Source organism: Stegostoma tigrinum, chromosome 44, assembly GCF_030684315.1.
Source record: "Stegostoma tigrinum isolate sSteTig4 chromosome 44, sSteTig4.hap1, whole genome shotgun sequence".
Lineage (NCBI taxonomy): Eukaryota > Metazoa > Chordata > Chondrichthyes > Orectolobiformes > Stegostomatidae > Stegostoma > Stegostoma tigrinum.
Genome location: NC_081397.1, coordinates 9,443,833 through 9,503,426, shown reverse-complemented (window position 1 = coordinate 9,503,426; position 59,594 = coordinate 9,443,833). Strand labels below are relative to the sequence as shown.

The window sequence follows — 59,594 nt, the reverse complement described above, 5'->3', positions numbered from 1 at the left end:
CCCCCACAATTCAGTCCCTTTTCTCGCTATTCTCCCTCTCACGCACCGCACACACACAAAGACACGCACACACTTACATGGTCACATATTCACACACAGTCTTACAGACACATACACACTGGAACAATTTTTCCGCACGTCCTTCACAGGTGCGTGCGCACACACGCGGTCTGACACACAGTCACACCAGCTTGCATTCACACAAACACATGATTGCTCAAACAAATTTATTCACAAAATTACATTGAATATCACACACCCACACACACTCAGAACTGTCATAAACTCTCTCACATTCCCTTACACATTCACATGCAATCACAGTTTATGCTCAGACTCTTGTACAAACTCACATTATCTCACACACAATTTCCAACAAATTCACACTCACCCACATACAGCCTCTTAAACTCTAATTCTCACAGAAAAACACATTCACAACACACTCTTGCTCTCTCTCTCGCACACACACACTCTCACACACACACTCTCACACACTGTCACACACATTCACGCACAGTCACACAAAACATCCTACGCGCACATTTAATCTCACAAACCATCTCAGACGCTCATTGACATAAACTTTCCTCAAACATTTTCTCTCACACATACTCCTTCCCTTACCCTCTACCCCTCCCTATCACGATATCTCACCATCCATCCTGCACCCTCTCCCCTCCCTCCCCACCCACACATGAGCGACGGATGGAAGGGGCGATGCTGGTGACCCTGGGGAGACTGCGGGCTGACGTGTTGGCTCACTGCACCTTGCATCACCTTCCCATCCCTGAGAGTAATCCCCAAGTTCGGTCTCTGATACCCGCCTCACATTGGATCACCGGGGGCTCCAGCAACACACCTTGATTTTTAAAAAAAGAAATCCACCAATTTGTTGTGTGTTACAATTTTATTCATCACCAAAGGCAGAATTGTTGTGAACAAAAGCAAATATCATCAAGAAATTACATTTACACTAACACAGCGATAGATTAAACCCGTCCCAATGTACACCATCCATGAACAATACTTTCCATTGCTTCATAAATACTGGGCCCATTGTGTTTTCATTTAGTTTTCCATCTCAACACAGGGTTCAGAGGGAGGGGGAGTTGTGAAGGAGGATGCAGAGATGCTTCCATGCCATTGGGTTAAGTTGAGTGAGTGGGCAAATGCACGGCTGATGCAGTTTGATGTGGATTGATGTGAGGCTACCACTTTGGGAGAAATAAGAAAACAGGAATGCAGATTATTATCGAAATGGTGATGGATCGGGAAAGCAGCACGGAGGACAGGAGTTGGAACATCATGTTGTGGCTGTACAAGGCATTGAAAAGGATATTCTTGTCGCATTGTGTACAGTTCTGGTCATGTTGCTACAGGAAGGATGTTATTCAACTGGAAAGGGTGAAAAATATGAACATAACCATGTTGTCAGGAATGGAGAGTTTGGGCTATAAGGATAGGCTGTTTTTTATTCCAGAGCATCAGAGGCTGAGGGGTGACCCTTTGAAGGTTTTAAAAATCATGAGGGACATAGATAAGGTGAAAGCCAAGGTCTTTAACCCCAGGGTTGGAGAGTCCAAAAGTAGAGGGCATAGGTTTAAGGTGAGAAGGGAAAGATTTAGAAGGGGCCTGAGGGGCAAATCTTTCGCACAGATAGTGGTGGGGATATGGAATGAGCTGTCAGGGGAAGTGGCGGAGGTGGGTAAAATTATAAATATTTTTAAGAAATTTTGGCAGATACATGGATAGGAAAGGTTGGAAGGGATATGGTTCAAACACAGGTAAACAGGGCTGGGTCAGTTTAGGAAACCAGGTTGGCATGGACGAGTTAGGCCGAAGAGTCACAGAGCACAGAAATAGCCCCTATGACTCTATGATGAGGGGCACAAATGCTGTCTTTACCAGCAATGCCCCACATCCTTCGCCTGAACGAGGGGTCATCGTGATTAAAAAACAGCAATAAGCCAGTCACCATCCTTACTGGCTCGAATGTGAACAATTCATCAGCACAGTCCTGCTGTTCCATTCAAAGGTACCTGGTACCTATTGACCAGAACATTTGGCCCTCATGCTGGTGTTGTCCCTGATGGTGCTCACCAGTTTGCAGTCGGACCTGCGCTGCTCCTTTCTTGGTGGCCAGCAATTGTCAGATCCAGACGGCGTTGATGTTAAAATCTTAACATCTTCTACCAAGCCTGTACTTACATCAACCCAAACCCTTTTGTGCTGCAGCGAGAGTGTCTGTATGTCGGGACTAAAAAGCCGACATTTTTTAATTCATGGGATGAGGGCATTGCTGGCCAGGCCAACATTTGTTGCCCATCCTTAGCTGTCCAGGGGGCTGATAAAAGTCAACCACTTTGCTGTGGGTCTGGAGTCACATGAAGGCCAGGCCAGGTAAGGATAGCAGTTTCCTTCCCTGAACCACGTGAGTGAACCAGATGGGGTTTTCCAACAATTGATTCACAGTCACCATCAGACTCTCAGATTCAGGATTTTGATGAATTTAAATTCCACAATCTGTGTTGCAGGATTTGAACCCGGGTCCCCAGTACATCACTGGAACATCTGGATTAACAGTTCCGCGATAATCCCATGAGGCCATCGCTTCCCCATTCAAAGGTCAAGCCTGCCACTCTGGAGGTGTGTGATCCCCCATCCTGACAATGTGGCGTTTCCAAAATACCTGCAGCGGAGAGAAACCCCCTATGTTCCCGTTCCCACAATGGGTTTTGGAATCTCAGAAAGCCGAGTTGAAGTGTCCAGCAGGGGTTTTGGTTCTTTGGGAGATCTCGTCTTTTCCGTATAGACTCTGTTTCATCCATGCCTTTTCTATCCAGTTTGTTCAGTGGCTTGCAGCTCAGTGTGTGTTCCTTCTGTGGGGCCAGAAGTTGCTCCTTCCAACCCCACGCCCCAGGTCTCTTTCGCCCTGGAATGTAACCATTGAAATTGGCTGGTTTCTCCTTTTATATATCTCCCAACTGTCAGATCCTTCTGGCAATTCCTGTTCAAAGTTGGTCAGAATAGGGGAGATTCCTGTTCCATGCGCACAAGGTGGCAGATGATGTCTTCCTCCCCTTAAACATGGACCAACTGAAAAGCTCAATCCTCAGACATGTACATGAGAGGGAAGGAGAGGCAGGTATTAAATTTCTAAAGACCACTAGCTGCTGAAATAGTTTTGAATTTACAAAACTAACGGCCTGCAATGTCCAGAACAGACCAACAGATGCAACAACATGAAATTAGCTTCACAATGAGTGGAGCAGAACAATGTGTGAAACATGGTTTCCATCGCAAAGTTCACAAGTTTGCGATCTGTACACAGGAGTTACATTGTACCTCTTCACCAGACAGTCTATAAAAATCGAATGACCCGCCTCTCATCTGTCTTCTTCTTTCTTACTTGTGTGGAATATTCTCGTAAACATTTCCATCCGCTCCATCTTCTTCCTCTGAGAGCTCGCTGAGTTTCAGTGTGGCGTATGTGATACAGGAATCATTGGGGTCAGGCTTGGCGTCCTGCAATTGGAATGATATTGGAATGGAATTGGAATTGAGTGGGAGCAGGAAGGTGAAGAGGTGGGAGAGGTCGTTTGTAGGTAAAGGTAGGAGTGGATATCAGGGGAAAACAGGAATCACCAACAGGAAGTTCAGTGCCACAAGTTAGGAATCTGGGTAGTGCAATGGTAATCTCCCTACCTCTGAGCCAGGAGGCTGGGGTTCAAGTCCCACCTGTGCCTGAGGTGTGCCATACAGATGATAAAAGTGGGAAGGTGATGTCAGAGCTGTACAGGGTTTTGCTGAGGCTGCAGCTGGAGCACTGTGTGCAGTTCCAGTCTCCACACTATAGTAAGGATGTAATTGCACTGGAGGGGGTGCAGAGGGATATTCACCAAGATATTGCCTGGGTCAGAACATTTCACCAGTGAAGTGAGGCTGGACAGGCTCAGGTCGATGCTTGGAGCAGAAAAGGCTGAAAGGGCTTTTGATTTGTTTCCATTCACTCATGGGACATTGGCATTGCTGGCTGGGCCCAGCATTTGTTGCCCTGTCCCTAGCTGCCCTCTTGAGAAGGTTGTATTGAGCCGCCTTCTTGAGCTGCTACAGCCCCATGTCCTGTAGGTCGACTCACAATGCGCTTCAGGAGGGAACTCCAGGATTTTCACCCAGTGACACTGAAAGAACAGCCAATGTATTTCCAAGTTGGGATGGTGAGCGGCTTGGAGGGGAACACACAAGGGGTGGTGTAGCCATGTATCCGCTGCCCGTGTCCTTCTGGATGGATGTGGCTGTGGGTTAGGAAGGTGCCGTCTGGGGATCTTTGGGAAATTTCTGTTGTGTATCTTGTAGATGGTACATACTGTAGCTACCAATTGGGTGTGAATGACAATGAACTGGCAACTATTTAATGTCACGGTCAGTGATGTTTTAATTCTGTACAGGAGTAACTGGAACACCAACACCAGTAATGCCACAAGTTTGAAACTCACTTATCCCCAGGCACTGGAAGTGGAATGTGAAACAGTGGGTGACCTACTCCATTGATAAAGCATTGTTGGATATTTCCCACTGTGTTTAAAGGCAGGCACAAAGCTAGGGGGGAGGGGAGCTGTGAAGCAGGCTACAGAGATGCTTCAGAGATAATGGGAACTGCAGATGCTGGAGATTCCAAGATAATAAAATGTGAGGCTGGACGAACACAGCAGGCCAAGCAGCATCTCAGGAGCACAGAAGCTGACGTTTCGGGCCTAGGCCCGAAACGTCAGCTTCTGTGCTCCTGAGATGCTGCTTGGCCTGCTGTGTTCGTCCAGCCTCACATTTTATTACAGAGATGCTTCAGTGTGATTTGGACAATTCAGTAAGTGGCAGCTAATGTAGATCAGCATGAGGTTATCCAACTGAGAGCAAAAACAGGAAGGTGGTGATGATCCAAACGGTGATGGATTGGGAGTGGGGGAGGTGCAATGAGACCTACGTGTCCCCCGTACACCAATCGCTGAAAGTGAGTATCGCAGGGGCAGCGGGTGGTGAAGGAGGCAAATGAGATGCCGGCCTTCAAGCGAGAGGGTTCGAGCCCAGGAGCCGGGATGTCTTGCTGCAACTGTGCAGGCTGAGACCAAACCCTGGAGTATTGTGTGTGCAGTTTGGGGTCTCCTTATCTGAGAAAGGATGTCCTGGCTATGGAGGGAGTGCAGTGAAGGTTTCACAGACTGATTCCTGGGATGGCAGGATGGACACATGAAGAGAGACTGGATTGGCTAGGATTATATTTACTGCAGTTTAGGTGAATAAGGGAAGAATCTCATAGAAATCTGTAAAATTCTAACAGGACTAAATATGGTAAACACAGGAAGGATGTTCCTAGTGACTGGGAGGAAGTCAAGAACCAGGGGTCACAATATAAAGGAGATGGGTAAGGACTGAGATGAGGCGAAATGTCTTCACCAAGAGATTGGGATCCTTGTGGGATTCTCTGCGACAGAACTCAGTCAGGACCAGAAAATTGAATGGGGAGAACAGGCTGGAAGGGCTGAATGGCCGACTCCTGCTCCTACTTTCTAAGGTATTTCCTGTGATCAGTCTGATATGAACCAATAGTTAATGTTTTACTGGGCGGATGTAAGGTATAAATCTACCTGCACTTCCTGTGGCAATAGCTGTGGTCTATTTAGGCTTAAAATGTAACATACCTTCTTCCCATTCGAGGAGAAACCAACACTGCTGCCTGAAAATAAAACAGACCAAGTTGAGAAGGAACTCTTTGGAGACATTGACGAATCAATTTGGACGAATTGAAGGCTGATCAACATTAAAGATGTAACTGAATCTTTCAAAAGCATAGCTGTGTTTTTATATTGGTGCAATGCTTAATAAATTGTCCTCCTCAATCAGCCCAGAAACTTCAGAAGATCGCATTTAGAAACCTTGCTCTGGCTAAAGCCTACAACTTGCATTCAGGTCAATCACACAGAGGGTCAGTTTTTTTAGGATGCAGGTCATTGCAACATCTTCAGCAGGCCGCCTTAATTTTATCAGCCTTTGCATGACTCGCCCTGTTGTTGTACATGAAAACGACAAGAGTGAACCATACAGATAACGTCCATTTGGGTTTTAGAGTCACACAACATGCAAACAGACCCTTTGGTCCATCGAGTCCATGCCAAGCATAATCCCAAACTAAAATGGTTTCATCTGCCTGCATCTGGCCCATATCCCTCCAAACCATTTCAATTCATGTACTTAAAGTGTCCACTGTCAACTTTAATGCCTTTAAAATAAATTCAACAGTTGCTCGTAAATGTAGGAATTTAGGAAAGAACACTATTTCAACTCAAGAGTTTAATACACTTAGACTCGTGTCAAACCATCTGAAGAACTAAACTAGACTCACCATATTGTAGACAAACACAGCAAGTCAGGCAGAACTCGGAGAAAAGGAGCAGTCAACACCTCAGGCACAACCCCCCTTCCAGCCCCGAAGAAGGGCCATACCGGAAACGCTGACCACTGCCTCCCTCCAGACGTTGCCTGGCTTGCTGTGTTCTTCCAGCCTCCTGGTTTGTCTATCTTGGATTCCAACGTCTGCAGCTTTTTTGTCTCTATACTTATCATATTAGTTGCAATGAGAAACTCTAATTTGTTCAGTTTTGTTTCATTGAAAGTCACACACCTTAGGAAAGAAACATTGGTTATTGAGAACTTACTGTATTCCAGGATTGCTTTTTATGCAAAAATAGGAATTTGAGAATGAATGGACATCCACTCTTGGATGTTATATCTCTGCCAATGTTGTCCCTTTCAGGACAGCTTCAATAACAATGTGAACATGGTCAAAGGTAGAAGATGGAGGGTGGTTTTAGCTGTTACATGCTGATAGTTCCAGATAGCTCAGTTGGCTAGATGGCTGCTTTTTGTCATACATTACATGCCAACCCTTGCCAACAGCACGGGTACAATTCCCACACCAGCTGAGGCTACCCTGAAGGATGCTCCTTCTGAACCTCTCCCCTCTCCTGAGGCATGGTGATTCTCTAAAAGTTAAAACACCACCCGGTTCCCCTTCACTCTCTCTCTCCTATGAAAGAGCAGGCTGGTGGCCATGTAGAACATGACCATTTACTACTCATTCCCTTCAGACAAAGGCTAGAATGTGTTTGGATTCCATTGTACACAAGGCCACCTTCAGTTCAAATGTCCCTTGTGGGTGTTGACAGGTATCCGTGTGATAATTGTAAGTTCATCTTTCTGAGCAACAATATGACATGCGGTGCTTTTATTTTCTCTGTCATCTCAAATCAGCAGGTGGTAGCATTTTGCATATCCGCCTTGCGTATTATATGAGGAAAATGGAACTTGCTTTCTCTCTATCCATAGATGCTGCCAGACCTGCTGAGCTCCTCCAGAAATATTTGAATTTATTTCTGATGTCCAGCATCCACAGTTCTTAGTTTTAAGAGAAAATGATCTACGTCTGCCTCAGTTAAGTGTAAAATGCATGTCCCACTGCTTATGTCACGCACAGAATGTTTCTACATGTACTAAACAGTAATTGGGAAGCGACCGCCATCCTAACACAGTCACCAACACACACGGCGATATATTTTTATTTCATTCATTCACAAGTTGTCACTGGCCAGGCCAGCATTTATTGCCCACCCCTAACTGTCTCCATTGCTGTGGGTCTGGAGTCACATGTCGGCCTGACCAGGTAAGGATTGCAGCTTCCTTCCCTAAAAAGCATTGGTAAATTCATTGGGCTTTTCCACAACAATTTCATGGTCATTAAACTCTGAATTCCAGATATTTATTGAATTCAAATTCTGTGGGAGGATTCAAACCCAGGTCCCCAGAACATTAGCCAGGGTCTTTGGATTAACAGTGAAGTGATAATATAACTAGACCATACCCCTTCTGATTGGAATAACCAGATGCGGTGCTGGATGAACACAGCAGGCCAGGCAGGGTCAGAGGAGCAGGAAAGAGGACATTTCAGGTCTGGACTCTTCTTCATTTTCTGAAACATCGGCTTTCCTGCTCCTCTGATGCTGCTCTGGCCTGCTGTGTTCATCCAGCTCCACACCTTGTTACCTCAGACTCCAGCATTAGCAGTCCCTGTTAACCCTTTCTCATTGCTCTGTGTGTCTGTTCTGAGTCGCTGACAACATACAAATCATCTCCAAATCCTTGACCCTATCTGCAGGGGAACAAAGGGTCACAGCAGATCAGATCGGGGCTTGTTTCTAATTGACTGGTTCACTGTCCATTCATTCACAAATCTGGATGTTTCTTTTGGTAGACCCTCTGTTCCCTCACACTCCTGTCACTGCCAGCACTGTGGTATTTCTCTATTTGGAACTGGCCACACACAGGCATTTCCACAGTAACTGGGATCATGATATTGTTGGAGCTGCAATGATCCTCTGTCTCTCTCTTAAACATAGCATTAAACAAACAAAATATTTACCAGACTCTGTTCTCTTTTTGGTGGTGACCACTGAATAAACTATATCCGCAGCGGTGTTTTCTACAAAGAAATAAAGTGCACATGAAAAACACACATCAATCAGAGAGCAGCGCTGTAATGGGCTAAATGACACATGCAACATCAATGCACAGATTCATGGATAGATAATAAATTTAAGAGCTGGATGGACAAATTTAATCGACTGATGGACGGATAGACAGATGGATGTTTTAAGATAGAGATAGATAGCTTCTTGATTAAAAAGGGGGATCAAGGGTGATGGGAGAAGGAAGGGGAATGAGATTGACAAACACATCAGCCTTGGTCAAGTGGCACAGCTGACCTGATGGACAGAATGGCCTAATTCTGCTCCTATATGTTAGGTCCTATAGCCTCATTTAGATAAGAAGACGCATAGATAAATAAATATGCATACAGATAATATCCTTGGTGATCATTAAGCTCACTACAACCACTATCAAGACTGCTGTACAGGAAGCTTGCTTCCCTTCATTATCACTTGCATGGAGCACTTGTGTCTCTGAGGAGCCAAGCCTTTGTACACAATCACTCGTTGTAACCAACATCAGTTGGATTTCTCAATCCCAGAGTACTGCGCCCTCAGTTTCTGACATTACTTCCGATAAAATAAGCATGTTGTGTCAGGCAAAACACCCTGAAGGAGGTCCAGTCACAAGGTATTAACAGCAACAGCCGTCTGTAAAAGACACTGGTTAAAGATAGGGGCTTATAGCTCAGCAGTAGACCCATCAGCCCATCAGGTCTGTGCTGTTCAAAAGCAACCACCTCCCTATTCTCTAATCACATTTCCCCAGCACCTGCCTCCATAGCCTTGGCATCACAAGTGCACATCTCAATCTTTCTTCAATGTGATGAGATATTCTGCCTCTCCCACCCTGACAGGCAGTGAGTTCCAAATTCCCCATCACTGACTGGATGAAAACATTTTCCTTCACATCCCCCTCTAAACCTCCTGCCCCTTACCTTCAATCCATGTCCCCAACCCCCCGGTCATTGAGTCCTTCAAGAAGGGGGAAGTGTTTCTTCCTGTCTCCCGTATGTCTGCCCCTTATCATTTTATACACCTCAAAGAAGGAGGAGTTGGAATCTTTGAGGGTGAAAGGGATTGAAGTGTCTGCAGGAGAAAGCTGGGAACTGGGGATTGAGTTGGATGGTCAGCTGTGACACTACCCAATGGGCCGGCCAATGGGCAGGCTGAATGGCCTCCTCATTTCTCTCAGAACCAGGGACTGAGTTAGGTGGTTAGCTATAATCATAATGTCTGGCAGAACAGGATAGAAGGGCTGAATGGCCTAGTCCTGTTTCCTGGCTGCTGTCCTCCCCTTCAGCCTCCACAGCTCCAAGGAAAACCACCCCATTCTAGCCCAGCTGACAGCTCGGACGTTTGACCAGAATTCCTACCAGGTTATGGTGCACTGTCACTGTGTGGGGCTCTATAACCACACCGATTCAATGGCACTCACCAGCATTGTGTGCTGCTCCGATTACTGCATACTCCAGGTTGCTGGCTGCTGCCGCTTCACCAGAAGCTTGGGATCTATTTCCAGTAGAAAGGGGAAGGGAAGGAAGTTGTCATTTCAAACACAACGCTTTTAACACCACACTCAGCTTCAACAAAACAGTAAAGCTACCACGGAAATTACAAAGCCCAGTGAGACCCTGTTATTCCTCGGTCCCACGTCCCTGGTTTCCATCCAACCATGGAGCATTCTCACCCTCAAGGAGCTTCCCAATTCCCCATCGCTTTTCACTTATGTCCTTTGGAGAAGGAAATCTGCTATTCTTACCTGGTCTGGCCCATTTGTGACTCTAGAAGCTGGTTAACAAAACTGCCCTCTGGGGCAATTAAGGATGGGCAATAAAATGCTGGCCCTGTCAGTGACACGCACACCCCTGTGAATGAATAAAAGCCACCTGGGACTTTCCAGGAGTATTGTTTCCTGGTTTGTCAGGCTCATATTAAAAGGATAAGGCGATACCCAAGCTCCCTCTCTCAGTTCTTCTGCTCGTTGTCGCTCCCTGATGAAGGGGAATCAGGATAAACAATGGCAAATATAAAATGTGCAGTTTCATCCCCTTACCTCTTGGGCTGTGACACAGGTGAGGAATTGCCTGCAGGTAGAGAGATAACACTCTTAGCGTATTGGACAGTAGCTTTGTGCTGTTCCAGACAGGAGCTGCAAAGCCCTTTCTCAGTCATAAGCAGAGAGCAAACACATCAATAGATGAGAATCATCAAACCCATCTGAATGCACATTAACCAGTTGGATTTGAGGGGGCTGAATGGCCTCCTCCTGTTCCTGATTCACACGATCTTATGCCTCTCCTCTTCTCTGAGGTAACACAGAGTGGGAGTATTGGTCACATTTACCCGATCCAGGAGGCTAACTTGGTGAGTGCTCTCCCTCCTACTGTCAGGAACACGGTCTACCCCAGTTCCTGACCCAACAACTCCTTCCCCGGGTCCCCCACCCCAACCCTGTCCAGCTGCAAAGGTTACATTGGGGCGGGGACGGCAGTGCCATGCCCCGGGGAACAAACCCGATCCCCGTGGGAAGTTACAGACCTGTGTGGCCCCTCCGGTGGATGAACCACGCCGACGCGATCAGGCCGGCGAACAGCAGAACTGGGACGAGCGAGGCCGCGATCTCCGTGGAATAACTCCGAGCTGAAATCCAACAACATCCGGCTCACGTTAACAAACTCAGCGGGAAGTGTTACCGCATCAGCCCTGTGTGAGGCACACGGTCAGCATCAGAGTGACCAACCCCTGCAGGTATGTAACTCCCTGCCACCCACGGGGGGATGGAAAACACGGAAGAATTGAGCCCATTGAGCTCCCTGCACTGAACCCACTTTCCTGCACTCGGTCCCCTACAGCCTGGAATGTTATGGCACGTCGAGTTTCATTCAAGTTCTCTCTAAAGGCTGGGAGGTTTCCCACCTCAACTACCCTCCGAGCCCCCACAGCCCTGTGGGTGAGACAATCCTCAAACCCCCTCTCAACCTCCTGCATTTCACTTTCAAATGATGCTGCCCTTGTTATTTACACTTCCACCCAGGGGAGCAGCTGCTTCCTCACCCCCCCACAGCAGTCCCTGTGCCACACAGACTGACACACCTCTATCAGTTCCCCCTCAGCATTCCCTGCTCCAAAGAAAACAGCCTGAGCTTACTGAGCAACTCTTCATCGCTGAAATGCACCACCCCAGGGCAACGTCCTGGTGAATCTCCTCTGCACGCCCTTCTCCATGAGACTTACACTTCCAGATTTTTATTGCGCTCAAATTCTACCATCGGGTATGAGCGGGGTTTGAACTGGGATCCCGGGAAAATGACCAAGGCAGCTGGATTAATAACCTCACGTCACCTTCCTAACTGAGATGGTTAATTGTTTCTGACTGGCACGGACTGGATGGAGCGAATGGCCTTTCCCTGTGCTCTGTCTGTGTCTGATCTGACTGTCACTGTTACCTCGCAGCGTGAATTCGATGTAGTCGCTGGTCACGTTAAAAATGGTGCCGTCGGTTCCTGTGTTGATCGCTGCACAGTGATACCTCCCGACACTGTCTCTCCGGAATGAATGAATAACCAGCTCACCACCATCGGCAGTCACATGGGAGCTCGCACTGCCGTTCCTTAGCGGCACGTTGTCTCGGTACCAAATGAACTGGGGCTCAGTGCCTTCCCTCACCAGGCACCGGAGAACAAGGCGGTCCCCGGGCTGTATCTCAGTCCCGTTGGTGCGGGGTATCAGCACAGCATCTGAGACAGGAACTGAGGAGAAAACACACCGAGTTCAAAACCATGGAGTTCGCCCATCGATTGAGGCTGTCACTGGGGACCAGTTTAATGCAAACAATTTAAAAGGGAGTGAAGCAGTTTGATGGATTTAAAATCTAATGGAGAGCTTTAATTCTCCCCAATTATCAACATTTTGGAGATTATCATTGAGAGAAAGAAAATCTAACCATCGTGCCCCCGATGTTCAGTGGCGTTGCCGTTACTGCTTCCCTCAGTATTAACATCCTGGGGGTTACCATTGACAGAGAATCTAACCATTGAGCCCGTGATGTTAATGGCGCTACCATGACTGAATGCCCTCACACGGCCAACACCCTTGGGGAATGTGACCATTGCGTCATACAGCGTGGAACAGGCCCTTCGGCCCATTGCGTCTGCACTGACAATAACTATCCCGAAAGGTGCGCTAATTCCAATTTCCCGCCCTGGCCCCATATCCTGAAATGTTATGGTGTGACAAGTGCTCCTCCAAATATATTTTAAACGTTTATTTTAGGTTTCTGCTCGCCACTCTCGTCCCTTTTGCATGAACCTCGGAGTGAAAAAGATTTTTTTCTGTCAAATCCCCTCAGAATCTCCTGTCCCTTACACTAAATCTGTGCCCCTTCATGACTGACCTCTCAACCAAGGGGAACAGATGCTCTCCATTCACCCTGTCCACCCCCCTCATAATCTGATGCACCTCATTCATGACCCTCTGCAGCCTTCCCTGCTCGAAAGGAAACAATCCCAGCCTATCTACTCTCTCCTTACAGCTCACTTGTTCCAACCCAGGAAACAACCTGGTTCTGTACCCCATCTTCTGTACCCCCTCCAGTGCTATCACCCTTCCTGCAGTAAGATGGCCAGAAATGTACACAGTACTCCAGAATCTAACCATTGCCCTTGACATTCAATGGTCTGACCATCATTGAATTCCCCACTATCAACGTCCTAGAGTTTATCATTGACCAGAAACTAAATCAGACTACCCAAATAAATACTGTGACTATAGGAGCAGGTCAGAGGTTCGGAATCCGGCAGTGGGCAATTCACCTCCTGACACACCAATTCCTGCCCAACATCGACATTACACAAGTCAGTAGTGTGATGGAATACTCCCTACTTGCCTGGTTGGAGGCAGCTCCAACAACTCTTGAGAAGCTCAACACCATCCATAGAAAAAGCTACTCACACTTGATTGCCACATCCCCAAACATCTAATCCCTACATCACTGACACACAGTTGCAGCAGTGTGTACCATCTACACACTGAAATTCACCAAAGATTCTCAGCAGCATCTTGCAACTCCACAGCCACTTCCATCCAGAAGGACAAAAGCAGCAGATATATGGGAACACCAGTACAAATTCCCCTGTGAGCCACTCAGCATCTTGAAATGGAAACATATCGGACGTTTCTTCAGTGTTACCGGGCCATAATAGAATATTTAACAGAGAACAATACAGCACAGAACAGGCCCATTCAGCCCTCGATGTTGCGCCGGCTTGTGAACTAATCTAAGCCCACCCCCCAACACTATCCCATCAATAGATAATAAAATGTGAGGCTGGATGAACACAGCAGGCCCAGCAGCATCTCAGGAGCACAAAAGCTGACGTTTTGGGCCTAGACCCTTCATCAGAGAGGGGAATGGGGTGAGGGTTCTGGAATAAATAGGGAGAGAGGGGGAGGCGGGCGGAAGATAGAGAGAAAAGAAGATAGGTGGGGAGGAGAGTATAGGTGGGGAGGTAGGGAGGGGATAGGTCAGTCCAGGGAAGACAGACAGGTCAAGGAGGTGGGATGAGGTTAGTAGGTAGGAGATGGAGGTGCGGCTTGGGGTGGGAGGGAGGGATGGGTGAGAGGAAGAACAGATTAGGGAGGCAGAGACAGGTTGGACTGGTTTTGGGATGCAGTGGGGGGAGGGGAAGAGCTGGGCTGGTTGTGTGGTGCAGTGGAGGGAGGAGACGAACTGGGCTGGTTTAGGGATGCAGTGGGGGAGGGGGAGATTTTGAAGCTGGTGAAGTCCACATTGATACCATTGGGCTGCAGGGTTCCCAAGCGGAATATGAATTGCTGTTCCTGCAACCTTTGGGTGGCATCATTGTGGCACTGCAGGAGGCCCATGATGGACATGTCATCTGAAGAATGGGAGGGGGAGTGGAAATGGTTTGCGACTGGGAGGTGCAGTTGTTTGTTGCGAACTGAGCGGAGGTGTTCTGCAAAATGGTCCACAAGCCTCCGCTTGGTTTCCCCAATGTAGAGGAAGCCACACCGGGTATACATCCGCAACACATCCCTCACACCCCGTCCCCGCCACAACCGCCCAAAGAGGATCCCCCTTGTTCTCACACACCACCCCACCAAACTCCGGATACAACGCATCATCCTCCGACACTTCCGCCATCTGCAATCCGACCCCACCACCCAAGACATTTTTCCATCCCCACCCTTGTCTGCTTTCCGGGGAGACCACTCTCTCCGTGACTCCCTTGTTCGCTCCACACTGTCTTCCAACCCCACCACACCCGGCACCTTCCCCTGCAACCGCAGGAAATGCTACACTTGCCCCCACACCTCCTCCCTCACCCCTACCCCAGGCCCCAAGATGACATTCCACATTAAGCAGAGGTTCACCTGCACATCTGCCAATGTGGTATACTGCATCCACTGTACCCGGTGTGGCTTCCTCTACATTGGGGAAACCAAGCGGAGGCTTGGGGATCACTTTGCAGAAACCTCCGCTCAGTTCGCAACAAACAACTGCATCTCCCAGTCGCAAACCATTTCCACTCCTCCTCCCATTCTTTAGATGACATGTCCATCATGGGTCTCCTGCAGTGCCACAATGATGCCACCCAAAGTTTGCAGGAACAGCAACTCAAATTCCGCTTGGGAACCCTGCAGCCCAATGGTATCAATGTGGACTTCACCAGCTTCAAAATCTCCCCTTCCCCCACCGCATCCCAAAACCAGCCCAGTTCGTCCCCTACCCCCACTGCACCACACAACCAGCCCAGCTCTTCCCCTCCCCCCACTGCATCCCAAAACCAGTCCAACCTGTCTCTGCCTCCCTAACCTGTTCTTCCTCTCACCCATCCCTACCTCCCACCCCAAGCCGCACCTCCATCTCCTACCTACTAACCTCATCCCACCTCCTTGACCTGTCCGTCTTCCCTGGACTGACCTATCCCCTCCCTACCTCCCCACCTATACTCTCCTCCCCATCTATCTTCTTTTCTCTCCATCTTCGGTCCGCCTCCCCCTCTCTCCCTATTTATTCCAGAACCCTCACTCCATCCCCCTCTCTGATGAAGGGTCTAGGCCCGAAACGTCAGCTTTTGTGCTCCTGAGATGTTGCTGGGCCTGCTGTGTTCATCCAGCCTCACATTTTATTATCTTGGATTCTCCAGCATCTGCAGTTCCTATTATCTCTGATACGCTATCCCGTCATTATCCTTATGCTTATCTAACGACTGTTTAAATGCCCCTAATGTGGCTGAGTTCACTACATTCGCAGGCAGGGTGCTCCACGTCCTTACCACTCTCTGTGTAAAAAGCCTGTCTCTGATATCTGTCTTATATCTGTCACCCCTCAATTTGTAGCTATGCCCCCTTGTACAGCTGAAGTCATCATCCACGGAAAAAGACTCTCACTGTCCACCCTATCTAATCCTCTGATCAACTTGTATGTCTCTAGTAAATCTCCTCTTAGCCTCCTTCTCTCCAATGAGAACAGACCCAAGTCCCTCAGCCTTTCTTCATAAGGCCTGCGCTCCAGACCAGGCAACATCCTGGTAAATCTCCCCTGCACCTTTTCCAATGCTTCCACATCCTTCCTATAATGGGGTGACCGGAACTGCACGCAATATTCCAAATGAGACCACACTAGCGTTTTGTACAGTTGCAGCATGACATCACGGCTTTGGAACTCAGTCCCTCTACCAATAAAACCTAAAACACCGTAAGCCTTTTGAACAGCACTATAAACCTGGGTGGCAACTTTCAGGGATCTATCTACATGGACACCAAGATCCCTCTGCAAATCCACACTACCAAGAATCCTTCCATTGACATGGTATTCTGCCTTCCTATTATTCCTCCCAAAGTGAATCACCTCACATTTATCCGTATTATACTCCATTTGCGACCTTTCGGCCCAATTCTGCAGTTTATCCAAGTCTCCCTGCAACTTGCAACATTCTTCCAAACTGTCCACCACTCCACTGACTTTCGTGTCATCTGCGAACTTACGAATCCATCCACCTATGCCTGCATCCAAGTCATTTAGAAAAATGACAAACAGCAGTGGTCCCAAAACAGATCCTTGAAGCACACCACTAGTAATCGGACTCCAGGCTGAATATTTTCCATCAACCACCACTCGTTGCCTTCTTACAGAAAGCCAGTTTCTAATCCAAATTGCTAATTCTCCCTCAATCCCGTGCCTCTGTATTTTCTCCAATAGCCTATCATGTGGAACCTTATCAAAGGCTTTACTGAAGTCCATGTACACCACATCAACTGCCCTAACTTCATCCATATGCTTGGTAACCTTCTCAAAAAACTCAACGAGGTTTGTGAGACACGACCTGCCCTTGACGAATCCATGTTGACTCTCTCCAATCAAATTGTTGTTTGCTAGATTATTATAAATCCTATCTCTTATCATCCTTTCCAAAATTTTTCCTACAACAGACCTAAGGCTCACAGGTCTATAATTGTCTCGGTCATCCCTACTGCCCTTCTCGAACAAGGGCACAACATTTGCAACCCTCCAGTCCTCTGGCACTAAACCTGTCAACAATGAGGACTCAAAGGTCAAGGCCAAAGGCTGCGCCACCTCCGCCCTAGCGTCCCAGGCAATCTTTGGAAAAATTCCATCTAGCCCAGGGGATTTATCTATGTTCACACCTTCTAGAATTGATAACACCTCCTCCTTACTCACCTTAATCCTTTCAATTCTAGTAGCCCGTAACTCAGTCATCTGTTCTACAATATTCTCCTGTTCCTCAGTGAAAACAGATGAGAAATAATCATTTAGCACCACTCCAATCTTCACAGGGTCCATACACAACTTCCCACTTCTGTCTTTGACTGGCCCTATTCCTAACCTAGTCATCCTCTTATTCCTCACATACTTATACAAAACTTTAGGGTTCTCCTTTATTTTATCCAGCAATGTCTGCCCATGTCCCCCCGTTGCTCTTCTTAACTGTCTCTTTAAATCCTTCCTAGCTAATCTGTAACTCTCCATCGCCTCATCTGAACCATCTCATCTCATTGTCACATAAGCCTCCCTCTTCCGCTTACCAAGAGATACAATTTCTTTATTAAACCACAGTTCCCTTCCCTTATCGCTTCCTCCCTGCCTGACAGGGACATACCTGTCAAGGACATGCAATATCTGTTCCTTAAGCCAGCTCCACATTTCAAATTCTCACCCTAAGGGCAATGTGGGTCAACTGACAGCACATGGATGCAGTGATTCAACAAGGCAACTCACCACCACCTTCTCAAAGCGGGGCAACGTGGGACGGGGACTGCATTGCCCATGTCCCACGTGTGAATACATAACTCCCAATGGAGTAGGCCTGCCTGTCATCGTTCACCAAAGATTGCACACTGTTTGTTGTATATAATTTAAGTTCAGTTCATTTTTAGAATCGGGAAGTGAGAAGCAAGCTCAGTAATGGTGAAACTGAAATAAAATGGTGTTATCTCAGATTCTCCAGCATCGGCAGTTCCTACTGTCTCAGTAATGGTGAAACTGAATGGCTCATGAAATCATGCTGAACAGAGACAAAATGCTGTTGTTGGGAGAAGGAAACCAGCCATCCTTACCCAGCATGGAACTCTGTGTGATTCCGAAACAAAAGTGAGGGGAATTACTTCGAACTACCTTCTAAATAGGTCGTGTAAGTCAGTCTCTTCTCAGAAATGCAGTCTTCTGACAATGTCTCTCCAAATTGTGATTTTAAAAATACACCCTGAAAAATACCAAGCCCAAACCCCACCCTGACAATCATCAACACTTGACCAATCACCTCCCTTCACACTCTAAATGCCTGGTATTCTGCCCAAAATCAACACTTTGCTCATTAACATAACACACCTTTATATTTTGGACAGAAGATCAGAAGAGATGGGGCAGGTGTTGGTTCTCCAGCAAAATATCTAACCAAATATTCAGGGGGTGCATGATTTTTGGAAATGACAGGGAGGGAAGCAGTGTGGGTGATATAGCTCTGTACGAGCTGGAATAGATATGGCAGCAACAAGAATGATCGAGCATCAGATGGTGTAGAAGCTATCATGGGCGAGGAGAAAACTATATTGGCTGGGGTTTGGAAGAACGATGGGAGTCATTGAATCTGAGGATGTTCTTGGTAATTGTACTGTGTACAATTCTGTTCACCCTGCTACAGGAAAGTTGTTCTGAAGCAGGGAATGGTGCCAAAAACCTTTAGAAGGATGTCACCGAGACTAGAAAGTTTGAAATATAACGAGAGGCTGGATAGGCTGGGGGTTTAATTTCTGACACATTGGAGGCTGAGCGGTGACTTCAGAGAGGTTTATAAAATCCTGAGGGGAATATGTAAGGTGATAAAGCCGAGGACTTCTCCCCAGGGTAGTGGGGGCTAAATCTAAAGGGCACTGGATAAGCTGAGATCGGAAAGGTATGTGAGGGGAAACATTTTCACACAGAGGGTGGTGCACATATGGAATGAGCTGCGAGAGGAAATGGTAGCGGCAATGACAACATTCAAAAGAAATTGCCAAATGCAGGCAAATGGGACTTTTTGGGAAACCTGTTCGGCGTGGACAAGTTCGGCTGAAGGGCCTGTTCCATATTGGATACCTCTATGACTCTAATATCCAAGGCTGTGTCACTTTAATCCAAAGTGACGTCTTCAATGACAATACACTAGTTTTGAGAGATCTCATCAGCAGTGGTCCCTGAGCCGATGGATCAGTTACTCTTTAGGAGAGAGTCCTTCTGAACTCACCTATCACTGTGATCTCTATGTCTTCACTGTGCAAAGGGCCTGTCACCTCATTTCTCACCGAGCAATGGTAAATCCCTTTGTCTTTTCTGCTGATGGTTTCAATGTTATAAACAAGCTTAGTACTGTTGGAAAGCTCCCAGTACAGCTCCACACTTGAGCCCTTGTAGAATTGGTAATAAATCGGCAGAGAGCCATTGGAGACTGAACAGATTAAGGATGCCATATCTCCTTCGATTAGCTCCTTTCCTGATTGAATTACTAGTTCTGGCTTTGACACTGGAATTCCTGCAAATATAAACAAATGTTAGGTCCCTTTGCTTGGCAGAGTTAATTGCAAACTCAACTAAGAACTTAATCACAATCACATCCATTCTCATATCCATTTTTGTATGTTCAGTCTTTGGATGTGTGTCACTGGGTAATCCAGCATTTATTGCCCATCCCTAATTGTACAGAGGGATGTTTCAGGCTGTGGGCTCATTGTCTAAAGGAGACAGGGTAGGACTGAGATGGGGGCAAATGTCTTCACTGGGAGAGTGGAAATCCTGTGGAATTCTTTGTCACAGAATGTGTTTGGGCTGAGAACATTGCTTGCTGTTCAGGAAGGAGTTGGATAGAGTTCACATGGGCCAAGGGGACAGTGGGGGGCAGTGAACTGTGTCAGATGATCATCCATGATCCCATTGCGCGGACAGAACAGGCTGGAAGGGCCAAATGGCCAACTCCCATATAATAATTTCCATAATTTTCTGGGGAAGTGAATCCCACAGGCTTCCCACTCTCGAGGTGAAAACATTTCTCCACATATCAATCCTAAATGGGTGACTCATTACCCTGTGCTGTTTGTCTCTACAGCTCTAATATATGGCTGTGGATGTGGGGAATGATGATAATCTGTCTCTACTTTGAATCCTTCACAGTTTAAAGAAAGGAACAATAATAAACGGTACTCACGCCTGATGGACAAATGGAGCTGATTACTGCATTTCCGCACCTTACTGCCCGTAACTTCGCAATGGTAAGTACCCGAGTCGGCCGGACGAGCTGGCTCAGAGATGGAATTGCTGTGGTCGGATGGAGACTGGATAGGGATCCCATTTCTGTAAAAGCCGTACTGCAAGGAAGCTTCGGAGAGATTCTCTTCAACCGAGCACATCAGCTTAAACCATTGACCATCAACTAGCTGTCCCTCAGGATACACGGTCAGCTTAGGGACAGCGAATGCCTCTGGAAAGCAAAAGGACATGTTTCCGTTTGAGCTGTCGAGTGTCTGAGCTTGGGAAAGCTCAGTGATTAGAATGAGAGCAAGAAAATCCTGAGACAGAGTCAGCACGGGAGACTCCTAAACTCCTTCAAGGTCAATGAAGGCGGTTAGCATCATGTCAGGTGAAGCTCAGATTTGGTGATGACCACAACACGTTTGGAATGAAAACGTGCAACCACAGTGAGAGCGTTGTGTCTGGTTCACCCATTCTCCACATTGTTGGAGGGATGTGTTAGCACTGGGAGAGGGTGCAGAGGGAGATTTATCAGGAGGCTGCCTTGGGGGACGGAGATTTTCAGTGATGGAGAGAGATTGAACAGACTAGGATTGTTCTCCTTACATCGGAGGAGATTGAGACAGGGAGACATTATTGAGAGGTATAAAATGATGAAGAGCATAGGTCGAGAATACAGGAAGAAACTTGTTTTCCCTTTGGTAGAGGGACCAATGGCCCAGGCAGTGGGCATAGACATTAAAGATAAGGGGCAGGAAGTTTAGAGGCGTTGTGAGGAAAAACACTTTCACTCACAGAATGTGGAACTCACTGCCAGTAAGGGTGGGAGAGACAGAAACCCTCATCACATTGAAGAAGTGTTTAAATGGTCCCTCATGATGCCAAAGCTCTGGGGCCAAGTGCTGGGGAAATGGGGATTAGAGAATAGTGAGGTGGCTGTTTCTGACTCAATGGGCCGAAAGGCCTTTAATTTGTGCTGGAGACTCTGCAATAATGACAGATACTTACCTTTAACGGAAATGTGAACATTGTCGCTCCTCTTCCTCAGATCAGAATTTGTCTCGATCGCTTCACAGGCGTAATTCCCAGAAACGTTTGCAGCCGCTGCGTTGATCATGTACACACCGCCAGCATCCGGCGCTGTCTCCAGGGCGCTGCCATCTCTGTAAAATGTGTAGTGAAGCCAGATGGAGCGCCGTGTTCTCCGAGCAATGCACGTCAATGTGACCCGGAGCCCCTCAAATACTTCAGCCGCCGGCTCCACCCTCAGTACGGGCTTGGCAAAGCGTTCTGGAATGTAACACACAGTCGGGGCTCATCTATCAACTGTTATAGTCACAGAGCGAAAGGTACAGCAGTGATGAGGGGCAAAGAAGGTGAGCATTTAGTGACAAATGTCAGGGGACAGTGCAAAACATTATCCTTCTTTTGCTTTCCAAATATGAAATTCTGTCTCAAAGCCATAAAAAAAACATAGAATCAGGCCCTTCTGCCCAACTCGTCCATGCTGACCCAGTTTCCTAAGCTAATCTTCCATTCACAACCATTTGGTCTGTTGCCCTCCAAGCCTTTCCAGTTCAAATACCTCATATTGACACAGAGGTAGAGAAAGACCATAGGACAAAGTTATTTAAAGACATGAGGAGGATAAACATTTGCCTTGCTCCCATCCCAGGATTCCAGAAAACAAAAAGGGAATTGAGCTATCGGGAGAGGGTGCATCAGCTGAAGCATTGGAAGCAGATGGGTCACCTTTGAGGTGTATAAAATCATGAGGGGCATAGATAAGGTAAATAATCAAATTCCCACGTGAGGGCAATCCAAACCTGGAGGTTTAAGGTAACAGGGGAAAGATTTAAAAGGGACCTGAGGGGTAACTTTCTCACAGAGCGGGAGGTACATGCATGGAAGGAACTGCCAGAGGAAGTGGTGGAGGTGAGGACAATTACAACATTTAAAGACATTTGGATGGATACACGATTGGAAATGTTTCGAGGGATATGGGCCAAACACAGGCAAATGAGACAAGTTCACTTTGGGAAACCTGGTCAGCGTGGGTGAGTTAGGATAAAGGGCACGTTTCTGTGCTGTGTGATTGTATGACCCTATTTAGTGATGATGGATCACAATGATTGACATGGGTCACATCGACAGATTGCAACTTTCTCAGCTACACAGAGACAAAGGCTTGTCTAATGAGGGGAGACTGAGCAGGTTGGTCAGAGTTTAGAAGGATGAGAGAAGATTCCATTGCTGTGTGTTGGGTAGCTCAGTTGGCTGGTTAGCTGGTCTTTGATCCACAACGATTCCAACAGTGTGTTGTTCAAATCCCACACTGGCTGGAGTGACCACAATGGAATCTCCATCTCAGACTCTCCCCTTGCCTGAGGTGTGGTGACCCTCAGGTTAAACCACCTCCTACTCCCCTCCCTCACTAATGGGACAGTGGGACCACAGTGACTTTACTACCTTTGCCATTGCTCACAAACCATTAAAGGCAGCTTGGGTTAACAGGGCCATTAAGAAGGCATATGGGACATTAGCCTTTGTCAGTGAAGGCATAGATTATAAAAGTGGGGAGGTGATGTTGGAGCTGAATAGGACTTTGGTGAGGCCACAGCTGGAGCACTGTGTGGCAGTCCGGATCACCGCAGAAAGGATGTGATTGCACTGGAAGAGTTGCAGAGGAGACTCCCCAGTACATTGCCTGGGCTGGAGCATTTCGGCGATGAAGAGAGACTGGGTAAACTCGGGCTGTTTTCTTTGGAGAAGAGAAGGCTGAGGGGGGACCTGATTGGGGTGTGTAAGATGATGAGGGGCATAAACAGAGGGAGTAAGAAGCAGGTTTTCCCCTTATTCAAACGGCCAATAACAAGGCAGGACATCCATTTAAATTGAAAGGCACTAGACTTAGAGGGAAACTTGAGGCTTGTAATACCCAGAGGATGGTGGGAATGTGGAATGCACTGCCTGGGAGGGTCGTTGAGGTGGAAAACTCCCAAATGCTTAAACAATACTTGGATGAGCACTTCAAGTGTCAGAACGTTCAAGGTTGTGGAGGCCTCGCGCTGGGGACAAAAGAACTCGTGTCACTTTAGCAGTACAGACAGGATGGAATAAAGAGATTCTGCTGTACTTTGTGACTGAGAATACCTCCAGTGTTTAAATTAAAAATCAAGAGAAATACGCACATTGCCTACCACAGAATGGAATATCAGGTACGTACCTTGAACTTGAACGTGAACACGTTGTGATTCTGACCCATCAATTTTGCAACTGTACAATCCACTGTCACCGGTGCTTTTTACTTTAATGTGATATGAAGATTCATCTGTTGTAGACTTCATTGAATGGATCTTCTTTCCATTTCTATAAAAGGTAAAGTCCTGCTTTGTCCACCAATAATAGTATTGGCGCTGACAATTCAGTTCCAGTGTCTCTCCTTCCAAAGGTGAAACTGGGACAACATAGAAAGCCACTCGTTCAGCTAAGATCGAAAGCAAAGTCACATCATTACACTGGGAACTGCTCCTACAACATTCGTTATCACATTGTTTCCAAAATGGATTTTCAAGCATCAGTCCTGCCAAACTATTCCCAATATTTTTTCAATCCAGCCCAGACAACTACTGTCAGAGATAATGGGAACTGCAGATGCTGGAGAATCCGAGATAACAAAGTGTGGAGCTGGATGAACACAGCAGGCTCAGCAGCACCTTAGCAGCACAAAAGCTGATGAAGGGTCGAGGCCTGAAATGTCATGTTTTGTGCTCCTCAGATGCTGCTTGGCCTTCTGTGTTCATCCAGCTCCACACTTTGTTATCTCAGACAACTACTGTCAATCTTTTTGCAACTTAGATGGAGTGTTGAAGATCGATTTGCTCTCCTGACCTGAGGATGATCCATAAAACAGGGCATCAGGGAGGCTCAGTGGCTCGCACTGATGCTGCATAGCCCTAGCAACACAGGATCGATTCCACCGTTGGGTGACTGCGTGGAGATTGCACGCTCTCCCTTTGTGTGAGAGTTTCCTTGAGGTGCTCCAGTTTCCTCCCACCGTCCAAAGATGTGCAGGTTAGATAGATTGGCCCTGGCAAATTGCTCATAATGCGTCCAAGGGTGTACCGGCTCAGGTGGATTAGCCATGGGAAATACAGGGTTAGAGATGGGATGGCCCTGGGTCTGGGTAGTTGCACTTCAGAGGGTCAGTGTGGACTTGATGGGCTGAAAGGCCTGCTTCCGCAATGTCGGGATTTTATCATTCTATGACCACAAGAAACAGGAGCGCAAGGATGGCATTTGACCATTGAGTCCCCTCCACCTTTCAGTGACATAAGACCTGAAGATTATAAGATGTAGGATCAGAATGAGGTCATGAGGTCATGATCATGTTGAAAGTTGGAGAGGAATCGATGGCCAAATGGCATAATACTGTTCCTGTTACTTATGGTCTTATGGCTCCTCCTCAGGTCAGGGGACCAAACCTGTACTGAAGGTCCAGAAGATGTAGGATCAGAATGGGGTAATTCAGCCTGTTGATTCTACAAGCGATGTACGTTCTAGGTAATGGGGGAAAAGTTTAAAGGAGGTGTGAGAGGCAAGTTCTTTTTACACAAAGGTCGGTAAGTGCCTTCAATGCACTGCCAGAGGAGGTGGTGGAGGTGGATACAGCAGCAGCATTTAAGAGGCATCTTTACAGGTACATGGCCAGTCAAGGAATAGAGGGATATGGACAGCTTCGAGGGAAAGGGTTCAGCTCAGTAAGGCATCATGTGTTGGCACAGCCTTTTGGGCTTAAGGGCCTGTTCCTACACTGTTCTGTTGTTTGTTTCTTGAATACTGTACACTCCACTTCCATGGGCCTTTCTATGTAAATGAAATTCGAAGTTCACTTAGCAGTGATGACATCTTCAACAATTTCGCTTTTGACCATGCACTATATAGCACACAGTGATAATACCCACCAGTTTCATGTGTAAGTGAAATACTTTCCATTTTTGGACCAAGAACAATTCCTCCTTGGTCAGCCCACATTACAATTTTAAAGTCTCTCCTTCTTTTACGAACCCACTTCAAGATGGCGACCGAAGCGAGCATTTCAGCCAGGGCCCATCCACTCTGACCATTTCATTCTCTTTTTTCATTTTCCTCTTTTCTGTCTTGGTGTTTTTTTTCTGTTTTCTTCTCCTGGTCTCAGCGTGAACACAGCGAGGCTTTCTCTCAGCTCGGTGTGGTGGCTTCCCAGCCCGGGGTGGGAGGCATTCAGCAGCCCATAGCAATCTCTCAAACCCAACGTCCGAGATAGCTGGTGGAGAAAGCAGGCCCCAATGCCACATAATACGGTGTGGAGCTGGATGAACACAGCAGGCCAAGCAGCATCTTAGGAGCAAGAAAGCTGGTGTTTCGGGCCGAGACCTGCCTACCCAGTGACCAGAACTGCCAGCAGCTTCTGCCTGGGCATGTTCCACGGGCAGCAGGAGATCAGAGGCAGCAGCAGCGGCTGCGATGGTATCACAGCCCGATGTGGGAAGAACAAGCAGTGAGGAGGGTTCCTGGGCATTTGCAGCGGTAGCCATGAGGCTAGGCAGCTGAGTTCCCTCAGAGTGCGAGCTGCACAGAGGGGACTAGGGCCCAGCAAGCACTCATTAAAAACTGCTGAAGTTTTCACTTGATTCCTTTATTTTCCTAGTTTATATTAAGAAATACTTCAATGTTAACTATTACCTTCTTTCTTTATTTCCCCACTTCTTCTATGAAGGTCTGTAATTGCTAACTAATGAAACATTGTTTCCCTTATTGTTTTGTACTTAGTTACATCCAATACAAGAAATAGGCAAGGGAACCAGCAATATAAAGGAAGATTGCAAGAGTTTCTTTCAACATATAAATGGCTAAAGAGAGGCAAAAATGGGCTTTGGTCTGCTGGAAAATGATGGTGAATCAGTAGTAATGGGGAACAAAGAAATGGCTGAAGAACTGAATAAACACTTTGCATCAGTCTTCAAGGTGCAAGTCACAATCAACATCCAAAAATTCAAGAGAGTCAGTGGGAGGGCAGAGATGAGTATGGTGGCCCTCACCAAGGAGAAGGTGCAAGAAAAACTGAATGGGCTGAAGGTGGATAAATCACCTGGACCAGATGGACTACACCCCACAATTCTGAGTGAGATAGCTGAAGAGATAGTGGAGGTGTTAGTTGTGGTCTTTCAGGAATCACTGGAGACAGGGACGGAGCCAGAGGACTGGAAAATCACGAGTGTAACCTCAGTTTAAGAAGGGAGTAAGGCAAAAGGTGGGAAATTACAGGCTGATTGGCCTGACCTCGGCCATTGGTAAGATTTTGAGCGTATTGTGAAGAATTACATTTCTGAATACTTGGAAGTACATGGTAAAATAGGACACAGCCAGCATGGTTACCTGTAAATCTGTTAGAATTTTTTGTGGCAGTAACAGACAGGTTAGACCAAGGAGAAGCAACAGATGTTACCGACCTAGACTGGCAGAAGGCCTTTGGCAAGGTGCTGCACAAAAGGTTGCTGAGGAAGATAAGGGACTATGGTGTTGGAGGCAAGGTACCAGCATGAATAGAAGATTGGCTGCCTGGCAGGAAGGAGAGAGAGCGGTGATAAAAGGGTCCTACTTGGATGGTAGCCAGTGACAAGTCAAGATCTACAAGGGTCAGTCACAAGGTCTTCACTTTATGAAACAATGACCTAATTGAAGGAACTAAGGGCATTCTGGCTAAGTTTAGCGATGATACAAAGATAGGTGGGGCCACAGGCCGTACTGAGGAGGTGGGGAGGCTGCAAAAGGATTTAGACAGGTCAGGACAGTGGGCAAAGGATCTGTAGATGAAATACAATCTGGGCAAGTATGGGATCATTCACTTTGGTAGGAAGAATAAAAGTATAGACTATTTTTCCAGACGGGGAGAAAATTCAGAAATCTGAAGTGCAGAGGGACTTGGGAATCCTAGTCCAGATTTTCCTAAGGTAAACTTGCAGGTTGAGTTGATGGTTAGGAAGGCAAATGAAATGTTGGCATTTATTTTGTGAGGACTGGAACATAAAAGCGGAGATGTAATTTTGAAGCTATATAAGGCTCTTCTCAATCCACATTGGGATTACTGTGAGAAATTTTGGGACCCATATGTCAGGAAAGATACACTGGCCCTGGAGTGGGTCCAGAGGAGGTTCACGAGAATGATCCAGGAATGAAAGGCTTAACATATGAGGAATGTTCGTGGACTCTAAATATTTATCAATGGCGTTTTGAAGGATAACTGGGTATCAAACTGAAACTTACAAAATACTGAAAGGCCTGGCTAGAGTGAACATTGGAAATATGTTTCCATTGGCAGGACCAGACGAGGACCTGAGGGCACAACCTTGGAGTAAAGAATGAGGAGAAATTTCTTCAGCCAGAGAGTGATGAATCTATGGAATTCATTGTTACAGAAGGCTGTGGAGGCCAGGCCAGAGAGAAATAGATTCTTGATTGTCAAGGGGATCAAAGATTATGTACAGAAGGCAGGAGAAAGGAGTTGAGAAACTTATCAGCCGTGATTGAATAGTGGAGCAGTTTCAATGGGCTGAACGGCCTAACTCCTGCTCCAATGTCTTAATATCTAAAACTGCACTAGAAGAGGGTCCATATTGGATCTTGTATTGGCTAATGAGCCTGGCCAGGTGAGAGGCCATTCAGTTGGAGTGCCTTTTGGTAACAGTGATCACAGGTGCTTATGTTTTAAGATAGCTATGAACAAGGATAAACCAGGACATTGAGGGAAGTTAATAAATTGGGGGAGTGCAAATTATGCCATTATTAGGCAACAGTATCAGAGAGTGATAGTTGGAAGGAGCTGCTATTAGGCAAGTCCACATTTGGTCAATGTCGCTGGAAGGGCCTGTTTCTGTGCTGTATATCTCTGAGACTATCTTAGTCTCCAATTGGTGCCTCATTATTTTGAGACTGTATCCTCTGCTCCTATACTCTCCCATGATGGGGCAACATCCTCTTGGCATTGACACTGTCAAACCTCTATATGTTTCAATGACACCACCTCTCATTCTTCTGAATTCCAGTGAGTATAGTCCCAACATTTTTAGTCTTTTCTCCTGAGACAATCTTTCCATACCAAGGTCCAGCCCAAATGAACCCTCTCTGAATTGCCTCCAATGAAATGAAATGTTTGCTTAACGGGAGCAAAACTGATCACAGTGCACCAGTTATGATTTCATCAGCACCTGCACAGTTGCAAGAAGACATCCCTACTCTTATACCCCAGCCCCCTTGAAATAATGGTCAATATTCCATAAGCCCTTCTTGATTATGTGCTGCCCCATGTGCGAGCTTTCTCAGTTTCAGGCACAAGTCCCTTCCCCCTGCTACCAGTCCTTTTGCATTGGAGCTTTCTGCAGTTTCTCTCCAATTAAATAATACTTCGTTCTTTTGTTCTCCTTTCCAAAATAATCACAAATTTGATTTCTTCTTCCAAAACAACCTGTTTTAAGTCTCACACCCATTTGAAGTATTGTGGTGGAGTTAAACGTTGTGCAGATTTACTGAATGGACTCTGTCCAATGTGACCAAGTCAATGAAACTGGTCACTGATCCTCATTGAAACTGGTGGCATATCCACACAGGAAAAGAGTTGAAAATGATTCTGGTGCCCAATCTTTGAGGGACTATCTCTAACTCCGGACCTGAAGGACTGGGATCAAGTCCCATTTGAAGCATGTTTTGGAAAAGGTCGCGTAAAAGATTGTCCAGCAAGACTTCAAATTTCCAAACAAATATTCAAGAAATCAGCAGTTCCCTCCTACCTTGGGTGTTCCCACAGAGAGCGAGATTCACTGGAAAACAGAAGGGAATTGAAATGCAAATGTCATTATTTGTGACAGTGTCCTGGAAATGGCAAAGTAAAGACAATGTCAAAGCAATGAGTGCGGAAGCAGCAGAGAAACAGCATATGCCCTTTCGGTAACTCAATGGGCACCGGTAACTGTTAAATCTCATTGAAGTGGAGGCAGAAATAGGAATTGACATGAAGTGCATGGTGGCACCATTGGTTTCTCGCCCTTGTTTCAATCCCCCTTCAACTTGTGCTTTGTACCCTTCGTCTTTTATTTATCCCCGCATCTTCCCCTCCTATTTTCTCTCTCTTTCGGTTCCCAGTCACCATGCCATTCTTCATAAACAAGCAAAGGACTCCACATTTCTAGGTTTTTAAACAATAAAGTGCATTTGGGAAGACTTTGGAGCCCATTGTAAAGGATGAGATTTCTGAATATTTGGTATTGTATGGTAAAATAGGGCAAAGTCAGCATGGTTTCAGGAACGGGAGTTCATGCCTGACAAAATCTACTGTAATTCTTTGAGCAAGTAATGAACAGGGTAGACCAAGGAGAACCAATAGATGTTATCTACCAGGACTTCAAGAAGGACTTTGATAATGTGCCACACAGGTGGCTGCTAAGTAAGATAAGGGCCCATGGTGTTAGAGGCATGGTGCTGGCATGAATAGATAATTGGCCGTCTGGCAGAAAGCAGAGATTGGGGTTAATGGGGTCTTCTTCAGGATGGCAGCTGGTGACAAGTGGTGTTCCGCAAAGGTCAGTGTGGGAGCCACAAATTTTCATTTTGTACATTAATTATCTAGATAAAGCTACTGTGGGCATTCTGGCTAAGTTTGCAGATGATACAAAGATAGGTGGAGGGACAGGTAGTGATGAGGAGATGGCAAAGCTGCAGAACGATCTGGACAGGTTAGGAAAGTGGGCAAAGAACTGGCAGATGGAGTACAACATGGACAAGTGGAAGATAATGCACTTTGGTAAGAAGAATGAAAGCATGGACTATTTTCTAAATGGGGAGAAAATTCAGAAGTCTGAAGTGTAAGGAGACTTGGGAGTTCTAGTCCAGGATTCTCTCAAGGTAAACTTGCAGCTTGAGTCAGTACTCAGGAAGGCAAATGCAATGTTGGCTTTTATTTTGCGAGGACATGCATATAAAAGCAGGGATGAACTACTGAAACTTTGTAAGGCCACACTTGGAGTATTGTGTGCATTTTTGGGCCCCATATCTCAGGAAGGATGGACTTCCCTAGATCAGCTTCAGAGCAGGCTCATGAGAATGGTCCTGGGAATGCGCAGCTTAGCATATGAGGAATGCTTCTGGACTTTGTGACTATACTCATTGGAGTTTAGAAGGATGAGGGGACGTCTAATTGAAGCTTTCAGAATACTGAACAGCCTGGACAGAGTGGATGTTGGGAAGATGTTTCCATTGGTAAGAGAGACTAGGACGCAAGGGCACAGTCTTAGAGGAAAAGGAAGGCCCTTTATAAGGGAGATAAGGACAAACATCCTCAGCTAGAGAGTGGTGAATCTATGGAATTCACTGCCACAGAAGGCTGTGGAGGCCGGGTTATTGAGTTTATTTCATATTGAGACAGATAGGTTCTTGATTATCAGGGGGATCAAGGGATATGGGGAGAAAGCAGGAGAAGGGGTTGAGGAAGTTATCAGCCATGATTGACTGGCAGAGCAGACTTGATGGTCCAAATGGCCTAATTTCTGCTCCTATGTCTTACGGTTTTATGATCTCTCGGTTAAAAAAGATTTTACTCACATCCCCTCTAAACCTTCTGCCCCTTAACATCAATCTAGGTCCCCACACTGGTCTTGATCCCTCTCTCGTCAGGGAGAAGTTACTTCTGTCTACTCTATGAATGCCCCTTTTCATTTTGTATGTTAATCATGGCACCCTTTTTCAAACTCCAGGAAAACAAACCCAGTCTGTCCAATCTCTCTTCATCACTGAAACTCTCCAGCCCCCAAAGCAACATCCTGGTAAGTCTCCTCATGCTGATTAAAAGAGATGGTATTTTCATTCTCTGATCAGTTAGGTATCTCCCCCCTATATTGTTGGAGACTTTGTTTCCCTTTGCAGATAATAAAATTATACTGATCCATCCACAAATCAACATTTTCAGATCCTAGTGCACGTGTGTGCATAACTTGCATCCTTTTCTGAGAAGATTGAATAATATTATTTTGGAATCAAAGGACAGTAACCTGAAACGCTCATCTTTCCTTTCTCTCTCTCTCTCTGACTCTCTCGCGAAATGCTGTAATACAGACTCCCAACTATTTTTCCGTCCTTATGTCTGCCAAGTTTCATTTTTATGTTGGCCAGGGTAATTTTCCCTCACTTTCTCGCAACTGAGAAGGAAGTGTTGGGTGTTTTCTGCTGCAGAATTTAACCTCATGTAACCAGAGAACAGCACGGGTATGTCAGGAACAAGGTTCCCCTGTAACACATACTTCCAGAGAATCAGAGGTACAGAGACCTGCAACATTCCTGATGTGGTTTTGCAGGACATCAGCCCAATTCAGTGTGACCTGGTGCCTGCTACATTGATGCCTTCTTTCTCACACATTTACCTGGAACAGAAGACAATAAGTTTAGAAACGGCAAAAGGAGGCTGCTCTCTCCAAACTTTTTGAGCACTTCCAACGAAATTGTTCCATTCAAAGGTACAGGAACAGACCATTCAGCCCTTCCAGCCTGTTCCACCATGCAATGGCTGATCTGCGGCCAAGCTCCATTTCCGTGCCTTTGGCCCTATCCCCTGCATATTGTTGCTGAACAAATATTGATCCCACTCAGACTGAAAACTAACAACTGACTCAGCATCCAATGCCATTTGTCGGAGGGATTTCCAAACATCTCCCACCCTTCGTGTGCAGAAGTACTTCCCAATGTCTCTCCTGAACAGTCTGGTTCTAATTCTCAGACAATGTCGTCCCCATTTCTAGAATCGCTGAACAGTGGAAATAGTTTATCTTTACCCACCTTGTCTTTTCCTGTCAACATGTTTGATCAGGTCACCTTTGACCTTCTAAATTCCGGAGAAAACCGGCCTCATTTGTGTAAAATCTACTCATAACTTAGCCCCCAAAGCCTAGGTATCGTGCTTGTAAATGAACATTGTACTCTCTCCAAGGCCAATCTATCCTTCAAGTGTGGTTCTCAGAACTGCTCCAAGTGGGGTCTAAACAGGGTTTTGTACAACTGCAGCATTATTTCCTGAGTCCTTGTACTTCTGTCCTCTCGATATAAAGACAAGCTGTATTGAACATGAGTCAGTCCCCATTTGGAATATTGTGGACAGCTCTGGTAGCCACACTACCAGGGGGATGTGAAAGATTTGAAGCAGGTATAGAAACACTTCACCACGACATTAACCAAGAGGAGAGATTGGACAAACTCAATCTGTTTTCACTTGGAAGTTGAAGGATGAGGAGCAACCACAGATAGAATGGATAGTCGGAGATTTTTCTTCCCAGGGAATTAATGTCCATTTCTAACAGACGCAGGTTTCAGGTAAAAGGGGGAGAGTTTAAAGGAGATGTGAGAGGCAGTTTTCTTTTTTACGCAGAGGGTGGTAAGTGTCTGCAATGCCCTGCCAGAGGTAATGGTGGAGGCAGATACGACAGCTTCATTTAACAGGCACCTTGACAGATACATGACCAGGCTGGGAATACAGGGATAGGGACAGCCTGGAGGCAAAGGGGTTTCAGGTTAGAAAGGCATCATGTGTTGGTGCAGTCTTGGTGGGTTCCTGTTCTTTGCCTTTATCTTTGTCTCATTCCATCAGCTCTTGGTTATTTTCTGAACCTGTTTGTGACATTGTAACGATCTACGCACCCAGTCCACTCCAACAGGCTCTTTGAACATTCATTGTATTTCACTTCATTCCACCTAGAAAACACCCTCATCTATCTGCCATTGGTCCAAAATGAATCACCTCACACTGATAGTCTAGAATGGCATCATGGGTCGGCACGGACAATGTGGGCCGAAAGGCCTGTTCCTGTGTTGTACTGTTCGATGCTCCACCATAATAAAGCATGGGACGATTCTACCCCAACAGATCGCAACCAGATCCTAATTCCCATCCCCAGTGTGGATGCAAGTTTTCCTCAACCCTGGTCTGTCAGAGAACAAGCAGAATCTGGACTGAGAAACGTGACCAATTTGTACCAATTTGAACCACAAAACTGGCGCTGGCTCTGGGAGAGCAGCGCTCCCCTTGGAAAGGAAATACAAAAATCACTGGAGAAACGCAGCAGGTCGAGCAGCATCTCTGGGGAGAGAAACAGACGTGGGCCATTAGGAAACCTGGTCGCGATGGACAAGTTGGGCCGAAGGACCTCGTTCCGCGTGATACATGACTCTGCGACTCCAGTTCATGTCGGTGTCCGGAATCAGTCTGTTCCCTGTTCGCTGGGAATTTCGTATTCGAAGCAGATCTAAGCACAGCGTGAATGCGTCCCTCGGCCAGTCCCCATGCCCGGAGTCCTCGCTGCTTCTGAGATTGGAGAGAAAATGCAGCCAGCATCTGTCTGACCGCCAGCTTCGAGACTGAGAGACAGGAAACCTCCCCAAGACGTGGCACCCAGACACTCTCAACACCTCCCCCCACCCCCCGGCCCGCCACCCGCGAGGAGGAAGCCCATATCAGCCCTGCAAGGTGTTTGCAAGCTGCGCTTCAGCAGAGTTCAGCGGCCAGTGCAGAGGTTGTACAGATTTCTGTAGCTGGCGTGACAATGATATATCGTCACGTCTCTTTCTGCTGTTCAACCTGCAACATTTGTGGCTGAAGTCGGCATCACTGCAGAAAGTGAAAGCAAAGCAAATTTCGCAGCCCACCAAGACACAATTACTCTGCATCGCCCCGGCCTTAACATGCCCCCGTTATGTCGAGTCCCCTTTTGCCACAGTTAACACCTTTGTCCTGCACCATCACTGATCTGTTCCACTCCCCCCTCCTCTGTCCAAACTATTAAAACCCCGACTTTTCCCACCCCTCTCGGTTCGGAGAGTTCGCTGCACTCAAAAGTTAACTTTGTTTCTCTTTCTCTCTCTTCTGCCCAAGTTTCTCCAGCGCGTTCTGCCTTTAGAAACTGTGACATTAACTCTGTTCCCGCCTCTCCCATCACATCTGTTTCTTGTTTTTGTTCCCCCACCCCCCGCCCAATCCTCAGGCTGACACTCCTGAATCAGAAAGGAATACAGCAGCATCGCCAGTTTGCATGTAGACAACTTTTGGACACACCGTCTAAAAGCGTTGAACTGATATTTCCAGTGTTCAGCACATCCACACCGCGCCACTGACCATCTGGTTTTGACATCACAGGGTTTTTAAAACAAAAATAAAATGTTCAGACGATGAGTGCTGGGACAGGACCAGGAATACAATGATCTGAATCACAGTATTCATAAACACAAAAACTATGGGGAATGCTGGAGATCTAACAAAAACAGAAAGTTCTGGAGAAACTCAGCAGATCTGGCAGCATCCATGGAGACAGACAGAGGAGTAAGACAGAGTTAATGTTACAGGTTATAAACACAGAAATAACTGGTCTAAGTGTGACAAACCTTCTCTAAACTGTTTCCAACGCATTAACATCCTTCTATGAGGATAGTTGAGCAACACCGTACAGTACTGCAGATGTGGAAACACCAATCTCCTCTAGAACTGAAGCATAACCTCGCGACCCTTACATTCAGTTCCCCTCACTATGAGCCAGAACATCCTGTGAGCTTTCCAGATCGCTTGCTGCCGCTGTGCACCAGCCTTCCATCCTCACAGAACTGGCCGCCTGCAATGTGTTGATTTTCCCACTGGCACACTGTCAGAAAGTTGAGTGTGTTTCTGCTTTGGTTCTGAACGAGAAAAGGGAAATGTAGTGGCAGAGGGAACAGCTGTGTTGCTGTTTTGATGCAGTTTCCACTCAATGTTCCATTCAATCTCCACCCTCTGTGGGCGACTGTAAACAGCACGAGCGGTGGCACCACTTTGAGCAGACACCCCTCGGCCTCTGAAAAGGAAACCCCACATCAGCCCTACAACGTCTTTGCAAGCTGAGCTTTATCAGAGTTCAGCAGTCAGCACCCAGGCTGAATAGACCCCTGCAAGCATCATGACGATGATATATTGTCAGGGCTGTCAGCCTTTAAACCAGCAACATCTGTGACTGAAACAGAAATCACTGGAGAAAGTGAAGCAAATTCCACAGCTCACCAAGCCACAGTTACTCTCCATTCCCGTCACCTCACTACATCCCCGTTTTATATCACTATTTACCTTTCTGCAGAATTAATAACCCCTTTGCCCTTTGCACCATCACTGGTCTGTTTCACTAACCCTCCTCTGCTGAAAGTATTACAAACACCATTTTCCCATCCTGTGCTGTTAAAAACAGATTATTTATGAAAATAAATAGACAGACAATCTATGCTGACATGGACTGGGACGGCGATGACCTGAATCGCAGTCTTGATGACACAAAAACTGAGGGCTGCTGTAGATCTAAAGCAAAAGCAGAAAGTGCTGGAAGAACTTACCAGGTCGGGCAGCATCTGTGCAGAGAGAGAGAGAAAGAGAGTTTATATTATAGGTTATAAACACTGAAAGTGCTGGAGAAACTCAGCAGGCCTTTTAGCACCTGTGGAGAAAGAGAAATAGAGAAAAAAACAGATGTAACATTACAGGTTATAAACACAGAAATAACAGGTATAAGTGTGACAAACCTAGTCTGACCTGCCTCTGATGTAATCGCTTCCTGCTGTAAGGACAGGGAGCCGCACTGGATAATGTTGCAGATGCAGAAACACCAATCCCCTACGACACTGAAGCATAATCTCCCACATTAGTATTTAATTCCTCTCACAATGAATCAGAAGATCCTGCAAACCTTCCTGATTGCTTGCAGTAACTGTTTACTGAACTTCTATTCTTACAGAAATGACCACCCCAATGCACAGTCTCTCAGAAAATTGTTATTTGATTCTGAAAGGTAAAGAAGGGGATTGCAGTGACAGATGAGCAGAGGATGCTGTGGGGCAAGAGGTTTCCATTCTGAAAAGGTCATGCTCAGTGGAGCTCAGAAGGTGACGGGGGATTGAGGAAGTGAGATTGTGTGTTGGAACAGAAGGCTAACTGTAAGTGCCAACTGATGGGTTCTCGTGTGCAGGGTATGTATCTGACTGCAACAAGAACAGAAGTTGCTGGAAAAGCTGAGCAGGTCTTGCAGCTTCTGTGAAGAAGAAAAAAACAGAACTAACGTTTCGGGTCGGATTGTTAGGTTCATTTTCGGAGACCCTTACCGACTTGATGCAATAACAAGACACTGACCTGTTTAGAAAAACACATCCTCTATTACAAAGCGAGTACAAGCCGTGGAGGATCACTGTACTCAACCCGGCACATGAAGGGTCTAGGCCCGAAACGTCAAATTTTGTGCTCCTGAGATGCTGCTGGGCCTGCAGTGTTCATCCATCCCCACATTTTATTATCTTGGATTCTCCAGCATCTGCAGTTCCCATTATCACAGAGTGCTGAGTCTCGCAAGCGATTCTCTCTGAGCTGCAGACAGTCCCCGTTTTTGATACCTTATCGAGTGCATAGTACACAAAGCAATTTTACATCTCACAATGGCATGTTACATGAAACAATCACTACATCGGACAATGTCATGATTTAAAAATAATTGCTACATCGAAAGTCATAGAGAGCAGGATACAGTATTGATCGTTCGCGAAGTGACTGCTAATGACAGGAGGCGATTTCAAGTTGCTGAAGTAACAGAATGTAATTTCAAGCCACCCCTTTAGCAGAAACAGAAGTTACATATTTTACAGGATCTCAGAAGTCTCACACGTTTACAAATCCTGCCCACCTAATCTTTTTCGAGGCAGTTTCCACATAGCCCTGTGCAGGAAGATAAAGATTTACAAAGTTTATACCTAATTCTAGTCGGGTAGCAAGTTTTAAGGCAGTGTCTGCATACCTCTGCGTAAGCAGGTAAAGAGCATGAAGTTACAGAAAATATAGAAAGTGAAGGGACGTTATCCTCATAACATCTCATGATGACCCTTCTTCAGAAGAGCCCAGCTTTTCCAGCAACTTCTGTTTTTGTTCCTGATTTACAGCATCTACTGTTCTTTTGGTTTTACAGAATTGACTGGGCGCTTGGCTGCTCATAGCATCTGGTGTAGGAGTAGGAGGTGACATCAGAACACAGTTCTGACCTAGCTCCTTGTTCAGTAGACTAGTCTGAAACATCCTCAATGCTCTGGATATTGGCAACTAAGTTCAACAGCATGAATGACACCCCCGCTGAAAATAGAAAGGCAATTTATTATCTCAGTGGTGAGAAACCTCAGAGTAAGTCAGTGCAGAGGGATCTCAGTGACCTTGAGTGTGAATCTTGGAAAACTAGCACGCAGCTACAGCAGGTAGTAAGGAAGGACAAACGGCATTTATTGCTAAAGGAATGGAGTATAAAAGTATTGAAAATGTTGCTGCATTTGTACAAGCCGTTAGTTTTTCTACACCCGGAGTACTGTGCAGAGCTTTGGTCCCTGTACTTGGGGAGGGATGCACTTGAAGTGGAGGCAGATCACAGGAGGTTCACTGGAATGATTCCAGAGATGATTGCTTTGTCTTGTGAGGTGATATTGAGCAATTTTGGCTGATACTGTCTGGAGTTTAAAAGAATGAGAGGAGATCTAATTGTTGTTATGAGATGCAAAATTGGGGGATTGACATAGAAACATAGAAGATTGGAGCAGGAGGAGGCTATCTGGCCCTTACAGACTGCTCTACCATTCATCATGATCATGGCTGATCATCCAACTCAATAGTCTAATCCTGCTTTCTTCCCATAATCTTTGATCCCATTCATCCCAAGTGTTATATCTCATTGGCTCCTGAGTGCATTCAATGTTTTGCCTTCAACTACTTCCTGTAGTAATGAATTTCAAAGGCTCACCACCCTTTGGGTGAAGAAATATCTCCTCATCTCTGTCCTAAAAGCTCTACCCTGAATCCTCAGACTGTGAGCCGTGGCGTTGGACACACTCATCCCTGCTCTTGAAGTCAAAATCTCTTTCAGTGAAGGCTACTATACTATTTGCCTTCTGTACTGCATACTTACCTTCAGCAACAGGTGCACAAGGGCACCCAGGTCCTGCTGCACAATCCCTTCTCACAGTTTACATACATTCAGGTAGTAATCTGCTTTCTTGATTTTGCTTCCAAAGTGAACAACCTCACATTTGTCCAACTTGTTCTGTATCTCCCATTCACCCAGCCTGTCCAGATTACGCTTAAGTATCTCTGCATACTCGTCACAGTTCTCCCTCCCATCCAACTTGGCATCATCTGTAAACTTTAAAATGTTACATTTTGTTCCCTCATCAAAATCATTAGTATATATTGTGACTTGCTGGGGTCCTAGTACTGATCCCTGTGGCACTCCACTAGTCACTGCCTTCCAATTTAAAAAGGGCCCATTAATTCCTACTCTTTGGTTCCTCCCTGCCAACCAATTTTATATTTCAATAATGCTCCCCCCAATCCTGTGCACACTAATCTTGCACAATAATCTCTCTTGCTGGGCTCTTTATGAAAGCTTTCTGAAAGTACAAATATACCACATTGACTGACTCCCTCTTGTCAACTTTACGAATTACATATCATAGATTTCCAACAGATTTGCCAAACAAGATTTCTCCTTCATAAATCCATGCTTATTCTGTCAGATCCTGTCACTGATTTCTAAATGATCCGCTATAAAGCCCTTGATAATGGATTCGTGAATTTTCCCCACTACCAATGTTAGGTTTACTGACGTATAATTCCCTGTTTTCTCTCAGCCTGCCGCTTTGAATATTGGAGCGACATTATCTACCGTCCAATCTGCAGGGACTGCTCTAGGATCTACACAATCCTGCATAATGCATCCACTATTACTAGAACCACTCCCTGAAGTACTCTGGGATGTAGATTAACAGGCTTTGGGGATTTATCCACCTTCAATACCAACAATTTTCCCAGCACTATTTCTCTCATAATATTGATTTCCCTCAATTCTTGCCTCTCGCTGAATTTTGCGTTCTCCAACATTTCTGGCATCTGATTTGTGTGCTCCTTTCTGAAGGCAGTACCAAAGTATGTGTTCAGTTACTCAACCATTTCTTTGTCCCTTTTAAATTCCCCTGTTTTTGTCAGTAGGGGATCTACAAAGCAGATGGAGAGAGGATGTTTCCTCATGAGGGATGACCTAAAAATGAGAAGTCGTTGTTTTAGGATAAGGGGCTGGAGCAGAGTGAAAACAGAGATGAGGAGGAATGGCTCCTCTCAACTGGGGGAAGGGGAATGGGAATCTATGGGAATCTACTCCTCCCCCAACGAGAGGGTACAGTGGATGCCAGGAGACTGAATAAATTGAAGGAGTCAGGTAGATTTTTAATCAGTGACGGGTTAAAGGGAGCAGGGCAGGAAAGCAGAGTTGAGGTTGAGATGAGGTCAGGCGTGATTGCGTGGAACGGGCGAGCAGTCTTCCAAAGGGGTGAATAGCTGACTCCTGTTTCTAGCTCTTACTTTCCACTGAGCCAGTGAGGAGAGACTGGTCAGTACAGGCACAATGATTTTCAACATTGTCGCCCTTTGCTGTGTGTCTGTGGTTGCCTGTATATGAGCTTACATCTATTCTACATATTGTTCCAATTCTATGCAGAACACAACTGTTCAAGTTTAGTCGTAACATTCATCGCCTTGTAACCTTGCTCATTTGACAGCGGTGCAGAATAAATGTACAGCAATAATTTCATCCCTGCTACAATGACTCACTGGGAACCAATGCCGAATGAAGGGGTGACAGTATGAGGAGTGAGGAAACAAGAAATTGGTGAGGCCACATTTGCAGTATTGCATACAATTCACATTGCCTTCTCTCGGAAGGATGAGGTTACACTGGGAGGGGTGCAGAAAGATTTATGAGGATATTGCCGGGACTGGAGGGTTTGAGCTGGGAGGAGATGTTAAATAAACTGGGACTATATCCCTTGGGGTGTTGGAGGCTGAGGGATGACCTTATACAGGTTTATTAAATCATGAGGGACACAGATAAGGTCAACAGCCAAGGTCCAAAACCAGAGGGCGTAGATTTAAAGTGAGTGCACAAGATTTAAAAAGGAGCTGGGCTGCAGCTTTTTCATGCAGAGGGCGATGTGTGTATGAAATGAGTTGCCAGAGGAGGTGGTTGAGGTGAGTGTAATCACAACATTTAAAACACATTTGGACAGGGACATGGATAGGAAACTTGAGAGGAATATGGGCCAAATGCAGGAAAACACAACAAATTGAGTTTGGAAGCTGGGTTGGCATGGACAGGTTGAACCGAAGGGTCTGTTCCCGTGCTGTATGGCTCAATGCCTCATGATCTCTTCTGAAACTGGGGGGAGAGGGGGGAATGTAAGCTGTGCTGAGGAGACAAAGACGAAATGAACAATGAGGATTTATTTGTGGTGCCACAATCTGGTGCCATTTCAATACTTTCCGAAGAAAGAGATGAAGCTTCGTTCTGCTGCCTCCAGCATGAGCTCTGAGCTGGCTGACCAGCGATATCCACGCTGAACCCCTGCACTCAACCCACCAGGCACGGCTGCCATCACCGGTTCTTCAGCAGCCACAGGATGCTAACTCTGCGCCCACCACAATCAGAACATGCCACCACGCCAATAACCGGGAGCCTCCACTCTGGGGCTACTGCAACCAAGGTACCCCAGCTCCAGGCCTAGTGTGAACAGGGAACCCCAGCTCCAGGCCGAGTGCAACCAGGAACCCAGCTCCAGGCATAGTGTAACCAGGAAACCCCAGCTCCAGCCCTAGTGCGAACAGGGAACCCCAGCTCCAGGCCGAGTGTAACCAGGGAAACCCAGCTCCAGGCTTAGCGTAACCAGGAACCCCAGCTCCAGGCAGAGTGCAACCAGGGTCCCCAGCTCCAGGCCTCGTGCAACCAGGGGACCCCAGCTCCGGGCCTAGTGCAACCAGGGTCCCCAGCTCCAGGCCTCGTGTAACCAGGGGACCCCAGTTCCAGGCCTGTCCAAACAGGGAACGCCAGCTCCAGGCCTAATGCAACAAAAGGGACGCCATCGCCAGGCCTAGTGTAACCGGGGAACCCCAGCTCCGGGCCTAGTGTAACCAGGGAACCCGAGCTCCAGGCCTAGTGCTACCAGGAAACCCATCTCCAGGCCTAGTGCAAACAGGGAAGCCCAGCTCCAGTCCTAGTGCAAGAAGGGGACGCCAGCTCCAGGCTGAGTGCAAACAGGGAACGCCAGCTCCAGGCCTAGTGCAACCAGGGAACCCCAGCTCCAGGCCAAGTGCAACCAAGGTCCCCAGCTCCAGGCCTAGTCTACCCAGGGGACGCCAACTCCAGGCTAAGTGCAGCCAGGGACTCCAGCTCCAGGCCTAGTGTAACCAGGGAACCCGAGCTCCAGGCCTAGTGCAACAAGGGGCCTCAGCTCCAGGCCTAGTTTAATCAGGGAACCCCAGCTCCAGGCCACCGCAGCTCTGGGCCTAGCGCAACGAGGGAACCCCAGCTCCAGGCCTCGTGTAGCCAGGGAATCCCAGCTTCGGGCCTAGTGCAACCTGGCACCCCAGCTGCAGGCCTAGTGCAACCAGGGAACCCCAGCTCCAGGCCTAGTGTAACTTGGGAACCCCAGCTCCAGGCCTGGTGTACCCAGAGACACGCCAGCTCCGGGCGTAGTGCAACCAAGAGACGCCAACTCCAGGCCTAGTGCATCCAGGGAACCCCAGTTCCAGGCCTAGTGTACCAAGGGGATGCCAGCTCCAGGCCTAGTGTACCCAGGGGATGCCAGCTCAAGGCTTAGTGCAAACAGGGAAACCCAGCTCCTGGCCTAGTGTAACCAGGGAAACCCAGCTCCTGGCCTGGTGTACCCAGGGACACCCCAGCTCAAGGCCTAGTGTAACCAGGGAACCCAGCTCTGGGACCAGAGTAACCAGGGAACCCCAGCTCCAGGCCTAGTGCAACCATGGAGCCCGCTCTGGGCCTTGTGCAACCAGGGACCCCACCTCCAGGCCTAGTGCAACCAGGGTTACCCAGCTCCAGGCTTAGTGTAACCAGGGAAACCAAGCCCGAGGCCGAGTGTAACCAGGGACCCCAACTCCCGGCCTACAGCAACCAGGGAACCCCAGCTCCGGGCCTAGTGCAACCAGGGGACGCCAGCTCCAGGCCCAGTGCAACCAGGGAACGCCAGCTCCAGGCCTAGTGCAAACAGGAAACCCCAGCTCCAGGCCTAGTGCAACCAGGGTCCCCAGCTTCAGGCCTCATGCAACCAGGGGACCCCATCTGCAGGCCTTGTCCAAACAGGGGACCCCATTTCCAGGCCTAATGCAACAAGAGGACGCCATCTCCAGGCCGAGTGTAACCGGGGAACCCCAGCTCCAGGCCAAGTGCAACCAGGGTCCCCAGCTCCAGGCCTAGTGCAACCAGGGAACCCAAGCTCCAGGCCTAGTGTAACCAGTGGAGACCAGCTCCAGGCCTAGCGCAAACAGGGAACCCCAGCTCCGGGCCGAGTGCAACCAGGGGACACCAGCTCCGGGTGTAGTGCAACCAGGAAACACACCTCCAGGCCTCGTGTAACCAGGGAACCCCAGCTCCGGGCCTAGTGCAACCAGGGGACGCCAGCTCCAGGCCCAGTGCAACCAGGGAACGCCAGCTCCAGGCCTAGTGCAACCAGGGAACACCAGCTCCGGGCCTAGTGCAACCAGGGGACACCAGCGCCAGGCCTAGCGTAACCAGGGAACCCCAGCTCCAGGCCTAGTGTAACCAGGGGACACCAGCTCCAGGCTTAGTGTAACCAGGGAAACCCAGCTCCAGGCCGAGTGTAACCAGGGACCCCAACTCCGGGGCTACTGCAACCAGGGACCACATCTCCAGGCCTAGCGCAAACAGGGAACCCCAGCTCCGGGCCGAGTGCAAACAGGGAACCCCAGCTCCGAGTCGAGTGCAACCAGGGAACCCCAGCTCCAGGACGAGTGTCACCAGGGAACCCCAGCTCCGGGCCTAGTGCAAACAAGGTCACCAGCTCCAGGCCGAGTGAAACCAGGGAACCCGAGCTCCAGGCCTAGTGTAACCAGGGTACCCCAGCTCCAGGCCTAGTGCAACCAGGGGACGCCAGCTCCAGGCCTAGTGCAACCAGGGAACCCCAGCTCCAGGCCACCGCAGCTCTGGGCCTAGTGCAACCAGGGAACCCCAGCTCCAGGCCTAGTGCAACCAGGGAACGCCAGCTCCAGGCCTAGTGCAACCAGGAACCCCAGCTCCGGGCCTATTGCAACCAGGAACCCCAGCTACGTGCCTAGTGCAACCAGGGAACCCCAGCTCCAGGCCTCGTGTAACCAGGGAACCCCAGCTCCGGGCCTAGTGCAAACAGGGAAACCCAGCTCCAGGCCTAGTGCAACCAGGGAACCACAGCTCCAGGCCTAGTTCAACCAGGGAACCCCAGCTCTGGGCCTAGTGCAACCAGGAAACCCACCTCCAGGCCTAGAACAACCAAGGAACCCCAGCTCCAGGCCTCGTGTAACCAGGGGACCACAGCTCTGGGCCTAGTGTAACCAGGGACACCAGCTACAGGCTCAGTGTAACCAGGGAAACCCAGCTCCCGGCCTACTGCAAACAGGGACCCCATCTCCAGGCCTAGCGCAAGCAGGGAACCCCAGCTCCGGGCCTAGTGCAACCAGGGACCCCAGCTCCAAGCCTAGTGCAAACAAGGAACCCCAGCTCCGGGCCTAATGTAACCAGGGAAGCCAAGCTCCAGGCCTAGAGTAACCAGGGAACCCCAGCTCCCGGCCTAGTGGAACCAGGGAACCCCAGCTCCCGGCGTAGTGCAACCAGGGGACACCACATCCAGGCCTAGTGAAACCAGGGAACCCCAGCTCCAGGCCTAGTGTAACCAGGGAAACCCAGCTCCAGGCCTAGTTTAACCAGGGAACCCAGCTCCGGGACCAGAGTAACCAGGGAACCCCAGCTCCAGGCTTAGTGTAACCAGGGAAACCAAGCCCCAGGCCGAGTGTAACCAGGGACCCATCTCCAGGCCTAGTGCAACCAGGGAAACCATAGCTCTGGGCCTAGTGCAACCAGGGAACCCCAGGTCCGGGCCTAGTGCAACCAGGGAACCCCAGCTCCAGGCCTAGTGCAGCCAGGAAACCCAGCTCCAGGCCTAGTGCAACCAGGGACTCCAGCTCCAGGCCGAGTGCAACCAGGGAACCATAGCTCCAGGCCTAGTGTAACCAGGGAACCCCAGCTCCGGTCCTAGAGTAACCAGGGAACCACAGCTGCTGGCCTATTGCAACCAGGGAGCCCGCTCCGGGCCTTGTGTAACCAGAGACCCCAGCTCCAGGCCTAGTGCAACCAGGGACGCGGCTCAAGGCCGAGCGTAACCAGGGACCCCATCTCCAGGCCTAGCGCAAGCAGGGAACCCCAGCTCCGGGTCTAATGCAATCAGTGAACCCCAGCTCCAGGCCCAGTGTAACCAGGGACCCCATCTCCAGACCTCGTGCAACCAGGGGACCCCAGCTCCAGGCCTACTGTAACCAGGGAACCCCAGCTACAGGCCTAGTGCAACCAGTGGAGACCAGCTCCTGGCCTAGTTTAACCAGGGAACACCAGCTCCGGGCCTAGCGCAACCAGGAACCCAAGCTCCAGGCCTAGTGCAACCAGGGAACCCCATCTCCCGGCCTAGTGCAAACAGGGAAACCCATCTCCAGGCCTAGTGCAACCAGGGAACCCCAAGCTCTGGACCTAGTGCAACAAGGGACCCGAACTCCAGGCCTAGTGCAAACAGGGAACCCGAGCTCCGGGCCTAGTGCAACCAGGGACCCCAGCTCCAGGCCTAGAACAACCAGTGAACCCCAGCTCCGGGCCTAGTGCAACCAGGGAACCCCAGCTCCAGGCCTGGTGCAACAAGGGGACGCCAGCTCCAGGCCCAGTGCAACCAGGGGTCGCCAGCTCCAGGCCTAGTGCAGGCAGGGAAACCCAGCTCCAGGCCTAGTGGAACCAGGGACCCCATCTCCAGGTCTCGTGTAACCAGAGAACACCAGCTCCGGGCCTAGTGTAACCAGGGAACCCCAGCTCCAGGCATAGTGTAACCAGGGAACCCCAGCTCCAGGCGTAGTGTAACCAGGGAACCCCAGCTCCGGGCCAAGTGGAACGAGGGAACCCCAGCTCCAGGCCTCGTGTAACCAGGTAATCCCAGCTCCGGGCCTAGTGTAGCCAGGGAAACCCAGCTCCAGGCCTAGAATAACCAGGGAACCCCAGCTCCCGGCCTAGTGGAACTAGGAACCCCAGCTCCGGGCCTAGTGCAAACAGGGAACTCCAGCTCCGGGCCTAGTGTAACCAGGGAACACCAGCTCCGGGCCTAGTGCAACCTGTCACCCCAGCTCCACTCCTAGTGCAACCAGGGAAACCCAGCTCCAGGCCTAGTGCAACCAGGGAAACCCAGCTTCAGGCCTAGTGCATCCAGGGAAACCCAGGTCCAGGTCTCGTGCAACCAGGGAAACCCAGCTCTGGACCTACTGCAACCTGAGACCCCAATTCCAGGCCTAGAGCAAACAGGGAACCCCAGCTCCGGGCCCAGTGCAAACAGGGAACCCCAGCTCCGGGCCTAGTGCAAACAGGGAAGCCCAGCTTCGGGCCTAATGCAACCAGGGACCCCATCTCCGGGCCTAAAGCAACCAGGGAACCCCAGCTCTGGGCCTAGTGCAACTAGGGAACCCCAAGCTCTGGACCTAGTGCAACAAGGGACCCGAACTCCAGGCCTAGTGCAAACAGGGAACCCGAGCTCCGGGCCTAGTGCAACCAGGGAACCCCAGCTCCGGGCCTGGTGCACCAGGGAACCCCACCTCCAGGCCTAGTGCAACCAGGAGACCCCAGCTCCAGGCCTACTACAAATGGGAAACCCTGGCTCCAGGCCTACCACTAATAGGACATCCAGGCTCCAGGCCTATCACAACCAGGAGCTGTCATCGAGGCAATAACCAGGCGTCCCAGTTCCGGGCCTACCACAACCAAGTGTCCCTGGCTCTGCTGCCACCTCACCGATGTATGGGGTTCCTGCTCTGGGCTGACCACAACCAGAAAACTCTGGCTCCAGGCCAAGCCGCTGCCTTGCCAAGAGTCCCCCCTCGTTCCAGTCACTCTTCTCTGTGATGTTACCTTCTCTGCTGCCGACAGGAAGAGATGAAGAAAAAGACAAACAGGATAAGGAAAGTAAGGAAACAGCCACCTGAAGCAGAGGGCACAGGAGCCCGAACACTGCCTACCATGCTGGCATCGCCATCTTGAATATGTGAGTGTTTTATCAATAAGTATCTGTCAGGTTCTGCTGTGTGAAGGTATGAGTTTAGTCAGTGATCTATAGCACTCAGTTTCTGCAATGGGAATGTGTGAGTGCACTTATTAACCTGTACCTGCCCATCTCCGCTGTGTGAATATGTACTGTAAATGTATTTACAAATCTCTCAATGTTAGTTTCTACTGTGTGAATGTTTGACTGCAATAACCAACCTCTGCCTGTCAGGCTCTGCTGTGTGAGTGAGAGTTTAGATCTCAATCCATTCATGTTCGTTTCAGCTATGTTGATCTTGAGTGAGGTTATCTCTCTGTAACTGCCAGTTCTGCACTTTAATGTGTGAGTGTGGTTATCAATCTCTGATTCTAAGCTCCACAGCCCTACACATCCAGTTGTGAGTGGTGGTGGAATACTAAACAACTCCAGAAATATCCCAAGCTCAATGATGGAAGAGCCCAGAACATCAGTGCAAAAATTAAAGCTGGAGCATTCACACCAATCTTCAGGCAGAAATGCCAACTGGATGATCCATCTTGGACCCGTCCTGTGGTCCTCAGCATCACATCAATCAGTTCTCAGCCAAGTGAATTCGATTACTGAAGACTGGTGCTCCAGAACTTGCAGCACCTCAAGCCAAACTGTTCCAGTAAACCTACGGCACTGGTGTCTAACCGACAATATGGAAGATTTTCTGTACACAAAGAAGGAGGACAAATCCAATCTAACTCATCAGTTTCCTCTCAATGATCAGGAAAGTGATGGAAGGTGTCATCAACAGTGCTATCGAGCAGCACCTTCTCAGCAACAACCTGCTCAGTCACACCCAGTTCTGCCAGAGCCACTCAGCTCCTGACCTCATTACAGCCTTGGTTCAAACATGGACAAAAGAGCTGAATCCCACAGGTGAGGCGAGAGTGACTGTCCTTGACATCAAGGTTGCATTTGCCCGAGTGTACCGTCAAAGAGTTCTAGCAAAACTGGAATCAATGGGCACTGGGGGCAAATTCAAGTAGTTTGACCAATTGGGGCGAGAGCGAGGCCATGTTCCTTGGGATCTTGGATGACTGATCCCATTTCCCCTCACCATCAGGTCAGATTACCTGAAGGTGCTGGGAATATGGCTTGTAGGTTGTGTTCAAAAACCTGGGAGTAGCACATTGCTGAGGGGGGGGGCAGAAACTCTCTATGTCTGCATGTTTCTCCCTATGTGTGCCTCTATCTCTGTCTCTGTGTCTGTCTGTCTCTCGCTCTCTGTCTCTTTCTTTGTACTTCTTTCCCTGCCACACCCTTTCATCTCTCCCTTCTCTATCCCTATCCCTCTATCGCTCTGCCTCTCAATCTCTCTAATGGTTTCTCTCACTCTGTCTCAGCCTCTTTCTGTCTCACTCTCCTCACTGTTTCTCCATCTCTCTTGCTCCCTCTGCCTGTCACTTTGTCTTTCTGTCTCTTCCTCTATTTGCATCTCTATCATTGTCTCTCGTTCTCTGTTCTTTCTCTCTCTCTCACTCTCAGTCTTCTTTCTCACTGACTCCATCCCTCTCATTGCTTCTCTATTTCATTCACTCACTCTCTCCCTGAATCATTCTTTCCCTCTGTCTTTCTCTTTCTCTCTCTCTATTTGTCACTTTCTCTGTCTTTCTTCCTCTATCTCTCTCTGTCCTCCTCTCTTCTCTCTCTGTCTTCTATTTCTCTTTCTCTCTCTGCCTGTCTGTCTCTCTCTGTTAGTCTGCAACTGTCTTGGTCTGTCTCACTCCTTGACTGTCTCTCTTGTGCTCTCTGAGTCTTTGATTCTCACCCTTTCTCTCATTGCCTCTATCTCCCTCTGTCTCTACCTCATTCTGCTTGTCTCATTCTCTGTCTTAGTCGGTCTCTCTCCCCTTACCCCTCTTTCTCTCTCTGTCTCTCTCTCTCTCTGCCATCTCCCTCAGTCTGTCTCCATCTCTCCTTTCCTGCCTCTTTCCCTCTGACTCATCCTCCTGTCCCCGGACCCTGTTGCTTTAATTGACCATGGTGTGTGAACGTCTTGTGTTAATCTCACATCCAGGGATTGTTTAATGAAGATATAATATTTCTAAATCCCAAGATTATCCTTCTATTGCATATTCCCTCGTGACTGTGTCAATGCCTGTGTGTGTGTGTGCACAGTTAAGCATGTGAGACCAGGGGGCCAGCACCCAGTATATAAAAAGTACTCATATACTCTTACACGTAGATTAGTGACCATGATTCTGTGGATTCTTAGCGTCAGCAAATAGTAGGAGTATGGGCTGCCAGTTATTCCCAAGGGATGGCACGAGGGAAGTGAGGAAGCCTTGCTGAGATTGTGCAGGAGACATGGACATCATGAACCGAGCCAAAACGGCTAACAGATAAATGTAGCAATTTACAGATATTTTCAGAGTGAAGAGAGAAACAGACATACACATACTGACCAAGGAGCAGAGAGTGGTGGAAAGACACTTAGATTTCCAGCAAGTTTCACATCTGCTCAGTCTTTGATTTAAAAATTGAACATGTTCTTGGCAAAAATGATTTGAAAGGTAAGCTGTGAAGGGGGTGTAAGGGGTATTCAAATGGAGCGATGTGGAGATGGTCAGTGAGTGTGTAAAGCATTGTCTGATGCAGTATAAAGTGGGAAGTGTGGTGTTGTCAGGAAGAACCAATAAAGGGAGTTTAATTTAACCGGGGTGATGTTGCATGACTCTGAGGTACAGAGTGCTGGGTGTCCTGGGATATCAATCACATTGAGTTTGTCTGCTTGGGTAGTGAGGGATTAGGAAGGCAAAGGGATTGTTTTCTTTTCATTCATTGACAGGATGTGGGCATTTATCCTGAATTCCTGTCTGTCCTTGAGAAGATAGGAGGGAGCTGTGTTATTGAACTGTTGCCCTTCATAAAACTAGTATTTTTTGGAGAAAGAGAATGTGCAGAAATTACACAACTTCTCTGTTCCTGCTCCCAGTTTAACGTTGGTCAATTTAGTTCCTACTGAGTTAGAGACTGGAATTTCATTGATGATCTCAATGTGTTTACATATCACCTGACCCAAAAGGGAGTGAATTACAGACTGTAATCTAATTGAGAGGTTCAGAGGTTTTAGATTAGCGTAACACATATTGGGGAGTGAGTTATAGTTTGGAATCTGGTAGAGGTGTTTTGGGATGGTTTCTATTTCGACTAACAGGTACGAGAGAGTAAGTTACAGGTGGGAGTATAATTGAAGGGCTCAGGGTAGTTTACATAGAGAATATCGACACCAGGAAAAGAGTTACAGACTGGAATCTAATTGAGGGGATGATGCATTTATCGAGAGACCAACAGATACTGAGGAGTATTACAGACTGGAATATCATTGAGAGATTTGGTGTAGTTTAAAAAGAGAATAACAGGTATCTGGGAATAGAATTCTGACTGGTCTCTAATCGAGGGCTCGGATTTGTTTATATGTGGAATAACAGATATCCAGGAGTAAGGTACAGATTGGAATCTAATTGAGGGCTTTAGTGTGATTTGCTTTTGAATAACTGATACTCCAGAGTACTTTACAAACTGCAATTGAATCGAGGAGTTTGGGGGTGGTTTATATGGGGCATAATAGAGATCCAGGAATAAGATACGGACTATTTATTAATTGAGGATTTTGAGTGGAATAACAGATATCTGGGAGTGAGATATAGATTGGAGTCTTAACCAAGGTTTCACAGTGGTTTATGTTTAGAATATCAGATTCCTGAGAGTGAGTTACAGACTGGAATCTCATCAAGGTGCTTGGGGTAGTTTATATTTAGAATGAAAGATGCATGGAATTGAGTTACAGATTGGAGTCTAATCAAGGGGTTTCAGGTGTTTTACGTTTTGAATAGCAGATCCTTAAGGGTGAGCTACAGACTAAAATCTTATTGAGGAATATGTGATTTATATATAAATGTGTTTCAGACTGGAATCTCATTGAGGGGTTTTGTGTGCCTTACATTGGAATAACATACACTCAGGAGTGAGTTGTTTTCAGGAATCTTATTAAGTGGATTGGGGTGATTTATATATGGAATAACAGATACCTGGGAGTGAGTTACAGACTGGAATCTCAAAGAGGGGTCAGGAAATTTATGTAAGGAGCATCCAGATAGGAGAGGAGCAAAAACAGGGCAGAAAGTAGCCACCATAGACCAACTCAAAAATGACCAACTGGCATCTGAGGACGTTTCCACAGTCTCTGAAAGGCACTCCCACAGTGACCAACAGTCAGAAAAGGACAGAAAAATATTTAGATTTCCAAACAGCATCAGATCAAGACTGTCTTTATTGTTTAAAATCTGACTCAGCAGAGACAGATCAGAAAGTAAATTGTGAAGACGTTATATGCTGAGCTGTCTGCAAAACACAGGTCAAATCATAGGAAGCTAACCTGCTTGGTCAGCCAGCAGCTAGGAAGACGAATAGTGTGTTTCCAGATTTTACCAGGGATTATGTAGGATGTTGATGTTAAGCCATCAGATTAATGTAGGCCTACAGTGAAAAATTAAAGGAGACGTAGGATCAATTTCTTTTGCTGCAAGCAGTTCCAAAACTTTTTACATACAAAGTTATTCAATACACTATTTTCTTGACTTCCCACTTGCCTTCTTTGAACTACATCCCCATCTGCTTTCCCGATTCACTGAAGATATTAATATTGTTTCATAATTTCAGTACCATAATGGTTAGTCCCCATGCTGCCTATCTGGCACTGTCTCACTTATCTTCAGTCCAGTATAAATGCAATACAAAAAACAAACACAAAGTTCCATCCAAGAGCTTTGTATATTTTCAGGGAGATTGTTCTATTTAATTTGTAGAAATCACAATTTTAACTCACCACAAGTCACAAATACTTGATTCTGGGACAAAACTCACCACATAGGACTCAAACTCTGCAACTGATCCTGAACAAGGTCACACGCACCTACAACCCAGTGGCGAAGCTATTACAGTTTTTGCATATTCAAGTCTCTCAGGTATCTGAAGCTGGCAAAGTAAAGCAGGCATTGCTGAAATGTTACATTGTCTCAGGAATTTCCTGGCGTCAAGTTCTGGAATTTTCCTTGAATCAGCTTGAAACAGCTGTCTTCATTTCCTATCTATGCAAAGAGAATTCACATTTTTACAATGTAGGAATGTGTGAATGAAAACAGCTTTTGATATATTTCCCCCCTCCCTCGCCAACACAATTTCAGATCCACTTGAGCCAGACAAATATTTTAAGCTTGTTCACTGATGCCATTTGATGTTAGTACAGCACTGACATTGACTTTACAAATAGGGGAGTAAAACAAGGAAGAATAGTGACAGCAATGCAGTTTGAAAATATTAAACAATGCTCCTGTACTAGCCTCAAAGATTCTCTGACTCTGAAATCCCCGGCGCACAGAAAGCTGGGCAGATCATGGGCACAGTCTGTTGTAGGATTTTCTTGCTGTCAGCCTAATTCAAACTCTCTCTCTCTCTCTCTCTCTCTCTCTCCAAGCACTCCACACACCCCACCATGTATTTTCTCCTATGTCTTCCTGTCCTGTGCTTATTGCAGCTATTTCAAGTTTGACTTTCCAACTTCTACTTCTTATCCACTTATGGGATATCCCGGCAGAGTTTAAATCCGTGTCCCAGTCACAGGATTGTGGAGAACGAGGGAATTTTGCACAGAATGTGTCAAGGTGGTTAGTTAGTGAGGTTTTGAGCTCACGAGTCGTGACTGAAACATCTTTCTGAGTGTGCGCACTGCTGAAGCTCATGTTAAATGTGTCAAAACAGCCCAGTCAGCAAAGCAAAGGTTACAATGGCAGTAAAAAGGCAGAATGCTCTGGACATTAGAAACCATGCAAAATTCCAGACAGTCAAAACAAAAGCTAGGAAAATTCTGAGACGCAGTAAGATTTTAAAATATAAACATGCTGATAGCCACGTAGCTGATACCTATAAATCACTCCGAGCTTCTCCAAAAGTGAGACTTTTGCAGCAGATCGCAAAATGCCTTTAACCGCAAAAACCACACTTGGCTGATGGTGGCTAAACTTAAAAATAAATAACATATTAGTAAATGTCATAAAAAGAATGGTGTATTGTGTCGCTGAGGCTTATGATCAAGATGTAATGGGACAGTCAGGAAACATGACATATATAACAATGTAACGAACTGCCAACTTTAGCCTCGTCTTGCAGGGTCACTAGTAACCCTGTTTACTGCCTCTCCTTGCATGCAAGCAGCAAACTCGTTAATGTTCAGCAAACTGCCGCCTGAAGAGTCATTTCTCCGACAGTATTTTCTTAGAGGTTCCACTGAGATGGCAAAGCCTCTGGCTCGAGGCATGGGCCTAGATCCCGCGCCTCACCGGTACCCGAACCAGCCGCGGTATATAAAAGGGAGGGAATGTTATCCCGTTTGGGGCTTGTTTCACCGTCAGGTTCGAGGTTATGTCCTCTGTCCAAGTACGGGGTGAGCCACAAACGGCTACGCGTTGGGGGAGGGAAGGTGTTGAAGTTATGACTGAGAATTAAGAAGGAACTCCAGGAGACAAAGTGAAGTCTCTAAAGGAATAAGGGAAAAAGGACTCACAATTTAGAAGCTTTATTTCTATGAGAGGATATGAGTCCCACCTCCGTGAAGTGATGTGAGCAGTTACTTCTACAAACATGAGAGAGGAAAAGTCGTCCCCGGGAGGTAATGGCCGGTTTGCCTCTGCAAGAGGGTTGGAGCCCTCTCGGTGAGGTGCTGCAAGCCCCAGGCACTGTGAGGGTTTAACGTTTCCGGAAATCTGACTGGCTATAAATGTCATCTTACTTCGCGAAGTGATCACGATGGGGAACAGTGTCTCCAGTGAGACAGACCCACAAAAGCGGACACTATTGGCTTTTTGTGCATTTACTCAAGTTTATCGAAAAATGGGTGACTTGGAGGCAGAAAACGGAAACGCTGTTTCCCTCCGGCGGCACTTTTAACTGCGATCGCTTGAAACAATTAGGTGTGATTTTGAGTCAAAGAGAAAAACAAAAGAGGAAAGAAGGGTCTAGGTCTGAAACAGCAGCTTCCCTGCTCCTCTGATGCTGCTTGGCCTGCTGTGTTCATCCAGCTCTGCACCTTATTATCAGAAATAATGACGGCCTGGGACTAAATAAGAACTGTGCTAAAACGATGATTTGCTCGTCAGGCTGGACTGAGAGCTGACACTGATGATGAAGTACAGGCCCGTGACTGGGATGATTGTCAGACCTGGTCCAATCGAAATTCAAACAGGACGGACACGTCCATGGTCCATCTGCCCCTCTCACAGATTCCAGTCCTCATTCCCAACCCCCCTCCACCACATTATTACCCCCGCCCCCACCACCTACAACAAGTCCTGTACCACGTAACCAACTCACTTCTACCGCCGGTACCGGGGCAACACCAAACCCCGTTATTTCGGGAGTGAAAATGTTTCTGGTCCTATTTCAAAACATTCCCGTTCCCAAACTGGAAGGGGAGGTGCACCGGCTCCCCAACTGTCCATGCGCACATTCCCTGGTCTAGATGGCCAACCAGGCCAGGCCGAGCGACCTTGGACCCCCTTCTGAACTACGGGGTATTGTTGAAACTTTGCCACACCTCCCAAACAAAAAAAAATAGCAATTTTGCACAAGTGCCATAAGCCAAACGGAGGGGATTTAGATCTTATGATGGATGCGTTGCCTCGGAACCAACAAACGGAGCCAGGTTAAAGAAAAGTGTGACTGGCCAGGGGACCCTTATGGTTAATCTCATTTGGGACAACTTTGGGAAGATTTAAAAAAAACACTTAGTTGAGAGTTTTCCATGAACTGTTAATTGGGCAGAAATTCATAATACTTTACAAAAGGTTGATGAAGGTGTAGGCGATTGTGTTGAACAGCTCCAAACTGTTTGTGAACAGTGTTCCGGAATTGAAGGAGATGCGGGGACACCTGCCCTTGTCAGTATTATTGTAAACAGGCTGCAACTTGGTATGAAACAGATGTTTTGTACTTTGTGTTGGATGGGTAGCTAAAAATCTGAATGTGATCCGGAGCATCTTGCAACGTGGCCAGCGCCAGTTACTAAATGCAACAGCAGAAAAATAAGGAGAAACCCGATCGGATCCTTATTGCTGACGACCACCCCACAGGCCTCCATCGGCTAATAAGGGTCGGGGTCGTGGCCAAAAATGCCCAAGAGAGTCAGATGGCCCTTGTTACTCATGTGGCCGCATGGGACACTGGGCTCGGATGTGTAAAAGTGACCTTATGTCCCCGAGAATCCTGCGCCTTTCTCCGTTTCCAATTCTTTCTCAATCCCACAGCACATCGACAACAGCCATAAGGATGTCACTCCCAGATACAGGATACATCTTTACTTTTGTCCTCCCAAACCTTCCTTTGCTTCCCCGGAGGGAATCACTCATTCCAGTTGCTGTTAATGGGAAATTATGGACTTTTTGGTTGACACTGGAGCGACATTTTCCACTTTGAAAGCTTCCGATTTCCCTGCCATACCAAGGACTGACAAATCAGTCCGAGCTGTGGGACTAACTGCTCGGCCGGTTTCTAAACCTGTTTCAGTAGCTGTTATATGCGAAGTTCAGGGCCGGACTCGGGAGCACCAGTTTTCACCCGCAGACCAAGTTCCTTGCAACTTCCTGGGCCCAGTCCTACTGTGTAAGGTGGACTGTTTGCTCACTTGTACACCCAAGGGCATTGAGTTACATGTCCCGCCAGAACCATTTGCCGATGCTCAAGTACTCCTCCAACAAGCCGTCAAGGTTTCATGTCCCGTTGCCTGGTGCTGGGATATACCCAATAACTCCCTTTCTCAGTCGATGCCTCGGACGCTTGGAACTAGCTCAGGTACAGTCCCACTTACTATCCCACATCCCAGTCGTTACTCGATGGCATCAGTATCTCCGTTGTACAGCATATTATGGTCCTGGTGAAGATCAGGATTGAGGCGAGAACAACAAGATTGCTGAGTTCTTCTTTCCGATTGCTTCTGATCTATATATTGAAAAGGAAGCCGTTACTCTCTCTATCAACCTTTCCCCCCACTGCCCGGGCACTGTATAACCAGCCTCCCCTACCCCTCACTGTCCCCTCAATGTGGCACACAGATTCGAAGCGAGGGACCTGCGTTGTATGATTTCTAGACTTCAAACGCAGGCTGCCACAAACTGTCTGCCGAATGATGATGATAATACAGTCAAAATCCTCACCCATCGATCACTACGACTCGTGTTCCTTCCTCCTGATAAACACATTTTGACAACTAGATTAGGAGCATCACACTGTCGCCTCCCTCCCTCACTGTCGTTCGCTGTTTGACCCCCCAATCCTGCCACCCTTCTGCCCACGGAGGGTTACGGGGAACCCCACGGTTGCGAATTTGTCGCTCAGTCCACCCACCCTCCCAAGACCTGATTTCCAAGATTACCGGCTTCTCAGCCCTGCCTTTATATATTATGTGGACCGTTCCGGCTCGCCTTCTCCCACCGGGGGCCTTCAGGCTGGATCTCCCACCTGTAACCGTCACCAATCAGTGCAACCTCCCTCTCCATGTTCAGCCCGGGCTGCGGAACTGTTTGCCCTTTCCCCGGCATGTGTCCTCGCTGAAGGGAGGACAGCCTCTATTTTTACCGACTCCCGTTGTGCTGTTTGGGGGCTGCCCGTCACTTTGGCAAGCTTTGGGATTCACGGGGTTTCCTCACTTCTTCAAGAGCCTCTGTCAAACACGCACTGCTCATTCAAAGCCTCCTGAAGGCGAAACAACTTCCCTCCGCCTTGGCCATTTTAAAATGTCCTGCCCAAGTTAATTCCATTGACGATGTGCCCTCGGGGAACTCTCGGGCCGATCTCGACGGTCGAGGGACGGTCTGGGATTATGGGGCGCCTCTGTGTCACCCTCACTGCCCCTGACACTTCCGCTCCTTCTCTTGCGGATATGATAACTTTACAGTCGGAATCCAGTTCCGCTGATCTATCATCTTGGCAAGTTGCAGGCTGCTCTCAAACGGCATGGCGGCTTCTGGGTCTCCCATGACCAGCCGTGCGGACGTGCCCTCTGCCTTGCTGTCCCGGCTTGCTGGCATTTGTCATCACTTTCCACTTGCGGAAGGCAGGTAGGCATGAACATTTTTGTACTGCAGACCTGGTATGCGCCAGGCTTTGCAATAATAGCTGAAAGATAAGAGCAAGATGCATGATCTGTCAAAAAATGAATACAGGGAAAACACTTACTGCCAAGCTTCCATCACAGCCCCAGCCATGGGACGCTTTTGTACACTTGCAAATGGATTTTATATACAAATGCCCAAATGCATGGGCTTTAGCTATGTGTTAGTTATTTTAGATGTGGTTTCCGGGTGGGTAGAAGCTTATACTCATCGGAAAAATGATGCCACAACAGTTGATAAGGAATTTTACAGGACTTTGCACCCCGATTCGGAGGACCAGAGCAAATCCCAAGTGACACTGGTCCATAATTTACCAGACAAGTAATTAAGGAAAAATTTAAGGGATTGCAAATTGAACACCATCTGTCATGTGACTATCACCTTCAGTTCTAACAGGGACGGGAGAAAGGCACAATGGAGACTGAAAAAAACAAAATAGCAAAATTGTGTGCGGAAACTGGACTGAAGCGGCCTGAGCCACTGCAGATGGCTCTCATGTTATTGCGGTCCAGTCCTAGTTGGAGAACTGGACTGTCACCTCATGAAATTATAATGGAAAGGCCGATAAGATTGCCAGTAAACACCTTTCTGTCAGATAGGTGGGCATCCATCGCATGGATGAAACCTTATCCAACTGTTGCATATTCTTGCCTCAATCTCTTGAAGCCTTCCGTTCACAGTACGGGCCATACTGTGTGGCTTCTTAGAGACATGGGAAGAGACCCTTTGATCCAATACCTTAATGCTGACTAGATATCCTAAAGTAATTAGATTAGATTCCCTACAGTGTCGAAACAGGCCCTTCTGCCCTTGGAGTCCACGCTGTCCCTTGGAGCGTCCCACCCAGACCCATCCCCCTATAACCCACACACCCCTGAGCACTCCGGGCAATTTAGCATGGCGGATCCACCTCGGCTGCAGATCTTTGGACTGTGGTAGGAAACCAGTACATCCGGAGGAAACCCACGCAGACATGGGGAGAATGTGCAAACTCCGCACAGACACTTACTCGAGGCTAGAATCGAACTCGGGTCCCTGGTGCTGTGAGGCGGCAGTGCTCACCACGGAGCCACCGTGCTGCCCCAAATCTAGTTCCATTTGTCAGCTTTTGTCCAGTATCCCTCTGAACTCTTCCTACAGATGCCTAACCCCTCCGGATGCCTTCAACTGTTGTAATTTTACCAGCGTTCATCACTTTCTCTGGCAGCTCATTCCATACAAGCAACACCCTCTGCGTGAAAAAGTTGTCCCTTAGATTCATTTTAAATCATTCCCCTGTCACCTTAACCTCTGCCCTCGAGTTTCGGTTTCTGCTACTCTGGGGAAAATACCTTGGCTATTCACCCTGTCTGTGCCCCTCATGATTTTATAAAGCTCAATAATGTCACCCCTCCGCCTCCGAAGCTTCAGGGAAATTAGTCCCAGCCTATCGAGCTCTCCCTACTGCTCAAACCCTCCAAACCTGGCAACATCCTCATGAATCTTTTCTCAACCCTTTCAAGTTTTACCACATGCTTCCTATAGCAGGAGACCAGAATTGAACACAGTATTGCAAAAGTGGCCTCACAATGTCCTTTTTCACTGCAATGTGACCTCCCAACTCCTATCCTCAATGTATTGACTAATAAAGGCAAGCATTCCAAATGCTTTCTTCACTATCCTGTCCACCTGCAACTCCACTTTCAACAAAGTGCACTCCAATGTCTCTTTGTTCAACAACACTCCCCAGGGCATACCATTAAGTGAATAAGTTCTGCCCTAATTAGTCGTTCCATAAAACAGCACCTCCCATTTATCTAAATTAAACTCCATCTACCACTCCTCAGCCCATCTGACCAAGGTCCCACTGCACTCAGCAGTAATCTTCCCGGCCGTCTACCACATCACCAACGTTAGTGTCATCTGCAAAGTTACTAACCATATGTTCGCATCCAAATATTTTATATAAATGGCAAAAATGGAACCAGCACCAATTCTTGTGACACATCACTGGTCACAGGACTCCAGTCTGAAAAGCAACCCTCCACTGCCACCCTCGATCTCCTACCTTCGAGCCAGTTCTGCATCCAGATGGCTAGTTTTCCCTGTATTCCATGTGATGTAACCTTGCTGACAAGTCTACCGTGAGGAACCTTGTCGAATGCCTCACAGAAATCCATATAGATCACATCCACTGCTCTGTCTTCATCAATCCTCTTCGTTACATCTTCAAAAGACTCAATTAAGTTAGTACAACATGATTTCCCAAGGACAAAGCCACATTGACTATCCCTAATCAGTCCTTGTCTTTCCAAATACATGTAAATCCTGTCCCTTAGGATCCCCTACAACAACTTGCCCACCACTGATGTCAGGCTCACTGGTCAATAGTTCCCAGGCTTTTTTTTTAACCACTTTTCTTGAATGGTGGCACCACTTTATCCAACCTCCAGTCTTTTGGCACCTCACCTGTGGCTATCAATGACACAAGTATCTCAGCAAGGGGCTCAACCATCACTTCCCTACCTTTACACAAACTTCTAGGGTATGTGTGATCAGGTCCCATTCTGGAGTATTGTGTGCGGTTCTGGTTGCCCTGTTATAGGAAGGATATTATTAAACTGAGAAGGGTGCAGAAAAGATTGACAAGTGTATTACAGGGAATGGAGGAATTGAGTTATAAAGAGATGCTGCAACTATTTGCAACAATTTGAAGATTGAGAGGTTATAGAGGTTTATAAAACCTTATAGGGTGGGGAATTTTTAGACTAGGGAGCATACTTTTGAGGTGAGAAGAGACAGATATTAAAAAAGACATGAGGGCTACTTTTTTACAGACTTGTTTAAGTGTGGAATGAACTTCCAGAGGAAGTGGTGGATGCGGGT

General features: G+C 47.5%; 1 protein-coding gene and 1 long non-coding RNA gene across 2 annotated transcripts; both read right to left on the bottom strand.

Annotated features, from left to right (window-relative positions):
* Positions 1 to 986: 986 nt before the first annotated feature.
* LOC132207076 (uncharacterized) lies at positions 987 to 10,114 on the bottom strand. Its single transcript, XR_009443311.1, has 4 exons — positions 9,979 to 10,114; positions 8,474 to 8,533; positions 5,700 to 5,734; positions 987 to 3,528 (listed from the first exon to the last, which is right to left on the bottom strand). It is a non-coding gene; the product is annotated as an uncharacterized LOC132207076 (long non-coding RNA).
* Positions 10,115 to 11,876: 1,762 nt separating this feature from the next.
* On the bottom strand, positions 11,877 to 35,089 carry LOC132206909 (Fc receptor-like protein 3). Its single transcript, XM_059642007.1, has 6 exons — positions 34,759 to 35,089; positions 23,534 to 23,794; positions 21,316 to 21,597; positions 20,264 to 20,536; positions 19,310 to 19,594; positions 11,877 to 12,292 (listed from the first exon to the last, which is right to left on the bottom strand). Exons 1-6 carry the CDS (start codon positions 34,787 to 34,789, stop codon positions 11,877 to 11,879), a joined length of 1,548 nt encoding a protein of 515 aa, XP_059497990.1. The 5' UTR covers positions 34,790 to 35,089.
* Between the last annotated feature and the right edge of the window lie 24,505 nt (positions 35,090 to 59,594).

What these genes read in the sequence shown, in the direction of transcription:
- LOC132206909 (XM_059642007.1), bottom strand. Translation starts at nt 34,789, where the DNA reads ATGTTAATGCGTTGGAAACAGTTTAGAGAAG. An exon ending in TTGGAAACAGTTTAGAGAAG is followed by an intron (nt 23,795 to 34,758) that starts GTTTGTCACACT and finishes TTTCGATCTTAG; the next exon opens with CTGAACGAGTGGCTTTCTAT. An exon ending in TGTTCACGTTCAAGTTCAAG is followed by an intron (nt 21,598 to 23,533) that starts GTACGTACCTGA and finishes GTTACATTCCAG; the next exon opens with AACGCTTTGCCAAGCCCGTA.